Raw genomic sequence first — 71,128 nt, forward strand, 5'->3', positions numbered from 1 at the left:
GGGAAGTTCTTCTCGATAGAGAAGAGGAACCTGTAAGACCGGGCTCCAGTCTTTAGTGCCGACATGGCGATTGACTGGTCCAGCTCCCGGACTTCCCATGTTGCGGCAGTGAACCGGTCCAAGTACTCCTTGAAGGATTCTCCCTCCTTTTGTTTGATGTCAAGGAGGGAGTCAGATGTCCGCCGCTGGGGCTGGCTGGCGGCAAAGTTGCCAGCAAATTGTCTGCCGAGCTGCTCAAAGGAAGAGACAGTACTCGGCTTCAGCCCGGTAAACCAAAGCCGGGCTGGCCCTCGGAGTGTCGCCGGGAAAGCTTTGCACATCATGGCCTCCGAAGCTCCTTGTAGGGCCATTAAGACCCGGTAACTCTCCAGGTGGTCCAGGGGATCAGCCTTGCCGTTGTAGGGCTCCACCTGGGGCATCTTGAACCGTGGTGGGACCGGTTCATCTTCGATCTCCGGGGAGAAGGGAGACTTCGTAGTGAACTCGAAGTCGTTATCACGTCCTGATTTTCTCCCGTGGAGTGCCTGGATTTGGCGCTCCAACTTCTCGACCTTCTTGTCGAGTTCATCATTCTGGAGGATCGCTGCAGCGGTTCGTTCGAGCGCAGGTTGCCCTGGAACCGACTCAGCTTCTGAAGGCTGTGGCCAGCCTCCGTTGCCTCTGGCTGGGTGCTCTCTCCAGAGGGAGGCCTGGACTTGGGAGTCCTGGCCTCGAAGGGGAAGTCCGCTTGTAGGAGGCTCCGGCTGAGCTGGAGCTGGAGGAGACGGTGCCGTTGGGATGCCCCTGGGTTGCAAGCTTTGGACAGCGGTAGCCAAGGCTTGCACTTGTTGCACCAGGGCATCAAACTGCTCCGGCCGGACTTGAGGGGTTGACTCGGCCGGAGGTGGTGAGTTTCGGACGGAATGCTCAGGACTGGGTGGTGGACGTCGAGAGGCGTTGGAAGCCCCTTTGCTTCTTAGCTTCATGGCAGCGAACTCGGACCCTTCCTCTAGCGCCAACTGTTGCTGGAAATTGGACCCGGGGGCCGCCGCGAAGCCGGGGAAGGAGGGGCTTCCGCCGCGGGGGCGGCGATCGACGGCGGGAAAGGTGGTCGACGGAGCGCCGGCTGGTGGCGTCCTCCTGGAGGGGCAGAGCTCCGCCGCTGGAAGGGTGGTCGACGGTGCGCCGGCTGGTGGCGTCCTCCACTGTGGGGTGCGCAAGTCCTACAAGGAAAACCGGTGGCCGGGCTCCCCGGCGCCGGCCCTCCGATGCCTAAGTCAGAGGGGGCAAGTATGTGGAGAGAGCAGGGAAGAGAGTATATGGAGAAGACAGCAAGAACATTTGGATAAGATAAAGAAGACGAAGAGGATGATGTCCTCAATTGTGTCTGTGCTTCCCGGCCTAGGAGGGTTCTCTCGGGCTTTCGGTCCCGGGGATCTGTTTCCGTTTCTGTTCCCTCCCCCCCTTTGGTTCTCCCAGGTTCCCTTTTATAGGAGGGGATTACGTTACCTGGGAGGTAACCGGGGGATTTGTCCCTGTCTGTAATAATTGGACACGATTTGGCCCATTTATGGCGTAGTGGAGAACGGAACCGAATCAGACCGGAATCAGGGAGTTGTCACGGTCGATCGGACCTGTTGGAGTGGTTGAACCACCGGCTGTGGTGGGCCTGGGGTCCGTGGATGGTAAGTGCATTTATTACCGAATGAACCGGCGGTCAGGGAGAGCCATACGTTCTGATGGTTCAGTGATCCGGAGATCGTCTTGGGCCGTGTTCATTAAATGACTGAGTGCATCGGAGACTTGAGAGAGTCTCGTGCATTAATGGCAGGTCGTGCCGAATACCTGCGAAGATCTTATGCCTTGATGGCTTGGAGATAGTGGCAGGTTATAGTGGAGTTGTCAGGTCCCTTAGAGGGTTAGGTGGAAATTGGATATTTGGCCAAGGCATGGGCTCGGCCTGCTGTGCTCGGCCTTCTGGTCTCGGCCTTCTGGTCTCGGCCTTCTGGTCTCGGCTCTCTGGTCTCGGCTCTCTGGTCTCGGCCTTCTGGTCTCGGCTCTCTGGTCTCGGCCTTCTGGTCTCGGCTCTCTGGTCTCGGCTCTCTGGTCTATGAGCTCGAGAGCGGAAGAGCCCGATCACTTAGGATGAGCTCGAGAGCGGAAGAGCTCGATCACTTAGGATGAGCTCGAGAGCGGAAGAGCCCGATCACTTAGGATGAGCTCGAGCTTGCTGATGGATTTGGGTGCTATAATTATATTTGTGGGGTGGTCCATTTTTCCACCAACAATAATGATAATTATGTTTATTAGTTTAAATTTGTTCGAATTTCTAAGAAAACAGTCCAATTTGTTTTACTTTCTGACTGTAGATATATATCCATCAATGTTTCCCTTCTGGTTCTGTGCATTCAACGCTCTACTCTCTCCTTTCTTAAACCAAAGACCCAACAGCAAGTTTGTCTTTGCTCGTCCAGCAAAAGTCACGTAGAGTCATCTCAAGTAAACCTTTTTGTTATTTTGCTTCCCAGACTTACTCTTATCTACAAAAACAATTTCATCGAATCCTAACGGATATTTCTCTTCTTCTCAGGTATATTCCTGCTGAAGCTATACAAATCAAATACGGTGGCCTGAAACGTGAGAATGATAGGCATAAGTCCTCACACAGGTGCACAATGAGCATATATGTGCATGTTTACGATAAATGCAGCTATCTTCCTTTGGTTGTTTTGATATCTTCAATATCTGAACAGTTCAAATTTCTAGATATCCAGTCTACTATGTAAATGAAAGAATATGGCATCAAAAATAAAGCTGTACTGCCTAGATACTACAACTCGCTAGCATGGTGAAGTCATTCCACAACTTCAGTGACTTTTGATGTCAAATATTCAATGATTCAGAATTCACTTTCCACCAGATCTTAGATTTAAAATATATATATTAAAATAGATACTCTATATATATTAAATATTTTTAAAGGGCGATATTTTTAATATTTTTAATATAATGATGGCCTATGTGACATATTATATATATATATATATATATATATATATATATATAAACAAGGAGCTCCTTATCCTAGCCCAAAACCAACATAATTGATCTTTATTTTCTATGAATTATAAAATTGAAACTTGACTTAGTAGCTACATCACTATGCAATTAAAGATTTTAGATTTGATCTTTGGATAGTGCTTTCTAAAAATCTAGAGTTGAATAATTATTGCAATGCGGTGAATCTCATCTCTTTTTTCTCTGAAAAAAATGTTAAAGTTAACCCTAAATTAATTTGTTCTGTAGCTAATTAACTCAACTTTACACAAAATTTTCTGCTTGTCCCTATTAAAACCTATGCACATCAAACTCGTCTCTCCCTTTTCTCTTCAAACTCTCTCTTTATGTATGTATATATATAAATTCATCTTCCAAAAAACTGTTTTAGCTTTTTTAGAAAGCTAAAAACAGTTTTCTAAAATTTTTATCAAATATTTTTATTTTATTTAAAAGTACTTTTTGAAAGGCTAAAATATATTTTTTGGTTCTTTAAAAGTTTGCCTGCATACATCTTAGCCGCACAATTGGCAAAGTATAGAGAGCGGTGTGTTGGAGACTCATTCCGACTAGGGAGTCAGTGCTCTTACATCTGGCGGGAGATGTGTGCTCGAGCTCCTCAGATTCTTCCTTGCATCTCCTAGGCAGTGGGGGACGGATGTAGTATTGATGTTGTCGAGGATAGTTGGTTGGCAGGATTGTCGCTATCCAGATGGCCCACCATGTTCGACTCGGGTGCGACGGCTGGGAGTAGAGTTAGCGACTTATTAGTTCCAGGAAAGTCTAGATGGGATGCTGATCGGACCCATCGCCTCTTTGGCAACGATCTAGCTGAGAGGGTGTTGACTACACCCCTACCCCTGGAGGGGTTGGCGGACATGAGGGTGTGGAGATCGACTGGGAGGGTGAGAGTTACAGTCCGTGATCTCCAGACCATAGTGGACCCAGGGCCTACGAGACAACTGGAGAGTTGGATTTGGTGACTAGGAGTCCGCCCACGTGTGGCTTTGTTTCTGTGGAGGGTGGCATGGGACATTCTTCCTACCAGAGGGATCTTAGCTGAGAGGAGGATCCCAGTACCGGCTGACTGTGAGGGATGCCCGAGGAGAAGGAGACCATCCGTCACGTTCTCTTTACATGCCCGCGGGCACTTCAGGTGTGGGGCCTCGTATTGACCCACCGGCTGACATTCATCTTCACTGAGATCTTTCTAAGCGAGTTGAGGGACTCAGCTCGGAGATTTGACACGGTGGATAGGGCAGCAGTATGGGCTTATGTAGCATATCATATTTAGCTGGACAGGAATGCGAGAATCTTTGAAGGAAGGGGGTTTTATTCGAGATCTGTGGTTTGTAGGGCTCTTGCACGTGCAGTTGAGTTGGCAAGCGCTGCAGCTGACATTACACCTGGAGATGATAGGGACATCTGGAGTTCCTCTTTGGCTCTTTCAGCACCTAGGTATACGATGATACTGATGGTATCCTGGGAACCCCCATCCTCTAACTTTCTCCAGGTAAATTTCGACGACAGTGTATCGGCCAGTGGTAGCAGATATGGCGTGGGTTTTGGGATCTAAGACCATGATTCTAAATTGATCATGGCCGGAGGTCGGCACACTTTTGACGGATCTGTTCCTGTAGTGGAGCTGCACGCGGCATGGGAGAGTCTCAGCTATGTTGGAGTACACCTGGGTGTTCAATGGATATTCTTAGAGGGTGACTCATCCACAGTGGTTGAATGGATTCGGTGCCGGCAAACTAGGCCGGACCTGCACCCGCTACTCCGAGACATTTGGAGTATGGGGGAGGAGTTAGAGGTATTTCGGGCTTCGCATGTCTTTCGAGAGGCGAATGGTGCTGCAGACTGGGTCGCCTCCTATGTAGCCCATCATTTGGATCTATATTTTGGGGTATTTGCGATCATGTAATGGAGGCATTAGATTGTGTATTGTTCTGTGGTTGCTTTGGGCTCTCCCGCTGACGAGTGCAGTGAGAAGCCGGTTCAGAAAAAAAAAAAGAAAAAAAAAAAGGCAATTGTTTGGTCCCCGGCCCAAAATTAAAGTACGGCCCGTCCATTCCAGAATTTCTGAGTCGCCAAGTTTGCTTCGCTTCTACCCCTTTCTTTGTCTGCTTCCCAGTTTGGGATCCCAATCAGAGTTCCTCTTCCATCTCGCGGAGGCGATTCTAATGATCCCAATATAAGCCCATATTTCTCCTCTTTCCTCGATGCCGAGGAGCGTGTCGTCTCTTCAGCACGAGAAATTTTTTTTTGGAAAAACATTAGAATCTATACCCTCCTCGCTGCAGCCGGATCTTCTTCCTCTGTTCCACGGAAGAAAACCCTAATTCTTCGATATTGGCCATGGAGGAGACCGCTCCCAAGCCCCGCGAGGAGACGGAACCCGAGACCGGCGAGGCGCCGGGGCTCCCGAACGGAACCGAGGCGGAAGCCAACGAGAGCGGGATCAAGCCCGACGAGGAGACGGAACCCAAGACCGGCGAGGCGCCGGAGCTCCCGAACGGAACCGAGGCGGAAGCCAACGAGAGCGGGATCGAGCCCGCGGGAGAGGCCGGGGAGAGCGCAATCGTGTCGGAAGGAGCGGAAAAAGAGCCTCCGTCGCCTGGCAAAGCCCAACCCCTGAACGGCGAGGGAAGCCCGACGTTTACGATGAGGGAGCTTCTGAATGATCTAAAGGAGGAGGAAAAGGGGCCGGCGGGAAAGGAGAGATCCGGATCCAACGTTAGAGATGCAAAGGAGGACACCACTGCGGCGAGCTCTTCATACAGGTTGCTCTTCTTCTTATTTCTCATTCGCCTTTTCAGCTTGTTAAGCTCGGAAAGGTAGATCTTATAGATATAATTTGATTTTTTGGTTATTTTTGAGGAAATTTATGGATTATCGAGCACTGAATTGATGCTTATAGCCATTGCTGCCCGCCTGAAATTTAGCTGGTGATATTTGAGTAAAAAGACCGCTTTGGGTCTGTGTTGGGCAATTTCGAGGTCAACTTTTATGCGGAGTAATGAATTATGTCCATAAATAGAAGGCAGAATGTATCGATTCTTGATTCATTATTGATGAATAAAAAAATTGGTTAAAGTTTCAACGATCAGCTTTGCTCGTATTACCACTACAACTGGGAGCTGTTTGTTTGTTCGTTATCATGCATTGACTTCTAATTTCATTTGCTGTCGATTATTTCGTGTGCTTCTTGAACCTTATAATTCAGGGTGCATCAAGTCCAGTGACTGCATTCATGGAGATTGTTAGGATATCTTGATCAGTTTGAATAACCTTAGCTTTTGCATTAAGACTCTTGACCCTTTCAGCTGTCTTCTTATTTTCCAAGTGTTTATGCATGCCTGTAATAAAGACTGATCCATCGTATATTGATTTAGCACGCTGTTTGGGATTCAAACATATCATAAACCATAGAAGTTGAGCTCATAATGGCTTTCATACCAGCGAAAGGAGATGCATGTCAGCATTCTTAAGTCATTCTATACAAAAAGTTGAGGGCTAAGCCCGAAAAACTGTTAATAAACAACATCATTAACCTTCTTCACAAGCATTTCAAGTTCTGCTTTTGACAACTGATCTACTCAAATCACATGGATCGGGTAATAGTTATATATTTTTCTTTCACACAAGGCCATCTTCTTGATAAACAATCTTTAACATCGATTGCATTAAGATCATCAATGACAAAATTTCTAGCGAGCACATCGCATGTTGAGTGAGTTTATCGGTGCCATCAGGTTAGGGGTGTTTGAGCTCTTGTGTTTCCCTTTAACGGGAGAGCGCTTGTTTGCTAATAAATCATGCATATCCATTTGTTTTTAATTCTTTACCTGTCAACTTTCTGTTAAAAAATTCTTCTATGTCATCTATTATGTGTAGAAATGTGCATTTCCCTTAAGTGCAATTTCCATGACACTGGAGTACTTCAGGGTCGCCTTAATGATCTTTTTTTTCCTTTTTTTGGGGGGGTGGGGGGTGGTGGGGGGGGGGGGGGGGGGCTTGTTCAACAGCTATTAATTCACGAGATCATTCACCTATTCTTTATCATGTTATCCTCTTGATCATGTTCGCTCACATGTTTTCCTGCTCTCAGGGATTTATTATATCCTGTTTTTTCTTAATATGGATTACAATTAGAGGCTTGTTTGCCTCATATCCTGCATCATATGAAAAAATCCATGGGAAAAGGGTGATAGATTTACAGTTTCCTCACAATTTCCATTCTTATTACATTTCAGCCAAGATGGCTTACAACAACATTATTTAGGCCAGAATGATGTTGCCATGGATTTGATCAATAATGTCACTGGGGTGGATGAGGAAGGTCGCAATCGCCAACGAATTCTTGCTTTTGCTGCTAAAAGGTATATTTCATTATTATTCTATCATTTTGTTGTTGAAGTTCTAGCATCCAGTATCCTTTTAAAGTGATTCCTGTACAAGTGTCCTTTAAGTTTCATTCTTATCATGGTCTAAGCCTACCAAATTTACGGACAGCATGTCTTGTCTTAAATGGAATGTTCATTTTGATGCTTGAATTTAGTTTCTCACCGATCCCCTTATTGGTAGGTATGCTAGTGGCATTGAGAGAAACCCAAAAGACCATGACGCATTTTACAATTGGGCACTAGTACTCCAGGTATGGTTCTGAACTTCTGATTGCTTAAATTCTCCATATGCAGTACTTATAAGTTTCAGTAATAATTGATGAATGCATAGTGCTAGTATTATTTGTAGGTTTCATTATGGTACTTGAAGGTATTCTTGGGTATATTATGATGGGAAATGACGTGACTGATTAAAACACACACACAAGCCTTTCTTCTTACATGTATAACCATAACCATAACCAGAACCAGAAACATAACCATAACCATTAAGCTTTGCCCCATATTAGCCTTTTTGACAACCTACTTGCTTATGACATGTTGAACAAGTTTGTTGGGACATGTGCATGTAGCTACTTACTCTACATATTAGCATATGCCATACTGTTTTGTCATTTGTAGGCATAGAAATTAAATGGGTATTAAGCATGCAAACTTCAATCTATCATGCAGATATCACAAAAAAGAGAGAGCATGCAGGACGTATATTGTATGATGTATACAAAGGATACTCTATCTATCATAAGATACATATTCTAACTTTAGTTGAATGTGCAAATAAGTATTGATTAACAAGTATCAGCAAACTGAACCACTACTAACTAGTTCGTGAGCATGGTCTTATTTTGCTGTTCAATCTTTCAAATCATTTTTCTCCCATTTTATTTGAAAAAAGTTCCCATGCCTTAGTTGCTTGATGTGCCACCAATTTCATTCTATAGTCCAATGGATTCCTTAAGCTCTGTTCAATCAGATCTATTATGAATACTTATATAATACCTGTTGAAAATGCCTAAGTTTAATCTTTCTTTTACTAACAACTTCTTAGCTATAGATTTCAGGATCATACTGCTCTAAGTTTGTACAATTTTTTTCGCTAGTGGATGGTGAAGCTAGGTAATTAAATTATAACCTACAAAATCTGGATGTTGAGATACTAATCAACTAATGATTGTCTGCATCAGTGAAACATGAGATACCTGCAAATGAATGGGCAAGCCTAGTAACACCATTCATATGTATGTTGCTCTTTGTCACTTAGACAATGTTCCATTGATGAACCTTAATTCTTTTTTCTTTGGCTTTGAAAATCTCTTTCCATTTAACAAAAGATTCCCCATCACCGACACAAGTGGGTAAGGTTGGATCTTATACTGCAGTCCTGTTTCTTCATAGGAGGAGCTTTGGTTTCGATAACATTGTGCATTATTCTTTGCAGGCTTTAGTGCAATAATTAGCAAGCATAAAGTTCTAATATCATACAAAGCACTATATTTGATATTTCATATTCAATGCTCTATTACTAATTAAGCACAAATGTGAATGGATAGTATACCTGTCACTAGCAACTGTTATATAGTTGTAATAGATTAAAATGGGAATTGAAGGATGTTACTCTAAGCAAATCTCTGCACCATTAACTTTAAATAAGAAATCCTAGGTCACTTAGCCTTATTATTATTGTGATTGTCATTATTAGCAATTGCTAAGATTAGAAATGATGAATGCATTGTTATTTCTTTAAATAGATGTAATTTGTAAGTATACTCTTTATTTGTCATTCTATATCAATGCAGGAGAGTGCAGACAATGTCAATCCGGATTCCAGTTCTCCTTCTAAAGATGCTTTACTTGAGGAGGCTTGTAAAAAGTATGAAGAAGCTATACGGCTTTGCCCTACACTTCATGATGTAAGTATCTCAGTCCACTTTATTGTTATAGTCCCATTTCTAAAAATTTGCCTGACTTCACTAGCAGATTATATATTCAAGTTTCTTGAAATATTTGCCTTCTCCTGTTGATTCAAGATGTTGTTGCAATAAAATATTTATCATTAATTTGTCATAAACTGCAACTCCAGCTTGCACCATTAGACTTCCATATACTTATGGTCATTTAAAAGGTGAATAGAATATTAAGGCTGTCCCTGTATGTGTAAGTGTACAGACAGATTTACATATATACAGGCCATGGCAAAACATTTAACATCACAAGCCTGCACATATCTCTGACATCTTATAGTCGGTATGTTAAGTTCACGAGCGACTGAGACTGTGCTTTTTCAAACATACTCTATTAGTAACATCTTGTGTTAGGCAAGTAATGGAAAGACTTGGTGAGAAGAAAGGAATGTGCTTATGTTTTATACAGCTTGGAGAAAAACATATGATTGACTACCGTGACAGATAATCTGGTGGTCTTTATGTAGGTGTGGAAAAAGTTTACAATGTGATGACTGCTAATATTGCACTTTCCTTTTTTCCAAGTGAGGTTGTTCATGCTTTCAATAAACTATGTGTCACATTTTATTAAAGGGTTGTGTCTGTATCTATCTTCAGCTTCGAGAGTTCTTATATAAGAATGTCTTTTCTTTAGATTAGGGAATTTTCAGAGGAAGAATAAAATGTTTCATAGCTGCAGTCCTTCTCGTATGCTTGGATGTATCATCAGGGAGAAAAATGTCACATCATGCAAGTCAAGTTCCTCTTAGGTTCCCCTGTCTGGGCATGTTAATGTCCTAGCTGAACTTATCTATTTAATATCTTATCCTACTAGTATAACTTGTTGCTTTTGAGTTGTTCTGCACTGCTAAAATGTCATATCATGCAAGTTAAGTTCCTTTTAGGTTCCTCTCTCCGCACAGGCTAACATCCAAGTTGAACTTATCTATGTAGTATCCTATCCTACTAGTGTAACTCGTTGCTTTTGAGTTGCTCTGTGTTGTTACTGGTACAATCATTGGTTTAAATGTATTATAAATTCAAAACAAGCACAGATCTAGATGGTGACTGGCCTTATTTCTTAGTCTACATTTCTTTGTATACGTTGACCTTTGCATATGATCTGTTCAGGTTGCTTACCAGCTTTTCGTGTTTTGCTAAATCATTATTCTTTCATCAGGCATATTACAATTGGGCCATTGCTATCTCTGACCGGGCTAAAATGCGTGGTCGCACAAAGGAAGCTGAGGAACTGTGGAAACAGGTTGAACCTTATTGACATTTTAAATTTTGTACCATTAGCATTTTGGTTATTTAATTGCTGATAGTAAACACTTTTCAACCTTGCGATGTATATGTTCCTTCTGGATGACATAATCATGATAGTCATAAGTTGGCCATAGGCTTTTCTTACTGACTAATGTTACTATTGTTGCCTTTCTAATTTCACAAAGTGTCATTATGTCATGTTTCAATGCAATATCACAATCATCTTTTCTGATGATATTTTTTATAAACCTATTTATAAAATATCATGACCCAGACCTTTTTGTAATTTGTCGATGCAAATGGATCAAGAACCGGTGGGACCGTGGGACTGTGGTTTCCATTAAAAAATTGAACAATTATGTAGCTTTTGTCCATAACTTAATCGAGATCCTGCTCAAATTATGATGAGGAAAATACAATGTTATCAAAATGGTATATATCATCCAATACAGTATGATATGGAATAGTGCTTAGATCCTTGCTCAATCTCTGGCAATTAACATATAATTTCTAGGACATTAGTTGTTCAGAATTTCTGATCATTCTGTCAGATGTTACTTATCCAGTCCATTATTATGCTATGAGATGATGAATACTGCAAGTTTATAATTTTATGACATTGCGTTGGTAAATATTTCTTTATTGTTGTTCAGCCTGACACATCTATCCAGATTCCAGAGGATACTTCTTAGATGCATAGTGTCATAGTCTTTCAATTTCATTACTAACATCTGAATTTTCGGATGCAGGCAACAAAAAACTACGAAAAGGCTGTTCAACTCAACTGGAACAGTCCTCAGGTATGCTATATGCAGTCACCTGTCATCCTTGCATTGTTATTCTCAATTGTATTATTTGATTTGCATTTTCCTGTCTCTGTTTGTACTATGTTTTTCTTTCCATGGCAAGCTATTATACCTGGTATATGTAAAATTTAACTATATTCTCGTTACTACTATTTGATGGAGACAACGCTTATGAGCAGAGTTTGTCTCTGAAGTTTGTCATTGCATTTAGTGGTGTAATCTTATTTATCCAAGAAAATAATCTTAAATCCTTCTGGGTGAACAAGCTGAGTTTAATAGTTGACAAGTTTATATCAAAACTCTTTATCAAAGACGTAAATGCATATGAACTATTCATCACTGCATATGCCAATCTTATGCATGACGTTGTGCATAGAAGATAGGTTACCAGATATTGAAGTTGTTCCAAGATCTATTGAAACTTGAAATATTTAATGTTTTCTGGGTTTCAGTACAAGTGCCATGCTTATCTAGGTTCATTTTATGAATGTTTCTTTTCATGCCACTTATGAGATTCGACAATCATGCAGACAAGGACCTGATATTTGTATTGTAGACATTATTCAGCAGGACATCCAAACCATCAAATTATTTGTGCCTGGTAATTAGTAGATCTTGTTTAGCATCTAATTGGGATAATGACTCTAGAAATTTAATGGATGACAAAAAATAAAAATAAAAAAGATATTGCAATTTTCCATAACAAAACCTCCAGTGGGGCTAAAAAATGCGGTACTTATCTTTGTGCATTCTTGAATCATGTATATCCTTCTAAAACTTATATAAACTTCCGTCCTGGCCTGTGCTGTCTGTAATCCTAGTAAACTTTCCATTTTGTCCTGGAGTTCGTCCTTGAGTAGAATTTGAACATTTTGTCTTGGAGTAGAATTTGAACATTTTAGCCAATGCTGAAGTTCTCCCATGGGTAATATATGTCAAAATAATATGAATGGAATTTGCTTTGCTAGAGTTTTGTAGGAAATTCTGTGTGCTTGAGCAAAATGCTTGTGAACAATCAAGCATTGTACTTCCACACACTCATGTGCATCACATTTTACTATGTAAACCCATTAGTAGCCTGTGAGCTTCACTGAAGGAGTGGAGTCAGAATATAACATTTCTATTAACCAATTTTTTCCTAGAAGTGGCCAAAATGCTTGTATTCCATGTGATAAGAAGGCTTCCCAAGCAAGTTAAGTTTTGGCTTCTAGGATCCCATCATGACTAAGTTGGACTAAGAATATGAACAGAGCAGACAAGCTTTTTTCGTGGCACGTTGAACAATACTTGATTTGAACTATGGCAAGGAGCTTTGAACCAAGGAAGGGAGATAAAGCATCTGGTTAACAAATAATGTAGATTAAGAAAAAAATTATGCACCCAAAAGTTCTAAGTTTCTTACATTCCGTGGAGCTTCTAATCCAGCAAATCTCCTTTGTTTTCTGAAGTATTCCACTTGGTACTGATTTATTTGGTAATGAAAGGAAGTGGAGAACTTGGATATCATTTTTTGCATTTTGATCCCTTTCTGCTTGGTTGTGCATGAAGTTGATTCATACTAATGAAGTCCATGTGGGCTTCAATCATTACTTGCTAGTTATCAACAGAAATAGTGAGGATCAGTATGTTGCAGGCAAAACTAAACCGACACTTTTTGATACTTAAATCCTAATACATTCTGGTGAAATGAAACAAACATTTCTTACTAGTTCCCATGCAAGTTTCATATCAGTACTTGAAACAATCAGATATATTTCAGCTGAAACTTTATAGCATGGTAACATTGTTGGTATCAGCAATCATGCTCCATGAATTCAGACAATAGGATTGATAAGTGAGTTTTCATTCCTGTAGTTCCTGACATCATTTAGTTAGTCTTTCTAGAATAGTTCAACCCATATGTTGGCAACTGGGAGAAACTGTGTTCTTCTGCATGTATAGTGCTCAAAGTTGTGCACAAGATCTTTGCTTCTTCTTCGTTTGGTGCATTTTTTTTCTTTTCGATTAACTTTATTTCTCCATCATTTTTTTAGTACAGGTATTTCTCTTCAAAAAGTTTGACTTATAATCATTTAAGTGTGTACAATAATATTACTACTAAATTAAAACTGATGAACCCTTATGTTAATTCTCTTGTTCTTTGATTGCAGGCACTTAACAACTGGGGTCTTGCTTTACAGGTATGGTTATATTCTAGTATGCATGCATTATCTTCCAAAATCTATTAAGTTCTTGGTTGGAAGCAATTTTGTTAGTGGTTCCATTTTTACTATCTGAAATTTCTGAATTATCTTGTTATCACTTAGATTACTTTTAATTAAAATACAAGCAATGCAGGAACTCAGTGCAATTGTTCCTGTTCGAGAGAAGCAGACTATTGTTAGAGCAGCGATAAGTAAGGTAAAATTATCAACTTGAGGCACGATACCTAATTACGTACCTTGATTATATTCACCTGCAATTGCCTTTTTCTATGTATGTTTCTGATAAACATATTTTCTTGCTTTATTTTTCAATATTGCATCACTTATGCTATGTTGGCAGTTCCGTGCTGCAATCCAACTACAATTTGATTTCCATCGAGCAATTTACAATCTTGGGACAGTTCTGGTTAGTATCCAGTGTTCTATTACGATCTTTTGAGTAAATATCAGTGTCTTGCCTTGTAAGAATCCCTTGCTTTTTTTTTGATATACTATCACAATGGAAATACAAGGGCAACATTCTTTGTTTTTAACTGAGTTAGTTAATGACAGATGGATCTGATCTTTGTACTGCCTGTCATATTACAGTATGGGCTAGCAGAGGACACTTTAAGATCTGGGAGACCAGCAAAAGAAGTCTCTCCTAACGAGCTGTACAGCCAATCAGCTATTTATATTGCAGCTGCTCATGCTCTGAAGCCAAATTACTCGGTAACATTCCTTCATCTTAAATTTCCTCCATTATTCTGACTATTTCTTAGATTGCAATAAGAAGATATGCAGTTTACATATAATCTTATACTAGTGGTGGGTTCAATTATTTAGTAGATCTTAGAGAATTTGTTTAAGCCTAAGGAAAACCTCTGAAATTTCACATTTTACTGGCATGGCTATTAAGTGAATATGAGGCCAATGGGAGGTATTCTTGGCTTTTCTGAAGGTGACAAAGATTGCTGTATTCTTGGAAGAACATCCATGTCGTATTCATAGGTTTGGAGACAGAGGGTAAGTCTGAATATAGTGAAAAAAGAATAAGGTACCTATTTCACTTACTGGTACTGGAATGCAAATACAAAGTGCCACATCCAGGTGCCCCTTTTATGTCTACAGCACTTTTTAGAGTAACTTGATGCATGGTGGCTATCTATGCAATATAAACATTTCATTTTTACTGTTACACTAAGTTGACTTGTCAAATGCATGAGTTAGTGAACAAAGTATATTTCATATTATCTGCAATAAATAGGGGGCCTAGCTCAAACACTTCGAGGGAATCTGTGATAGTAGGTGCGATTGATAACTGATGTATTAACACTTACACTTAGGTATCCCCTCAAGAGTTAATTTCAAATTTATATCAAGCTTTAACATTTTATACTTGTGTAAGTACAAAGATCCATTCTCGGAGTGACTAAGAGGGTTGTGACCATTTTCTGTTGTACTCGATTGTGCACAGGTGTTGCTGCACCCAGAACTTTCCATGAATATCTGGGGTGGCACTTCTGCCTTCAAATGCTTTATTCTTGCATTCCTTTTAGAAACTAAACTTTTTCCTTGTTCCTAATGTCTTGCGGAATGAGATTGAACTGGTTGAATTTTTCTACAAGTGAGTTTCAGCTATATATTTGGCTTATTCCTTTAATGGGATGTGTTGCATTTAATCTAATCCAATTTCTGTTTCTGGACTGTCATGAACTTAAGATTAGATACTGATGGGGTCATGTGATGTTCTCAATGTTTTACCTTAGCTGGTGTGCATGGTATGCCGTACGGGGCATACCGTACCGTACCAGCTCGATACCGGTATCTGGTACGGATAGTATACCGACACTCGGTACGTCAAAAAATTTCATACCATACCGTACCGACACTGTGCTAGTGTGGCACTGGTATAAGATCCGGTACTGAGACGGTGAACCATACTGGTGTGTTTGCCAAACCATGTTAATTGTTTTTTCTTTCCGGTCTACTGCCATGCCATTGGATAAGTCCTTGATTTCAAGGAAGGCTTTAGTTTGTTCTCTCTTGAGGAATCTGAGTTTGTTCTTTGATTGTTGATATGTTGCCCATTGTTCATCTGTCTTTTCTCTTCATGCTGGTGAAAAGTGATCAACTTGTTCAATTTCAATTTCTCTATCACTTCTCTCTTTTGGGCTACTAGAATATATTTTCCTTGATTTCAATAAAAGCTTTAGTTTGTCCTCTCTTGAGGACCGTGAATTTGGTGTTTGATTGTCCAAATGATGGCCATTTTTCATTTTTCCCCTCTTCTGCTGGTGAAAAGCAATCAACGCGTCCAGTTTCAGTTTCTTTATTGCTGCTTGCTTTTGGGCTATTGGAAGATGTATTTTGACTTAAAGTTCCATCTTGAAGTGTATCTGCATCTTTTTGTTAAAATAAAACCTTAGCAAGAACTTTAACCAAACTGACTAGCTATAGCTGGAGACATTTGGATCATACTGTTTTTTTTTATTGCCGGTCCATACATAACCATCCATTCTTATCCCAACTATTTGGGTTCCATAGATAATGATTTGCTGGTCCATTGCTTTAATTACTTAAAAAAGATCATCATTTGATTTATTGAGACATTTTCCGACACGTTTGATCAGCTCTTGTGAATATTTCAGCACTTGCATATTTTCTTGGTTGTTTTTTTTCCAGCCAGCTGGCTGGAATCAGTACAACACTCTTTGTTCTCTTTTAAAGCCTCTTGTTTTGGCTGTTTTAGGATTCTTATTCTTTTTCGACCTGTGGAACTTTGTTCTATTATTCAAAAGAGTTTCAAGAGCAGTTTTCTGTTGTAATTTGGAATTTGAAGGTTGTTTGACATCTTCTCTATCTCTGTTTTTTTGGTTGAAGACCATTGAATTTTAATGCTTAACTGATTTGATTTTCACTGCTTCACCTTCTGGTTGTTGTGGAAACTACAAGGTCCACTTTTTTTTGCTTTGGTCCTATATAGAAGCTAGCATCTATGATTTTTCACAAATTCATTTGATCATTTCATGATATTTTATTAGTGTAGTCGGATCGTTGACTCTCTAAAGAATATTTCTCACCATTTTTTATGGTTAATGGTTTTTTCCTTCTGCCCATTTAAGTTTTATGTCATGATCTTTGTAAACCCATTGGATGGTTGCTCTTTAGTTTCATGAGCTTAACTTGCAAACAAAAATGGAAATCTCTATACTTGCCAGCTGGCTAATATAGGTTTTCTTCCCCTATTTTGCATAATTTTGCCTCTTCAAGGAATTCGACAGCAACTTCTAGAGGTTGATGTTAGGTTGACCACTGATCATAAATTCCGCTTATATTTTTCTAGAGAGCCTTCTTAGATCTTTTCTGTATAGCCAGTTTCATATGATGATAATGTCTTTTTGCATTGTTTTTGGGTTTGGTTGTATCCACCTCAAGTTGTTGGAGGGTATTTGAGAAAGTCTAATTGTTTATTCCCTCTCCTTGATATATATGTTAAGCATGCACTCCACTTATGCAATCTTTCATGTTTAAATCTCTTATGGACTGTATCATGTAGAGTTTATGCACAGTCTCTGTGCTTGCACCACTTAGAGGGTTGTTCTCCTTCCTGTGAGTTGCTCTCAACTATTTGTGTATGGCTATGCTATAAAATGGAGCAATGCAGTCACTCAAACACTTTTTAGTTTCATATAGCAAGTGTGTTTAAACCATAGCTTTTCTTTAAACTTGATATTACTTCTTGCTGGTAGTAACTATGCAAGTTCATGTTCTTGGAGGACAACATGCATTTCATGATTGGGTAGTGTTTTTGCCCTTCTATTTGCTAAAAGAGAAAAACCGTGCTGTTTCTTTATAAACAAATCAATACTTATCATGGAAACTATAAGCTAGGTGCTCTTTAAGTTATTTTCATTTGTACGACAAATTTCTGAGCTAATTTCTTTTTGCAATTTCTAATTGAAGATTATGACCATATTATGAAAAGCTAATTTGTTGTTGCAGAGATTCTAATTGCCAATATTATATTAGACTTCATTTTCATTTGTTTACATCCATGCAGGTTTACCGCAGTGCCTTGAGACTAGTTCGTTCTATGGTTAGTAGGGATTCTGCTATTGTCTTTTTGAAATTATCTTATTCAAGCATTCATATTTATATGCTAGTCTTAATACATTGCTTATTCAATTGACTACTACATAATAGCATAATTACCATTTAGTTTCTGCTTAATAAAGTTAGACAAAAACACCCAAGAGATGGCTGCATTCATCTATTTTTTTTTGTAGCACTAAATATTCGTGTGTTAATTCCTCCACATTGATACTTGCATGCTAGGAAGCTCTGATACCGCAAAAAAACACCCAAGGCTATACCCAATAAGTATGGGATATGGATACAGCCTTGATATAGATCCAATACATGCCCCATATAGACAAGAAGTATCCTGAATTTTCTATGGTTAAAATAGGATCTAGATGCTCCTCAAATGTGTCCAAATACTTTCTGGATATTTCTAGGATATGTCCAGAAACTTCTAGGATACCTTAGGATATTTCTAAGATCAAGGTTTGCTGTATTGACCCATACCGTACTGGTAAGGTGCTGGCATAGTACTGAGGTTCAGATTGGTAATGTGCTTGATAATTACAGAGCTTTCTTTCATGAAGGCAAGCAATCAGCTGAATGGATTGCTGGAGTAAGTGTATTTGAGGGAGATAATGACAACCGGTGGACTGACCAACCCATGCATGCAAAGAGAGTTGTGCTCAGGCTGATTGCAATTGATGTATGTATGTATTCCTTGGAAATAATTAGAGGGGCTTAGCCCCACACTGCTTCCAAAAAAAGAATCGAATATTATTGCCATGTCTTCAGGTGAGGAAATGAAACTATAATATGTTTTTTAATGTTTGAAATTTTATATCTGCTATAAGTCAGACCAAGGTTGAGCTAGACTTGGAGCTTCAAGGATTTGCAAGATATAATGTATACTGTGGCTGCTTGAGATGTTGACTGTTTTTTTTTATGTGCGGACATATCTACATGCCTGGGTCCTAAATTCCTGTTACTGAATTTGCTATCTAGTATTATAGAAGCCTACTAATATGATTATCCAATCAAGTATTTTCAACCCTTGATCCAAAAAACAAGCCTTATTTTTTTTATTATATTTTCATTTGCACAATTTGCCAGTTCTAGTGACACTTAAAATCATCACAGTTCATACCCTGTAGTAAGTCCTAAAGCCTGAATAAGTTGTAATATTGTTATGTCTCCCATTTAGTTTGGAAGATTTTGGGATGCATCAGATGTTTATTTCTTGTGTAGCCATTATGGTTCAAGTTATGCCCGTCTTTGATGTCTTTTTTTTTATCATGATGTGTTTTCCTCACAGCTACCTCTGCCCTACCTAAAAGTGGGATATTTAACTGCACCACCTGCGAAGAACCCCATTGCACCTCATAGAGATTGGGAAAGATCCCAGTTTGTTTTGAATCATGAAGGACTTCAACAGGTTAGATTGCTTTTTTATTCTAAATTTAATAACAGATTGTTGAGGGCAATGGAATCTGTGTAGATGTTCTTGCCCAAATTCTTTTTATATTGGAAGCTACTGGTACTGTGTTATAAGTCATAGAAAAAGGTCTATTTTCTTATGTTTTCTTCTTGGTTTGTTTGTTATATCAGAAGTCGAGGCTATTCAGTTGCAATTTTTTAATTAAAATAACATACCCCCATGTCAGTTCTTGCCTCTGCCACTGTTTCGTGATATATGTTTATGTATTTTAGTTGCCCTTCATAACATGTAAAAAACTGACTTGAATTATTAGTGCAAATCACATCAGTGGTTCTGCATGTGATTCAAGTTTTTCTATTATCTCTAATGAAAATAAATAGATACTCATTATCTTTCTAGCGAAAGATTGAGAGTCACCTAATTAATTTACATATTTTTACAAAACACTTATCTACTGCCAGTAAATAGCAGTAGAATGCTTCTTCCCCTAAATGACGGGAAAACCATAGAAATGATGGAAGAACTACTCCTGTCAAACACTTAGGAAAACGTATCTCAGGGTTTGAACACAGGACCTTCATTCAGTAGCAGAAGGTTGCAAGTATTGACTATAGCCTCATCTGCCAGAAGAATGCTCTTTTAATCTTCAAGCAATCCAAGTCAAAGTTTCTAATTGTTCGTCAAGCAAGATTGCTGTAAAAACTAAACTAATAGAAAAATTTCTGCTTTTTGTTGAATAATTGTGCACACGTAAAGAAAGGAGTAGATACCTCTCGAATAAAGCAAAGCATGAAGATGTGTTCAGTTGTTTCTTCCATCGGTAGGCATATGTCATATCTTTCATATTGACCCTCTTTATATGAAGTTACAATTTCAGATTGTGTTTATCCTGCAATACATTTGCTATGATACATCATCTTGTCAGGAAAGTGAAGATCATGACTGAAAATTGCAGTTCTCATTATGCCTATGAACATTAACATGCATTACTTTGCTTTGATGCATTAGCATGTCTGGATATGCTAATGCAGCGTAACATCAATATTTTCTCAAGCAAAACATCATGAGGCTTTTTTAAATTTTGTAAACCCTTTTTAGTTTCTGGAACAAACAAAGACCCAAGCAGAAGTGACCCAATAGATGGATCAGGTCCGCCAGTATGTGGAAATTTTAGGAGATGGTCAAAAAAGCAGAAAAGAAGGAAATTCAGTCAGCCAACTAACTATAAATATGTTTTTACATATTCTCCTAGTCTTTTAGCATGAAAGAAATCATGTCATGTTTCTTATCTTAATGACTTTTCTTAATTGAGGAAGTGTTGTGCTTTGTTGCTGATATTGAGCTAATCATTCTAAAAGTGCTGTAATTTGTGACTTTATCCACCTATAATTTGATGTTGCTTGTAGTCAATTTGACTGAGAACTTTGGCAGATAATTTACTAGTCTTCTGTATGAACACAAAATATTGGGAACTCTTATTTCATTGTGTTTCCAGGCAACAGGTTCTTTCCTTATACATGCATATCAGCATCTGATGATTTCATAAGGAGGCAGTAATTTAGAAAATATTTTATAGAAATGTTTATTTGGTGCTAATGACTGCCACTTATATTCCAACTTTCAGGTCACTAAGGGCGACAAACAATTGTCACAAAGCCCCTCTGCCAGGCTGCAAGGATCTGCACATGATGATAAATCACTAGTTAAAGTTGATATTCCAGATATTGTCTCTGTATCAGCATGTGCAGACCTAACCCTGCCACCAGGTGCAACCCTCTCTATAGATACAATTCATGGATCTGTATATCTGGTAAGAAATTCCCTCCAAATGCTGCTAAAAGCTCTCAGCATTTAGATAATGAATTTGTTTCATATATTCTCATTTTGTTCGTCCTCCTCATGTAACCACCATCCTTGTTTCTCTTATGTCTGAGAACTGAATTCCATTTATTTCTGTGCAAGTGTCTGATATGGTTGAATTCATGGTCAATTCGACTCACAAGCAGTCTCATTTGTGTGAATGTGAGAATAGTTATGGTCCAATTCAGATCTGAATTTGATGACCATAGGATCAATAACCTCATACTTATCTGCTACTTGTATGCATGATATTTTGGTAGCTTTGCTTTAATTTATGCACAACAACGCAGATTTTATACTATTAAATAATTAAGGACCCTATATATTATTAGGTTATGATCTGCTAAGGTTCAATTCATACCTAATAAAAAATTTAATGTGGTTACTGGATAAGATTTATTGCTGATCCAAATTTAGGATTTGACAAAAGATTGTGACCATCTGGCTAAATCTCATTTAATCCTCAGCAGTCATATCACTTGAAATGGTTTCAAGGATAAAAATTTGTGCATTCTAGGGCTAGAAGTGGCTGGGCCACCCTTGAACAAGCACAAACTCTGGCCTTTATATTGTTTTGTGAAGGAGATCATCATTTTTTCATTCAAGTGTGAATACTGATATGTAGCAACTATTCTGATACCAGGTTGCTGACACATGGGAGTCTCTTGATGGATGGTTAGATGCAATCCGGCTTGTTTACACCATTTTTGCAAGAGGAAAGAGTGATGTTCTCGCAGGCATTATAACTGGTTGATTCTTCGGTTTTGCATCAGCTAGACCTGAGATGCCAAGTGATTTGTGTCCATTTTGGTGGTTTAATGATGCTTGAATATTTGATCATGCATGTCTTCTACAATGGTTTTTGGATGCACCGGTAATTTTGTATACTTTCCCGCTGTATTATAGGTGAAGGAATGAAGGGGAATACATAGTGGTAAGCATATCATTGAATATTTATACAGCAGCAGCTTGGGGATTTGATTGAATTAAAGCTAAATAATGATTTATTACACAAAAAAATTGAGAAAGTTTGCCTAGCTTTATGCCCTGCAATTTTTAGTGATGTCTTCGTGGGCCATCTTATTTTGTGCGACCATGACTTCTTTTTGCTAGTGACACTGTGACAGTAGCATTACTGATGAAATATCTTCATTTGGATAGCCCCAGGATAAATTAGGAGGTATAATTGTAGTCCGTCGAAATTTTCTTTTGTTCATTATCTTTGGGCAATTCTTAACATTAAACATCTTACAAGAATCGGCCCTCATAAGCCTCTCTAAGATTTTGTGTAACAAATTAACAAATCTGTGTAGCCACACCATAGAAGAAAAACTTGCTTTTCATCAACAGCCAATCCCCACTCCCCTCCTCCTAAAAAAAAAAAAAAGAAAAGAAAGTGGAAAACAAAACAAAACAATGCTGTAATGCTGTTTTTTTTTTTTTAAGTATATCGGCAGTTCACACTCATCTTGTGAGCACAGCTAGTTGAATCTATGAAAAGAAAAGAAGACTATACAGTAGTGGAGGAATAGAAGCATGCCGAGTCCAAAAAATCTCTATAATATTGGGTAGTAAATAAGATGATCTGTCTGTTTGTCTTACAAAATACATACGAAAAACACAATACTCTTTCAGTAGCCGCCCGATGTGTAATCCTGCTTCAATGTTGCTCGTCTGCTTCTTCCATTTCCAGCGATCGAGTATCGCCACGTTCGAAGACTATGCTCCAAGCCACCTGGGATTCTGAAAGGCAATATTCAACCAAAAAAAAATGCCATTCAGCACCGCTTTATGTCCCTTCTCCCTTCTCTGATCTGATATGGGTGGCAACAGGTGAATAGCTTAACGTTCACGTGACTCTCACTCTCACCTATTTCCACCATTCCCGGGCTGCCACAAGGGACAGGAAGCCGAGCGGGGAACATTGAGTTTAACTCTAGGTTCGTGCATCTCAGCTCTTTTCCCCCTCCAGGGTCCCAGAGTGACGTGTCTGGATTCAGCGGCGCCCTTAGGAATCCCCAAACACTCGCCCACAGAGTTTTTAATCCTAGCAGCTATGATGTTGGAAGAGAAAGGTGGCCTGTGATTGGATGCTGGTCCTCTACAAAGCCACACTCTCTGCACCATAATTTGTTTTCTTGGCTGTCGTTCGCCGTCTCTGGTCACAGCTTTGTTTGATTGATTGATTGATGCATGTGTGCCCCACCAGAAAGATTAAACGCAAGTTGCAAGGAGGAAAAGATGGCAGCATTCGGGAGGCCTCATAATTTGCCGTTGTCGGACCCATGGGCCCACCATGGCTCCCAGTGGTGGCGTCCGACACTTGCTCGCGGTCCAATCATGCGGCTTTTCTTGGCTTCATCATTGCTCCGTGAAATTAAGAAATACGTGATTGAACGTAAGATTGTCGGCCCTATACTGCAAGCGTTATAAAAAAAATACAACAATTGGTCGTTGGCGGATTACATTCCCTCTATTCCCTTCTAAAATATATATATATTAAGTTAATAAAAAATTAATTACATTTAGGCCCTGATCAACTAAGACGACTGACTTGAATAATTATTTATTTCTTATTTTGTCAAGATATAAGAGAATCTTCTAAAAAGTAATAGTAACCAGTAGCGAAATTATCCATCCAATTTTTTTTAGCATTTGAGTGCAATGATGACTATATGATCAAGAGACTGTGTGGTTGGGCGCATCAAAGCCGAGGGTCCATTGGTTATTTATGGGCGAGTCAGAGGGACACCATGCAGAGATGATTTGTGAGCGAGCGGTAGCTTCTACCGACAAGAGCCACCAACCATTCATTTCAGTGGATTCTAGTCAATGACTCCACCGGATATTTGACATATCTGAAAAGGATCGCAGCATTGGTAGAATCAATCACAATTGATCACGGAGACCTGAATGGAAGTGGGGTGAATGAACTATACTGTGCAGGAAGACAAACTAGAGATGATTTTAATCCAACCTAGAGATATATGAACCACATGATAGAGAGCCACATATGTCCACTGGATCAGCCATCCCTGGCTAAAGGGACCCGCCTGTGTAGATGGGAAGGAAATAATAGCAGGAGAGGATCAAAAATTCAAGCACACAACTTGTTCATCCTGAGAGTGACTTTTGGGTTCTTGTACCATACTGCCTAATACTAGAGTCCTCTTCAATTACTAAAGGGTCTAGCTGAATCACTTGCTGTCCATGTATCAACCATTGATGGATGATTGAATAATCTTATTCAATCATCCACTGCCGATTGAAGCACAGCCCAGATGGTGCTGAGTGTTAAAAATGGATCTATCCAATTCATCAGATCCAAGCTGGAGCGAGAATCTTGTCTCCATGCACAAAATCACTACATAAGTTAACTTATGTATGGTGATGGACCTTGTACTCGGTGCATTCTAAGACTTACTATTTTTTGTTTTTGGATGCATTCGTATGTGATGTGTATGGGATATCCACTTGAAAGAAAAAAAACACACACTTGTGAGCGTAGCTGTCCGGTGTTAGAAAGGAGGAGCAAATCCAAGTGTCCTTTTCCTGTATACTGTTTTAGCCTGTCTACTCCTCGAGCGGATTCCCCACCCACACGACCGGCTTTCTCAAGATTCTCGCAACCCCAGCTGATGTGGCGGTCCGTTGCTCCTCACGACCACGATAAGATGCAACTCCGCCAGCCCCCAGTCGGGTATAAAGAAAAGAGGCGTGGGAGACCTGGCAACATTAACAAGGAGGGGAGAGAGAGGACGACGGAGGGGGGATGGGCGAGGTGGCGACCGTACACCTCGACACCAACCTAACCTCGTCTTCTTCCGTCCGATTCCTCGGCCTCTTGGAGCAGCCCGATGCCGACCCCTACCCTAACCTCGAGTTCGATGAGAGCGACGTCGTCTGGTCCTCCTCCTTCTCCTCCGCCTCCGACCTCTCCTCCCCCGCTGCCGCCGGCTCCCCTTCCTACTCGCCGTCCGAAAGCTACCGCCACCGACGGAGCGAGACCCGGCCCTTCGTGCCGGAAAGGTCCGGCCTTTCGGCGGCGCTAGCGGAGGACAGGCTGCCCCTGGTGCGGCAAAGGCGGCCGGTGGCGGCGGCGGCTGCGGCGGCTCGTGGGGCCGTGCCGGTTCCGGTGTCGGCTGGGAGGGCAGGGGCAGAGGAGGCCGGGGGAGGGATGGGGATGGGGAAGGGGTTCCACCGGTCGGCACCGGTGAACGTGCCGGCGTGGCCGACTTGGAGAAGGGGAAGGAAGGTGGAGGCGGAGAACGGAGAAGAGGAAAGATTGGAGGAGGAGGAGGAGGAGGAGATGGTGCCGCCGCACGTGATCGTGGCGAGGTCGCACGTGATGACGTTCTCGGTGTTCGAGGGCGTAGGGCGGACCCTCAAAGGGAGGGATCTCCGGCGGGTGCGGAACGCTGTCTTACAGAAGACGGGCTTCCTCTGAGGACCCATATGTTCTCTCTCCTCCCCTCTCCCTCCTGTACTCACACTCTCTCTCTCTTCTTTTTTTTTTTTCTTTTTTTTTTTTTGCCTTCTTTCCTTCTGATCGGTGTGGGCTTTGTTATTATTGTATTCTCAAATGTCTTGTTCTTTTGGTAGATCGGAATGAAGCAAGATTTCTACTTTGCTATGTAATCATGGTTTAGTTTTATTATCAATTGGATGTTGTATGTAATCATGGTTTAGTTTTATTATCAATTGGATGTTGTATGTAATCATGGTTTAGTTTAGAATGAGGAAGTGCAATTTTTTTTTTTATTTTACTTATTTTAATACATTTTGTTATATCTGTTTGGTATTGTTTTTGTTTTCAAAAAATTAAATAAAAAATTGGAACTAGACTAAACAAATATGTTCCCTCAACTTTTTTTCCTTCAAACCATTGGTAAAACCTTAGGAGCTTTTGGCTGTGGTATTCTCTCTCCCTGTTTATCTCAAGAGTCAAAGAATTACCTTATATAATATGTGTACTTAACTTCTGTTATTTTTATCCTTGTGTTAGGTTATTTATATATTTAAAATTTGGAATTTGGTTGATTAAGATGACACAGCTTTGCAGGATCATTATATTGGCATGCGATCCTCGTTTTAATTATCTTTGTTAGATTGAAATTGGAACGTTCAGTAGGCCGAGATCCATATAGAATCTAGTTTTTAAAACTTATGCTTCCAAGACGCAGATCTCTGTCGTGAATCAAAATATTCTAATGTGAAGAGATCCAATGATTTTGCAATACAAATATCAGTCAGAGTAGTAGAGACAAGAATAGCTCTTAAGGAGCAAAGAGAGGAAGGAGGGCCGAAAACCCAACAAAACACAGTAAACAGAAGTCCAGCCATCCAACTTCAGGCTCCTCTGGTGCATTCCCTTCTGTGTCCACCCTGCCTGCTGAAAGCTCCTCCTGTTAAGACCCAGAAGATAAGATTCAAATCCCCCTGCAATCACAGCGATACAACAATGAATAATTCATAATTTGATATTGAAAGATTCAGCAAGACTGAAGCTTTCTGACCTCCAACAGCATTCTCTTGTGGAGCAGCCTAGTCCAAGTCCTGAGGAAGCCAACAGCAAGAAGAGCAGCTGAGAGACATCGAGCAATCCTCTTGAATTCCCCCGCCATGGTGAGCTCAAATTACGCTCCTTCATGGTCGAAGTAGCGGCAGCCTCGATTTCCTCCATGGAGGAGTCCTCTTGTAATTTGCTTCTGTGGTTAGGTTCAGCTTCAATTTCCGCCTCTCCTATGACTCTTCCATAGGTGAGCTCAAAGTGTCTCTATAGAGCCTTGCGTTCCTTCTCCTTGCCTGCTCCATTCAACAAGACATAACCGTGTAGAATGGGGTAAAGGAGAAAAAACTTATAAGAGGGACTTCGATTCTTTCCTGTTACATCTCTAGTTGCAAAGAACTCTCAAGACTTTTCAAGAGAAAAAATTCATGTTTGCATCATACTAGAGAAGTCTTAGAAATAGATAAAACAGATGTTCGCAAATAGATACTAGAAAAGTATTAAAAAATACAAATGAATCATCCAATTTCCTATTAACCGAATTTAAAAAATTAATAGCTTTTTTCAATGCAAGCATGACATCTTACGGCAGATATCAAATTCTGAAAAATTCAAGTCCCGAGCTAAAAATTCATAAAGTTTAAAACTTTACGGAGATTTGAGCAAAAAGATCAAAACTTTCGAGCCTACTCTTCCTCGAAATGATTAAATGCTGAAAATTTGCAAAAGAGCTAAAATCTCGCCTTTCCATCTTCCTCGTACACTCGGAAAGCTCAGAACTTCACAGAGATCTGAGCAAAAAGATCGAAACTTTTGAGGCTACTCTTTCTAAAAATCTTAATAAAATTCATCCCCAGCACCCGGATGGACACACCTTTATCCCCAGCCCAAAAGGATCCACTTCAATACGCCGACTGTTTGCAGCACAAAAGGATCCATTTCACCGGTCCAAAAGGAAACATTAACGGGGTTCTCACCTTGTAACTCTCCTCCCTCCCCTCAACGCGCTAGGAGGAAGATGTTCTCTTTTTGTTGGAGAGGGAATTGGAATGGATTGGTGAGGAATGAGGGAGAGGGAAGAAGGTGGAGGAAGTTGTTTTGTCTAGCTCACTCTCAGAGGGAACCCGAGAGGGTCTATCCCTTCTTCCATCACTTTATGATGCTATGCTTCTCGTCCTTTTCATATCCACATCAAACCTGGTAAGGCTTGGCACGCCAATCTTCCAATTTATGAGCAAGCTCTAATGTTTCAGATGTAATGGGAAGGCACTAGGCAGCAATTTCTTCTCTAGTTATATCAAAACACTGGAGTAACGTGTGTAAGGCGCCATTTGATTGTCTCCACTTTTTTTTTTTTTTTGGAATGACGGATATGCCATACACATCCAATATGAATACATTCAATAAATTTAGAAAATAAAATATTGCGAAGCATAATTGAAATAGCTGACAGATCGATCTATAGAACTTCTCCAGAATCTCCACCATATAAAAGATAATCTAGTATGCAGCTATGTTCGTCCTTTGGTAGGTATGCCGGCCACTAGAGATGCACACTCCTTCGAGATCCTCTGAATATCATGCAGAAGCAGGTGAGTGTCAGCCTTCCCCACTTGATCCTGAATCCATCCGACCACCATAGCTGAATCACCACATCTCCTTTCAGTATAGAAACTTTGATGTAAGAGAAGTGTAATCTTCATCATGATCAAATTTTAAAATAAAATCTATTTTGAAAGATCAAAAGCACCTGTGTCTTTGTATTTTTTTTTCATGCGCATCATAGTGGATAACACTAATCATGTGCACGACACATGCCAACTCTAATCAAATAGAAATGATAGAAGGATGCTGTCATTTCTTATAGCTCTTGCAACCTACAGTTTTTGTGAGAATTTCTCATAAATGTGGGCTTCTATTGATTATGGACTGATTTTAAATTGATTTGTTAAGTAATACGGGCTAAGTTATCATCTGAATGAATATTAAGAAGTTCATAATTGATTTGTGATCATATAGTTATTTTGGACTATATTGTCTTAGTCATGTGGTGTAGCGAGTATTGGTGTAGGCCTAATTTGGTTAATGGGCTCTATAATGGGTAGACCCATTAGCATTACTAACTAGGCTAGGTCCCTACTTTACTCTTATATATATATATATATATATATATATATATATATATATCTGCCTGTAAAGAAATAATAGGGCATCAAGATCTTTACATTCTTAGGAAGCACCTATCCCATTAAGGGGACATGCATAAGAAGGAGATGGAGAGAAAGATCTATCCTATCTTTGTGCTTTTTTCTTCCACAGGTATTGCTGCAGCAATCATCAATGATTGTTCAGGGCTCATAAGATATGCTTCGATCTATTATGGTTTGATTTATACTCTAATCTTTATGGATTGATCTATGATTTTTTGTAGTCTAATCTTCTACATGGTGTCCATAAAATTCCAACAGTTTATCATATTAGATTGTCTAATTAACCATTCATATTAGTATCACCTGCCAAAACAGTTAAATAAATTTGTATGGAGTTGATTATTTTAAGAGTAATGTTAGCATAAGTCGAAGATCTCACCCAATTTCTATTTTTTCAAAAAAAGAATATCACCAAATTTACACAGCTATCTTAAAAATACCATTTATGTAACTTGACCCAAATCAACCTATGTCTAGTTGGGTTGGGCATGACTCAACCCCCAAACCAGCCCCATCTATCTATGTTGCACCCCTACTCAGAGCTCAGAAGTCCAAACAACTCTATTTCAAACTAGGAGTAAGCGCCATTTAGATTACAAAGATGTTGTCCCCTCAGCTATCAGAATCGCAAAGGTTGTTGAAAGAGGAGCAGGTTATCCTCTGTTTGATCTCATTCAATAAAAATCGGGTGGTTTTTACCTCCCTTCCCATTAAAAAAAAAAAAAAAAGAAAAAAAAGAAAAGAGGAGAAGGTTAGATCCTTGACAAAGCAAGCAAGAGAGAGAGGAAAAAAAATCTATAAAGATCTCCTTTGCAAGGCGAACTTTAAGATTTGAACAACACTTGCACCCTATGAGAAGATAGTGCGGTACCAATTTGAGCCACATGTCCTCCAATAATTGGACCATATGATCACTTAAGATGTGAGGGAACGAATCTATTCATGTTTGCTGGAAGCTATTGATTCCGTGGTAGATTGCATGGTTGGACGGTCGAGATTGGCCGCTCGAAGATCCATTAAATCCCACGGTACAATGTACCGATGCAGCGGTCGGTCGAGTGCTTCCAACGGTCATATTATTTTCGAATTTGAATCGTCGAAGCTCCAAACAAAGAAAAATCGGGGAGAAAGGAAACTCTTATCGGCTCTCCCGTCTCTGTCTCCGTTCCAAGATTTCAGAAATCTCTGAAAAATTTTCAGCTGAGAATATCGGATCCCATGGTAGAGAACCAGCAGAGCCCTTTCCGCCCCTACTGGGAAACGGTAACCCCAGATTCCAGTTTTTTGAGCCCGTCTTTCTGGATGAAAAATTCAGAGAAGTCTCCCGTAGTTGAAGCTGATCCGGCGATGGGCGCCCCTGCCGAGGATTCTTTTGATTCGATGATCTTGGTTTCTGGGTCAAGACTAGTCCAGTCCGGGTTCAGGGAGATGGATTGCGGAGGTTAGTTTCTGGTACTCTTTCTTTTGCTTCTGCCGTATACACGGATTAAATATTATGATGGTACTCGGATCTTGGAGGTGGTAGCTGTTTCCTATTGGATTTTTTGTTTCCTGTTAATCTCTTAATTGGTTTCTACGAGTATCTTTTTTTTTTTGTTTTTTCTATCTGAAAATTATTAGTGTTGGAATTTTTTTTTCCGAGAAGTATAAAGGCTTGTATTTACACAGAGTGGTGTTTTCGATTCTTGGATCAAATTGGATTATTGGTTGCTATCTTTCATCTGATTCGGAGATGAATGCCTGGTCTTTCGAATTGCTAAGTTTTAGAGCTGGAATTCCATAGTCAGGGCTTTAATTTTTATCTTTTCTTGGCATTTTTTTATTCTAACAGTTGAAGTAATTTGAGTAGTATATCTTCATCTTTTGTCTTCTCTTATTAATGTTTCTTTTGTTATTTTTTACTAATTAAATCGAATTGAGCCCTTAAACTTCAAGAAATGCTATCTATTAGAGATGGAATTCGACATCTAGAACCTGACTTTTGTTTTGTCTTGTCTTTGAATTTTGCTTTTATTTATCATCCAAAGTGGTTTGAATCATAAACCTTCGGCTCTTATGTTCTCTGATAGAATTTTTTTTCTCTCGCTTTTTTAGAAAGTATTAAATTGAATTGAGTCTCTTATCTTCAAGATTCAGTTGTCTATGTCTGTATGAGAACTGTAAAATTTGATGCCTTGTTTGCCATAATATTTTTATATAGTATTCTTGATCTGAAAATTCTGAGTTTGAGCTATTATTCTCTTCTGTCTCAAGGTAGGGCTGGTTGGTAACTCTTCTCTTTTTTTTTTTGTTAACATTTTTGTTGAGGCAGATGATTTTGTAATGTTTGTGAATTCTGGTGGCTCTGCAATAGAAGGACGAGATTCCCATATAAATTTTCTGGGCGACTCTTATTTTCAAGGCGGAGATGTAATAAATACCAATGAGGAGATAGTTGAAGGTGGTGATCACCCATCTCTGTATCAGTCTGCACGTTATGGAAATTTCTGCTACAAGTTTGATGGTCTCGCACCTGGAGATTATTTTGTAGATCTGCACTTTGCAGAGATAGTCAACACATATGGGCCTAAAGGAATTAGGGTGTTTGATGTTTCCGTACAAGAAGAGAAGGCAAGGAGACAAAATTTTGTTAAATGATCTTTTTTCTTGTGATCTAGATAACCATTTATGTAGGTTTCTGAAACACCCTATCTATGTAAGCATTGCAGATATTGTCCGAATTCGATATATATGCAGTTGTTGGAGCTAATAAGCCTCTGCAGCTAGTTGATATCAGAGTCCTTGTTTTGGATAATGGAGTTATTGTCATAAGATTTGAAGGAATTAGTGGGACTCCAACTGTTTGTGGGATTTGCATTAGAAAAGCACCCAAATTGTCAGGTAAATATTGCGGTGATCATCAAATTCTACAAGTACTTTATGATTAGACTAGAAGTAATTGGATTTTCTTTGGAACTTAATGCAGCACCTTTGGTGAAACCTGAGCATCTGATTTGTAACAAATGTGCTTCCGAGATAGAATTTTCTCCGACTCAGGTCAGGATCAAAATGTTTAGACCGGAATTTTGAAACTTTGCATTAGTATACATTGTTGCACGGGTTTATTTTGCCTCATTGCCCATCCTGCAGACTAGAGCTCGAAGTAGATCCATTGCCAAGTATGAGAAGAAAATACAAGAGCTGAGCAGCCAATACAAATTAAAATCAGATGAATGCTATGAAGCATGGATGTCTCTAACAGCTACAAATGAACAGCTAGAAAGGCTAAGAATGGAGCTTGACAATAAGCTCTTCCAAACTGAAACTCTAGGTAAGCAAGTTGATCTGGCCAGAATGGTATTCTTTTATCTGTGGTTCACCTTTGTCTTTATATATTCATTTTTATGCTCATAGAACAAGCTGTTGAAAAACAAACGGGCAAATTGAGAGATGTTTCCGAAAGGTATGAACAAGATAAGAAGTTGTGGTTTGCTGCTATCTCTAATTTGGAAGGAAAAATTAAGGTTTGCACTATATCCTCTAAATGTGCATGAAGCTTGCACAATCAAATATGGTTTTAATTTATAAGGGAATCTGGTCATCAATAAACCTTTATTTTATCATCTTCTTTTATCTCAGGCAATGAAACATGAGCTATCCCAACTTTCTATCGAGGCACATGAATGTGCCAATTCAACTCCTGACTTGAATAAGATGATCATTGCTGTTCGGACCTTAGGTATGTTCAATTTCAGTACTCGCGATAAGATACTTAAAATTCATTTACCATGTGGTTTACATAGCTTTATGCTTGCAGTTACCCAGTGTGAAGATCTTAAGATAAAGTATAGCGAAGAGATAGCCAAGAGAAAGAAATTATATAATCAAGTTCAAGAGACAAAAGGTATGTGCTCTCCCTCCCTCCCTCCCTCTCTCCCTCTCTCTAAATGTTGTACTGAGATCACTTGACTACAGAAGTCTAATCCAAGCTTTATTGCATTTACTATTCCAGGGAACATCCGGGTGTTTTGTAGGTGTCGTCCCTTAACTAAGGAGGAGGTTTTATCTGGCTGTACAACCATAGTAGATTTTGATGCAGCAAAGGAGGGTGATATTGGGATCATGACTGGTGGATCTACTAAAAAGACCTTTAAATTTGACAGAGTTTATACACCAAAAGATGGTCAAGGTACATGCTTGTCAAATAATGCAAAATCTTTATAGTGTATGTTGGGGTCCTTGTGACCTTCTGTCTTAAGGTGAACATATATGCAAGGATGACTAGGGTAGACTATTGTTGATTGACTGGGCGATCCTGACCAACCTAAAACAAGGATCAGCTCATGCTATGAATTGATTAGGTTGAAAGATACATTAGTGTACAGAGTCCATTCTGAAAAGCACCTTTAAATTTGACAGTCTGGACACCAAAGGATGGTCAAGGTAACTGCTTATCAACGAATATAAAATATTAATATGCATGTCAGGGTCATTACAACCTTCGGAAAAGGTGAGCCTATGCTAAAGGATGACCAAAGTAGATTAGTTTTGCGTGATTTATAAACTGGTGCTCCGTAAATTGTTGATCCTGGATAACCTAAGCCAAAGTTGAGCCCATACTACGAATATATTATGTTGAAAATTTGCTATTTAAGTTATAGTTAATTCCAAAAAACGAATTTGAAAAGCTTTTAGTAGCCAGTGGCTAGCGTCCATTATGACACAGTATGTATTGCTTTTAGAGGATACTCTTAATTAAATTCAGGAGATATTCGTCTTACATCAGTAAAACCTATCTATTATTCTCATGCTATCTTATTGATGCTTTAATTACATGCACTTGTACGCAGATGAAAAGAGGACTAGATTCTCCAATATTCCCTTACAACACCACTTTGTTGATTTGCTCTCACATACGTAAAGACTGTATAACAGAAAATTTTATGTATCACAAGCTCTGTAGCATCCTGTTATCTTATCGACTTAGAGAACATGTTAGTAAGGCATCTAGTACAAACAACCATCCTTTCTGTAGTTGTATCAAAGATTCAAAACAAATATCACTAGGTTCTATTCATACTATATTCAATTAATTCCTTCTTATCATCACTCATGAGCAGCGGATGTGTATGCGGATGCATCGCCATTGGTTACATCAGCCTTGGATGGCTACAATGTGTGCATATTTGCGTATGGACAGACCGGAACAGGAAAGACTTTCACAATGGAGGGTACTGAGCAGAACAGAGGAGTGAATTACAGAACTTTGGAGGAATTATTTAGAATTGCTGCAGAGAGGAAGGAGACATTTACCTACAACATATCAGTCAGTGTTCTTGAGGTGTACAATGAGCAGATCAGAGACTTGCTGGCGACGTTCCCATCAACAAAGAAGTATAATTCATTCCTTACAATTTTCTTTTTCTCCAAGAAGAAAATATTTGTTTCTTGTATTAATGTAATGAAGTTTTGCACGGCTCTTCTTTCCATCAGGCTGGAGGTAAGACAGGCTGCTGAAGGATTTCATCATGTGCCAGGGATAGTGGAGGCCAAAGTAAAAACCATAAAAGAAGTTTGGGATGTATTGCAAACTGGAAGCAATGCCAGAGCTGTTGGATCTAATAACGTAAATGAGCACAGTAGTCGATCCCACTGGTCAGTATCCAGGCATTCTTTGTTATTGCTTGAGTGTTATTTTGATGATCTTATATTTATATGATCTCAAGATTCTCATCCTTCATGCCTTCAGCATGCTTTGCATAATGGTGAGGGCAAAAAATCTAATGAATGGGGAGTCCACAAAAAGCAAGCTTTGGCTCATAGATTTGGCAGGAAGTGAGAGGCTTACAAAGACAGATGTGCAGGGGGAGAGGCTTAAGGAAGCTCAGAACATTAATAGATCGCTTTCAGCCCTTGGAGATGTCATGTCTGCTCTTGCAACCAAAAGCAGCCACATCCCATACAGGTTTGAAGCTTTACTGCACGACAATCTGTAGCAGCATAATGGGAATTTTGCAAGAAAACAAACTTTCTTCATTTTCTGCAAAAAAATGGATTCTTTTTCTGGAGAAACTGGTACATTTTGGACTTTAATGGACCATTATATGCCCCTTCCCACTGATTGTTTTTATATACAGTTTTACATGTGTACACTACATTCATTCATTTGAAGATAGGGGCATGATGTCCTACAGAATTCAGAAAAGACCTGCAAAATCCTATGTAAATTACTTTATTATTTTGCCTTCAAATTAACAAATTTATACTTCTTTCAGGAATTCCAAGCTGACACATTTGCTGCAAGATTCATTAGGTATCTCGCTGATTCATTTATAAACATTCAGTTTATTTTCAGATATCTGCCCTTGTTAACAAAATTTCATTGAGGCTTTTGTTTTTCTATCGAATTCTTTACCTAACCTTCTTTTCTTTTTTACGTAATGCAGGAGGTGACTCGAAAGCTTTAATGTTTGTGCAAATCAGCCCCTCCGATAACGACTTGGGTGAAACTCTCAGCTCATTGAACTTTGCAAGTCGAGTCAGAAGTATAGAGTTGGGTCCTGCAAGGAAGCAGGTTGACACAGGCGAGCTTCACAAGATGAAACAGATGGTGAGTATGGAGGAAACCTATAAGCTGGCTTAAAATGTTTTGTGTTTATACTATGCATTAATGTTCAGTGTCAGTCACTTGCCTAGCTGGCTCAATTATTTTTTTACTTCTTATAATTTATCTTGAAGCTTGATAAAGTAAGACAAGAATCCAGAATTAAAGACGAGTCATTTCGGAAGCTAGAAGAACATTGCCAAAACTTAGAGAATAAACTCAGAGGAAAAGAACAGCTCTGCAGAAATTTCCAAGAAAAGGTATTGCATATTATTTATGAAAACATCTGAGTTACTTATTAATTGCTCTTAGTAAATCTGCAATTTCTGCATCCTATTTTCTTGAAGAACAAAGAACTTGAAAGCCAACTTGAGTCAAAGGCAGTGTCTCAAAACTTATCAGAAAAGCAATATTGGCAACTTTCAGAAAAATTGAAGGGGAAGGAAGACGCATGCATCACCCTCCAGCAAAAGGTATAGTTTGATCACATCATCGTGTATTTCCAACTAAAAGATTGTAATTTCAATAAACAAATTCAGCTATATTATTTTTTGTTTCAGGTAAAAGAGTTGGAATACAAATTGAATGATCAACAACATTCTGAATCAATGATTCTTCAGCAAAAGGTTCCATCAACAAACAATAGTGCTTTGTGTATTACCTGTGAATGAAAATAGCAGTAATAATTAGTTCAAGTAATTTTTTATTAAATGTTTCAGCAGGTCAAAGAGCTGGAGTGCAAGCTTAAAGAACAACTATACTCTGAATCAGTAGCTGTACGAAAGGTACTAGTCAACCAGCTGCACACGGTCCAATTATTCTGGTACCAAGTTACTGTGGCTGACATTTTTAACGTGCCGTGCAGGTTAAGGAACTTGAATACAAGCTAAAGGAGAGACTGCAATCTGAGCTGATGCTTGAACAAAAGGTAGTTGCCATTTTGCAACCGGAAGTGATCTATTCTTTCTTTATAATACTCAAAGTATAACAACCCAAGACCTCACCAAAAAAAGGTAGGTGAGAAAGTATTATTTGGGTTTTTTGGCTCTATATGAGTACCCAAGATTTTTGGTGTATAACTGCTATGAGACTAATAAGCACACGTCCGCACATATCTTCTCATACACCCCCGGTTTAAACTTTAGCATCCTCGCCATGCTAAGGATCAAAATCCATTCAAATCTAATCACAAGCACTATAGTTGGCTCGTAGTCAGCCTCAATGGGTCTATGCTGCAGTATTCCCTAGCCTATATAGGCTATGGGCTGGGTCCGCTCGGATACCATTTGTTACAACCTACGACCTCACCCAAAAAGACTGACTAGAAGATAGATCTCTATTTGAGTGCCCAACATCTACTTAGTGCATAGCCAATGTAGGGCTAAATATATGTCCGCATGGATCCTCGCACAGAATAGGAGTCGTAATTGATTTGTTCTCTTAAATTTACAGGTCAAGCAGCTTGAAAACAAGCTAAGAGAAGAGAGGGTTCAGTCAAAATCCATGTTCCTGTTCCAATCTGATGATGCCCTCAGGTTTGCAACACCAACTGAAGGGAAAGCATTTTCAAGGGATGAATCAAGGAGCGAAACTGACCCTCAGGTTCTACAAAGCTCAAACTCTATTAACAAGCCAATGAGTGGTCAGGGTTCCATTTTGCTACGAGGGGCTGAGCCTCTTCATGAGATCAAACGGAAAAGAGAACTCAGAAATGCGATGGTTGGGGAATCTGAGAACAATATTACAGTGCCGACACCCTTAGTAGAGAAAAGGGTACAACCAAGTGAATTGGACAAGGTTAGGAAAATTGATCCAGCCAAGGCATTTGGAAGGCTTACTAGAAAGGTTGTTGCTACTCGAAAGGTGTTTCCGCATAGCAGAAATAACCAGGAGAAAGACAAGATAAAAGTGTGGGCTAGATAGTCTGCAAAGGAATTGTATAATCTGTATACTTGTTCTTCAATAGCGCGCTTCACAGATTGGTGAAGTTTAAATTTGAGACAGAATTCGTTTGGAATTGTATGATGATATTTTCTTGTACAACTCAAGTATATTGGCTGTATCACTAAAGAACAAGCTTACTGTGAAAAATATGTATATATATTTTTTAAAACCTGTTGATGCTGTAAGTTTGATATAATATGTTTTTGAGATATATCTTGAATAAGAGACTGCATTGCAGAGTATCTGCAAAACTTTTATGTCTTGATTTCATGGGATGCTTTTAGTTGCACTTCTCAGCAACCTCACCAATTCATATATACTTTCAGAACAACTTTAATCTCTTAAATACAGCAGTTATATAAAAGAAACATCAGCCTTAAAGTTGTGTGAATTAAAGTTATGTAAAAGAATGCATCGTTCTTTAAATTTGGTGACGAGGTTTTTAAATTTCAGAGGCTTTAATGGTTTCATCAATTGTGAGATGCCAAGTATGTACACGTTCATGAAAATATAAGTTTCTTCATGAGTTGCAAAATAAAGCAGTGACTGTTTTAACTATAACAACACATAGGTAGCTATATACTACTAATTGCTGGGAAAGATTTTGGATGCTTATTCACTCAAGTGGGAAAAAAAATGTTTTTCTATGCCTAAGAGTTGCAGATTTACATGTATTATTTCGATACTGTTCTTATCTATTGTTAATGATGGTGCGGATAATCGATCCTACATATTCACCTTTTATACAAGCAGGAAGTTTGATATTTAGATTTTTATGTGTTTCATTTGTTTATATATGTGTTCATATATCATCCCCACAAGGAATCTCCCAATATATGCCTTATTTTCCCCGCGTTCCAACTCCCCGAGGCATTTTGTTGCGAGTTACATCCTTCATCTATTCAAACCAATAGTATACCGCCATTGAAAGTGGAAGTTTTGTTTACATAGAAGCTTCCCTGCTAAAATGTACTCTTCACTTGAAGTCGACAATGGTAGTTAGTATCTATTACAGATTTCTGAGGATTTGTTACTTCTCCAATCAGGAATCAAAATGGTGTTACCAGGTTTTGACAGACCTCCCAACAAAATAGGCACCAATCTTTACAAATGAACCCATTTCGGGTAGATTGAAAATATACAAGGGAGGATAAACATTGTGAACCTGCACAATATCATCCTTATGGAGCTATTCCATGTTTTATGATCAATTTTCCAAAAGCTTAGTTGTTGAGGCGATCACCAAAGTAACCATGACTGCAGTAGTTCATCCCTAAACCAATACCGGCAAAAGAAGAAGAAGAAAAGTCCAAACAATAGTTTTACTCTTCGCATTTATCTTTTGCAATTGTTTTATGAGTTTTTCCCCCCTGAAATCTGGAGATTTGTGCTGTAGAAATGGTTACCAGACGTTATGGTTTTGCATGAATCAACTCCAGGAAATGCTAGGAGCCAATAAGCAACATCATGAAATCAATCATTTTCCTTAAAATAATTATATAAATAGGAAAGATGAATTACGTAATAAAAAAGAGAAATCAGGTCCTAGAGTTGATTGACTGAAGACTCTCCATAGTTCTTGTGTCAGCAAATGGGTGATGCCCTTGAGTGGAAACTTCAAGTACGTGAGGTAATATTTCAAAGTGACTGCTTGTTCAACTTCATATTTAATAAGAAACCGGAATGAGCTTAAGCCACAAAACGTGGCTTGAGCACCTGTGAGGGATGTGCTTCCCTTTGGATAAAGAATGGCAGCCGTGAAATCTCACACTCCCATCTCTTGCATCCATTTTTAGAGTCGGGCGGTCTCCCTGTGTCCATTCTTTCCCATTCACTTGTTCTCGGTGGTCTTGCATTTGACAAAATCAAAAGTCACATCAGCACAAACATATTTTGTACTGAATTAAACTGATTCATTGTGTATTTTATTAGATTAATAACTGCACATGCAGCTCACATGCCTCAAGCCACCGTACGTATAGCGTAAGCTATCAGTTTGTGAGTTGCAGTGCATGTATTTTACCGCAGTAGAGTGCGGCATCGCACTTGATGAGTGCTATTAGAAAATGGATGGCTATCATGCAAGATGATGACTTTACGTTCTTTATATGGTATGTTGGTATTGATGTACATCTATCTTATAATGGTGGCTATTGAGTATGGTGCAGCACTCGGTGGTATATATACTGCCCATCATAGAAAATTTTGTGCCATCAATGGGTTCTCCATTCATTCTCAGTGTATGTTGCAACTCTAAACATGCTGTGCATGGCTCTATCTAACATGCTTAGGAGTTGGCATGCACGGTGTTGCCACTATACTTTGAATTAAATTTGATTCATAAGCATGGTAGCCGAACTTTCTCAATTTTTTAAGGTTCGGGTTGCATCTTTCGTGCAAAAAAATGATCAATTTTTCTTTGCAATGTTGACTATAAGATCGCCCCTGCATAGCTCTCAAAGCATTTCGAACTTTTTTATTCTCAAAGCATTATGCGATCCAACGATGGATTTGTGTGGAGAAAGGGGAACCATTCTTTGGTGCGAAAGATACAGCCCATATGCAGTCTCCTTTCTGCCTTTATTTCTTTATTCCTTGAAGCAATGCTTCCTCAACTCAATAAAAGGCACCAAATTCTCTAAGAATACAGGAACGACTCGGTCAGCCATTATAGATCCATTTGCTATATCGGATGAGAGACTAATACTAGCATCCGTTTGCCTTGTAAGAGCCACCGGACTAATGTAGGATCAACATTACTCACTATAATGACTTTTTTTAAAATTATTAGAAATTTTGATTATCTCTTTGCCAATTTACCAAGCCAATGAAGTCTATACTTCAAAATTTAAATTATCCTTTCATAAAGGTATGCATGGTGAAGGGCTGCCAGCATGTAGCGCAATTTATTTATCAACCTAATTTTTAATCTGATCTGGCATGGGTAGATTGTTGACACCTCATATCTCTGAATAAACATGAGGCTCCAATTCTGACGGTCAACCAGTTTTTGTGTTTTAGGATTTGACTAGGGATCATATGAAATATGCTAAAGTTCTACTCTTAAAAAGAAAAAAAACAAAATTGATATATCACAGACTTGCCGATCTTTCCTTTTTATTTTTGTTTTCATTCATTATATTAAAAAGTAATTTTAGAAAAACAATCTTTAGTCGGTTCAGATCTGGACCTACTCCTGGTGCGGCACCAGTGCCAGGTCAGCCGGTCGCTAAGGATCCAGCCAGCTCAGCGAGTTCCAGCCGATTCAGCCAGCCTGATTTTATTTTAGATTGATTTTTTTTAGTTAGATTTATTTTATGTTGATTGGATTTATTTGCATATTGTCATTTTAGGGCCTTTTCGGGATTGTTTTATTTGTAGGGATCTATTTGTTATTTTGTGACCCCATTTATATGGGTTCACCCTCATGTTTAGGTTTTTGATGAATTAATGCAAGAAAATTAGCCTTCTTCTTCTTCCTCCTCCTCTCCTCTTTTCTTCTTCTTCCTCTCTTCTTCTCCTCTTTCACGCTGCCTTCCGTCCCTTACATCCGTCCTGCATCAGCTTTGGTATCAGAGCAGGCTGGCTTTGCCCCTGCTGCTAAAGCCTCGATCCGTTCTCATCAGAGGCAAAAAGGGGAAAACCCCTTTCGTCGGGCCCGTCCCACCGGCCGCCAAGCTCGCGGCCACCACGTCCCCCCCCCTCGCCGTCGGCTACACCGCACGGCACCGTCGCCTCCACCTCGCAGCGCCGTCCCGCCGCTGGTCCACCAACAGAAGACGCCGCGACCCCACGAGAGCCATCGGCCGCGCCTCTGTGGCCACCGGACGTGGCCGGACCCGAAGGGGCAACGCCGCCGTTCCTTCCCATCGCCGCAGCTCGTCGCCTGAGGTCCTCCGTCGCTGCGCCCACCACCGCCATCAGCCACCTGCGTCGGATCCGCAGAGGGGCCGCTGCCGGAAGCCGCTGCCGGAGCCGTGACCGCCTCGCCGTCGGCTCGCCACCGGACGCCGCCGTCTGCCGGAGTCTCCCGTCGCCAGTACAGTCGCCGCGACCCTCCGCCCCTGCCCGCAGCCACCGCCGCGGAGATCGGCCTGCCCTCCCGAACCCATCGGGATGTTGAAGAAAAGATTAACGGGTAAGTCACAAAACCCGTTAACCCGAATCCGGTAGCCCGAAAAAAAAAAAAAAAGCGCACGTGATTTCACGTGACAAACCCGTAACGGGTATAGGGTCGGGTCAAACCCGATAACCCGGATCCTAACGGATCCGACTTAAAAAAAGAGAAAAAAAAAGAAAAAAAAAAGAAAAGTAAAAAAAAAAAGGTACGCACGTGACCGCACGTGCCAAAAAAAAAAAAAAAACTTACCTCTGTTCATCTTCTCCCTCTGTTCGCTCGCCGTCGCCGCCGCCCGTGAAGCGCCGCTCCACCCTAGCCGCTGCAGCCGTCGCCCCTCCGGCCTCGCCGCCCCTGCCACCGTTGAGATCCGTCGCCACTTCACCTCCCGTGCAGCACCGCCCTCGCCGCCTTGCTGTTTTCGCCTTCGCTCGCGCACAACGCCGCCCCACCTCAACGCACCGCCGTCTCCGCAACGCCGCTACCGCCGCCTCCGCCTCGCCGCCGCGTCGTACCGCCGACGCCCACGACCTTCCTCCGGCCGCATCTCACCCGAGGCATGCCCGCCGTCCTCGCCCCGCCTAAGTACCGCCGCTCGCCTCCTTCCGTCGCCGCCTGCCGGCCGCCGCATACCCCACCCTTCATCTCTCTCACTGCCGGCCGTCTCTCCCAAAACCCCTCTCCCACTTCACACCATCACCTTCTCTTCCCCGCCTCTTCCATTTTCTGCCACGGGCCCAATCTTGTCTTAGGCCTGATCCCTCAACGGGCCCAAGCCCAATCAGCCGGCCCGTCGTCCACCAAGTTATTGAAGCTGCACTCAAGCCCGCTAAGTTTACTGGATCCAATCCTCACTTCGACAACTGGAGAGTCCATCAGCTGCAACCGCGCATCGATCGTCGCCCCAGCCCAAGTCAGGCTTCTTCCTTTACTGCAAATTTTATTTGTTTGTCTAAATTTAGAATTAATTAACTCTTATGTGCTCTATTGATATTGCTTCCTAAAAATTCAACACATCCACTCCAAACAACACCAAAACCCTAGTAGTGGCCTGTCTTTGTTATTAATTGTAGGGCTACCTAATCTTTGGAAGTTCTTTGAGGCTCTGTGCAACCCTGCAACACACTGAAAACTAGTACTATTTGACTGCAACTACTTATCTGAATTTGTTACGTAATTCAAAGCCAATTTCAATTGCCTGAGTTAGCTTCCGATTATATTGAGCATCTACTTTGCAATTTTGAATTCATTTCATGCATTAGGTCTACTTAGGAACCTTTATAGTTGGTCGGATCATACATTTTGTCATTCATTTTATGCATCTACATAGTGGTCGTGTCGCATCTCATCCTGAGTCCCAATTAGGCATGGATTCCAAAATCGAAGCTCTATTAAAAGCTATCCAAGACACTAACGTTCAAATCCAAAACAACAATGCCCAAATTCATGACCTAACCACAATGTCCACCCAGGTTAATACTCGACTTGATTCAATCGAGGTTTCACTTCAGAGGGTTATTAAATTTAAGAAAACTAGTACCTCCCATTTACCAGGTCTTGAAGGGGATGACACCCTAGAACAACTCCTAGAACAACAAGACTCTGTTCGGCAGGACAATTTTGATAATAGGTCTGTTCCGGGTCACCATTATGCCTACCCTCGCCCTAGAGGACCAGGTCCCTTTCCTAATATTGATAGAGGTTACCGACATAACGTAGAACCCAGAGATCTTCGTGACCCTGATGAAGACGTAATGAGAGGCATTAGGGTGGAAGCCCCCACTTTTGACGGTCGTCTTGACCCAAAAGTCTTCTCCGATTGGTTACACGAAATGGACCACTTCTTTGAGTGGTACAATCTGTCTGAGAACAAAAAAGTTCGATTCGCTAGAATGAAACTCCTTGGTCGAGCTAAGCTGTTTTGGCAAAACACTGAACAACTATTAGCTAGGAGACATCAACATGAAATAACTGATTGGGTAGAGATGAAAGAGAGACTTAAAAAAAAATACCTGCCTCTGAACTACCAAGACGATCTCCTTAACCGATGGAACACTAAGTCCACATTTGTAAAGCGCCCTGACACACGGAGCACTCCCACGGGTCTTAATTCCTTAGGGTCCAAATCTTCTGTCGGGTCCACTACTCATAGGCCCCCTCCTACTACCCGTGTCCCAGGCCGAAACACTAATAGCAAGGGAATCCTTGGTGAGCCTCCCAAACCCCATTCCAAAATTCAGTGTTACAAATGTCAAGATTTTGGTCACGTTACCTCCCAATGTGCTAACAAATTTTTCGTTATTGCTCAGCAAGAGCAGGGAGGTGACATAGATGACTTAGAGGAGCAAATCTATGAACCAAACCTCGATGACATTCAGGACATTGAGGAAGAGTGTGATGACAAACCTGAAACCCTAGGATGCACCCACACTACACCTAGCTCGCTTGCACAGTCAGATAGCGAGTCTGACCAGTCTACCATGAGTGTAGTTGGATATGCCCTCGCACAACCCATCGAAACTGATGTTAGGATTTCTGAGCTTGCATATGCACTTACACAACACATTCATAAGTTGTATCAGGAAATCTATAAGGGCATTCATGCATGTACTGCTCAATATAAGATGCAAGCTGATTTTCATGCTAAAGAATCTCAAACTTGGGATTACGTAATGATCTGTTTTAAGGAATTGCAGTCTCTTAGTATTGGACCATTCAGGGTGTTGCACAAGGATGGCACTGACGCCTATGCCATTGACTTTCCATTTGATTTTGGTCATAGCCTTACTCTTAATATTAAAGATTTGGTTGCAATCCCTGATGACTCTTTTGCTGCACACTCTCCTGCGCCCGATGTTTATCCTATTATTGATTCCATGGCATCTTCGTTTCCTTTTATCCTCCATCGAGCACAAAAAGAGTATATTGATTCTATTTTAGCCGAGCAAATAGTTTTTGACAGTGATGGAGGCATCCAGCGTTCTCTGGTTCGTTGGCGTGGACGACCAAAGTCCGGTTATACTTGGATCCAGCACGAGGAGAGACCACTGATTGACCCCGACTTGTTGGAGTACTACCGGGGCTTTACCGAGCCACTTGCGTCGAGGTCGACTTCTTTCCACCCGAGGAGAGTTGGTGCGGCACCAGTGCCAGGTCAGCCGGTCGCTAAGGATCCAGCCAGCTCAGCGGGTCCCAGCCGATTCAGCCAGCCTGATTTTATTTTAGATTGATTTATTTTAGTTAGATTTATTTTATGTTGATTGGATTTATTTGCATATTGTCATTTTAGGGCCTTTTCGGGATTGTTTTATTTGTAGGGATCTATTTGTTATTTTGTGACCCCATTTATATGGGTTCACCCTCATGTTTAGGTTTTTGATGAATTAATGCAAGAAAATTAGCCTTCTTCTTCTTCCTCCTCCTCTCCTCTTTTCTTCTTCTTCCCCTCTTCTTCTCCTCTTTCACGCTGCCTTCCGTCCCTTACATCCGTCCTGCATCAACTCCCCTCCGTTAGATATCTATCTGAACCAATTCTATTAAGAAAGATTTTATCCAATCTGATCTGGAATGAGGATGGATGCGGATAATAATAAGACCTACTATATCCAGCCTGCTTCGAAACAAATTCAAAGAGAATATGGATAAAGTTCGATCCAAACGAATTGAATACTTGTGTGATAAATTTTTTTGCATTGACTTACTATTTTTATAAATAATATAATTAGCAACTCTAAGTTGGATTTTTTTTTAAGAAATTTTGAGAAAAAAATAGTGCTAAAATTATCCCATCAGCTATTTTTTATGCGACTGCAAACCGAATCGAAATAAAATATTTTTTTGATGGGTGCAATCCGTTGGACGTAGATCCAATTTTTCATTACTCGACCCGTTGAGATCCCTAGCTGCTTGACCTTCCTCGTAATTCTTTCCTGATTCTTGACCGCCAATCTGCCTCTTTTACCGACCTCTCGCCTTCCCCGTTATTCTTTCTAGATTCTTGAGTCCTTGACCGCCAATCTGCCTCTTTTGCCTACCTCCAAATTTACGGAAATAAAGATACAAGCGAGGGGAAGGGCTCTCTCTCTCTTTCCGGTTTTTCTTTTGCGGCTTTCTCCGACGACGGCCGCCGCCGACGCGGGGACGCCAGGGGAAGCGAGAGCGAGACAGAGAGCATAGATGGGGGCGTCGGAGACGAGGTTTATCCAGGAGCTTGTCCTCTACGCCGCGAGCGCCGCCCTTAGCTGCCTCGTCCTCTTCGCCGGCCTCCGCCAGCTCGACCCAAACCGCGCCGCCTCCAAGAAGGCCCTCGAACAGAAAAAGGAGATCGCCAAGCGCCTCGGCCGCCCCATGATCCAGACGAATCAATATGAGGTGCGCTACCGTCCGCTTTTTGGATACATCTGCCGCTTAGTTTTTGCTCTTTCATATCTCGTGCTGCGAATATTGGTTCTGTTGATGATCGATTAGGATTTCTCATTTTCTCTTGTTGGCGTTAGAATTCGTGATGGAAAGGACACCTATCTTGTTCCAAAATTGAAAACCCTTGTTCTTGCATTGGATTTTGCCTTGTTGATCTTGAGAAGTTCGAAGTTGTGATGATTTAGGGCTTCATGTTTTTTTTTTGTTATTTCTTTCTTTCTGAAGAAGCTCTGGTAGGTAGTTTAAAGTTCAAGTTCCTGTTTTAGGATTCTACAACAACGGGTACCGTAACTTGATGGACAAAATCGCATCTTTGGCTTTACTCTATTCGTGACATTTGCTTAACTAGATGAGACAAGTCCATCGAAGATGCTATACTTTATAAAAAGGGACAGTCTTGATAGGTTTTATCGCTCTTTTTATTTTGTTGGGTCACTAAAGCTGGTGCAATAAATATATGATCAATGAGCTTGGCACTTGTTGCTGGATGTATGTGTTGGAATATCCTTTAGGTTATGGCAAAACTTTAGTTATTATCCTATAGGACTTGACTTAATTTGCTTTGCATCTGCTAACTTTCTTTGTTGTATGTCAATTATGTTCTTATTCATCAAGCTAAAGGTACTCCCTGTATTTTGGTCTTTCTCAAGTCATGCTACACCTCTCATATGAACAAGAATATTTTATGGAGAAGAGGGAGATTATTTAAAGAACCAAAAAAAGGAAGGCAAAGGCTTCTTTTGTTTTGAGTAGAAAAAGAAAAATGCAATTCTGGGGATTGATTGGTGTCTCTTGAAGAAATATGAGAGCTGGTTTGTTGTTTTATTTTCTATTTTTTTATTCTTTTGTAGGACTGAGTTGGTTAGGAATTTTCTATTTGGCAGATCTGCTGTTTGATAGAACATGCTATTGGCATGTTAGACATGTAGTGGGAACATATTCTGTAAAGGGAAAAAATTCTATGCACAGGTTTTTGTGAAATGAGGTCAATGATTGAAAAGGTGTTAAAACAAGAGTTCATCATAGTCATAATTAGTTAGGAATTTTTTTAATTAAGTCCCTTGATTATAATAAGGCTATTTTAAGTGTTGCAATAGGAATAAGATTTAGACAATTATAAGTTTGTCTAATAATTTGTTTTTTTTTACCTTTTATGAAGATGTTACAGAGTATTTCTTAAGTGTAGAATTGAGAGAAACATCTAATTCTAAGACAACTCTCTCTCATCAGATTGCACTGTAAACTAGTAAAAAGATCAGCTGACTTTTCTGTGTTTGCTAAAATATGCCCCTTTATTCTTGATGACTTTTACAAGCGACCCTAGCTTGATTACTTCCCTTGCACTAGTCACAGAAAATCTATGCTTTGCAATACGATACCAGTTCTTTCAAATATATTTTTTGCAGCACCCGCACTCTTATCTAAGCAGTGGTAATGTAGGATGCTCATATTAACATGCAGAGAGGAGTCTGCCTCTTTGCATTATTGCATTGATTACATAATAATCTTTTTCCTCAATTGCCGTAACCATAACTATAGTCATCTAGTCTTGTCCCATCTATTTAGTTTCAGCTTTGTGGATCCTGATCCGCCAAGAATTCCTATTAGGGACCTGTTGATGGTATTTCAGGACGGGATCCTTAACATTCATTAATATCAAATTTGCGTCTATTTCATAGTTTGACATGTTTTTTATGATTGTTTGTCAACATCATGCCAATTTTCGAGCTTTCTTCTCATCTAGTCTTAGGGCCATTGTTAGCATTTGTTCTTTTTTCCCTCCCTTTACGTACAATTTAAAAGTGCCATCTCTTCATTGCTTTGCATCTAAGTTTTCTTCCTTCATTTGTCTTGCAAGAAATTTCTGTTCTCCATCAGAGGCAGAAGTAGACTTCCCTGTTGCCTCTATTGAATTAATGACAATGATTAACCATTACAAGGCATGCTTTGTTAGAGAGTTAACTAACAGGAGTGCATAGCTTATTGAGAGATTATTTTTGTCATTGGAATGTGGACTGTGGTGCTAGTCTTCATGATTTTACAGTAGGATATCAAACATGCTTCCTTCATGGTGGTCTGAAGCCACTGAAACTGATATTTTCAATATGAAACTGTTGTTGCTATATAATGAAACGGTGCCTTTAGGTCGATCACTTCTGCCAGGCCTGTTCGTTGATTGTTGAGCTTTGCAAGCCTTGGCATTGGTCATTCCATAATCTGTTATATGCTGAATAAAATGCCTTAAAGGAATGTTTCAATAACTTGTCCGACACTATCAATTATACTTAGATCGTGATTTATATCTAAATTTTCAATTTATCTTGAACTTGTTGATATTGATAGAATATCCAGATGAAAGTAGATTTCTTAAACTAGTGTGAATTTGTCATCTATGTGTTCTTATATTTTGTATTGTAAATTGTAATGCAGGATGTAATTGCCTGTGATGTTATAAATCCTGAACATATTGATGTGGAGTTTGAGTCTATTGGAGGCCTAGAAAATATTAAGGAAGCATTATTTGAATTGGTCATCCTTCCTCTACGACGACCTGATTTATTTACCCATGGAAAGCTTCTTAGTCCGCAAAAGGGAGTTTTGTTGTATGGGCCACCAGGTACTGGAAAGACAATGCTTGCAAAGGCTATAGCCAAAGAGTCTGGAGCTGTTTTTATCAATGTGAGGATATCTAATCTGATGAGTAAATGGTTTGGTGATGCTCAGAAACTTGGTAAGTCTGAATCCTATATGTAATGATTGACTGGTTATATAAAATATTGAACTTTTGATACAAAAGATAGTTGGCATTAGTTGGTCCATAATTTGTCAATATGTTGATAAGTTCTTCAGTATATGAACTGATTCACTTGATGCATCTCATGATTTGTGGTCCAAATACAGAAGTAAATTGTCACATCTTGCACCTATGCTGCTGATGCCATATTATTTGTATGCATACTCATTTTTCCATTTTTCTAATGAAAGTGTAAAGCTTCATCAAAGTTCCAATGGCCTAAAATCATCATTATCTTGTATATGTTGTCTTTATATCAAATATTTGTTTTTCCTTAATGGTACTGTCTACACCTCAACTGTTGAACTATGGTTAGAAAATTAACTGATTTTAGGAATGACATAAAAAAGTTGACTTGTCATGTGTTTTCTTCCTAGTAATGCGTTCTCTCCTTCTAATAAACAGAAGAAGGGAAAAAGCATGGATTTGTGCACACATGAGGATCTTTATTCAAAATTAGAGACATTGTGCCAGCATGCCTTGCCATTTTTGGGGTATCATTGTGCTTACCAGGATGGTTTGATAGCTTGTCCATGCATTTTTGGGCCATATACTAAAGAAAGTATTGTGGGACGTGAAAATTTGATAATACTGCTGATTATTAAGCTTACTTCATATGCTGTTACAGCCTAGTTGCCAGAATCTTCAGCATAGGATGAAGCATCTCATTTCGAATTTCACTTGCTGTTATACCGTTATGGTATGGGTGACAATATTGTGATCCGAAAAATATTTCAGATCAGTTTTTTTTTAAGAGAAAAAAAAATGAATTTTGTTTCAGACATTCATAACAATATGTGGGGTCAAATCCATGATCCAGGGTGAAACTTTTCACTCTTTCAAGGTGATTCTTAATGCCTCAGTTGATGGAAATTTACCTAAAAGATAAAATAACATGCAAGGGGAGAGAAAGATGCAAAAAGAAGGAACCAAAGTTCTCTCATTCATTATCCATATTCCATCTCCTGAGTTATGGCTTTGTTGTTCCATTTTGTCACTCAAACCTTAAGAAACCAATGCTCAATTTTAACCATTGATCAACTAAAATTTTTCAAACCTGAAACCAAAATATTTAGTAAGAAAAATAGTAGAAGACATTTTTGTCTTAATCCTGTTTTAGTCCTCTTAGGCCTTCATAATTAAGTTGAAATGTCACTTTTTTTTTTTTTGCATCAAACACATTCAAAAGATATATCTCATGGAAGAATCCTAAACATCATATATCTTTTTCTTGAACAGAACTCATATTCATATTTTTCAATTTATGGCCTGGAATATATATGGCTGTATTTAGTTTCAATACTAGATCAAAATTGAATTTAGATTCTAAACTTTAGGACTCAAACCCTATGCTTCATCATACACCCATTTCTACCTTGTCAATCAAGCATCTTCTATTGCTTACATTTTTTTTGACTAATGTATTCATAGTGTAATTATACATTGTTATTTATGATATCATTAATTGGAAGCATGGTCTTAAAATTATAGAGTGTTTCACTTTGCTGTATGGTCTGTGCCCCTTCCCTGTCCACCCCAATACACTTTCCAAATTCGGGCTCTTAAGGGCTATAATATTGTATGCGACAAATCCTTAGTATCTGGAAATGATAATAGTATTTTTTAGATAAACAGAAATCATGTAGATATAATTACTTGTCAAAATTATGTATTTTTATGCTTACATTATGATTAGACTTTAGAATTTAAAGTGAAATTCTCAAACGCAATATTATCTAATAACCAGGCTTTGGAATTAGTTTTCTGAAAAATTTAATGTTCATTTATGTTGAAACATAAGGAAAATCTCTCTGTGAGATCTATAAGAAGCTGCAGTTTGCTTCTTTTTCTTCCTCTATGGTCCTTTTTGTGCTTATTATTTCTCCAACTTTGACTGCTGATATATATACATCAAGATCTGTCAAGCGCCAAATGATAGGCACCTAACAGGATTGTCATGTAGTCATTTGGCCAAATTGTAGAATCAAGAGAAGCCTTTGAAACGAGACAAAAGATCTGGGGAAGGCTTACTTCATAATTTTGGCATTTTGGACTTTTTGATTGAATATTTTGGGAACATTTACTATGCTGATTCAGTTGGTTATGCTCAGGTGGATTGATATCAAAAACCTAAATATTTTGCTTACACATAAATTTTGGTTCCCTTCTATCATTGAGGAAGATTCCCTTAAACTTATTGGTAATAGTTGTATTTAAGTTGGTTAATGAAGAATTCAAAGTTTCACATGTAATAAGACATTATAATAGGTAGGCTTTAAGTATAACGGATATCTGAAGGTTATCTATTTAGCAGTTATCTTTAATTAAGAAACCTTAGAAAAAACAGAATCACGGTGCATAACCAAAAAGAGGCATGGCAACTTCACAATTTGTTAAGTGTTTTTTCTGCTGAGAGCTTCTGATATAGATGCAACTTATTGTCTTAAGTTTGGCATAGTACTGTTTTGTCATTATGTTGGTTGGCCTTCTGAACTGGAGCAACGATTGGTTGACATGTGTGACACTATCTTCTTGGATTGCCTGATTGATGGTCTTTTTAAGCTGGTGTATATGATGTGGAGACATAATTTCTTACAAGTTTTTTATATGCCTGCAGTTTTGTGAATGTAGAAGCAAAAAAATTGATGTGCTTCTTTGTAGGAACTTTTGTACTCATTTTATTGAACATCATAATTAATTTTTCTCGATAATTGTAACTCAATGGTATTTCACTGGAATTTCTGCAGTGGCTGCTGTATTCTCTCTGGCTTATAAGCTCCAACCTGCTATTATTTTTGTTGATGAAGTTGATAGTTTCTTGGGACAGCGGCGCACAACAGATCATGAAGCCTTAACTAACATGAAAACTGAGTTTATGTCTTTGTGGGATGGTTTCACCACAGACCGTAAGTATTTAAATAACGGATCCTATATTTTTCAAATTTTTCACTTCTTTATCTTATTATTTCACAAACTTTTACAGAATTTACTGTCAAATGATATTGGCGTTCAGTTATTAATGTTGTACCAGACTCTGGGGAACTTTCTACATTTTTACATCTTGATTCCTCTTGGTTTCTTTCTTAAAATGACCTGGGGCATTATAATGGATTTAAGAGGGTGAATTCTAGCATGAGTTCATGCATAGATGTTATACCTTGTTGCATAAATTAATGCTAAGTAGGCATGACTGTATTGTTAACCAATAGATAAATGGTTGAACTAAAGCATGCTTCTTGAAAAAGAGATTTTAAGATGGCCATTTTCACATTCTCATGTCAAGGGCTATCATGATTCAAGAAAATATCTGAGAGTTATGCTGCACGCTGGACTTTTAAACTCACCATTAACTACTTATGCATCGAAGTCATGGAACAAGGTTAGCATGTCTTGTTATAATTCATATGTAAATTACACCCACTTGATATTCATGGTTTGTTATATCATTCTATTGGGACACAAGTCAAATTATGCCAAGGCTCTCTTGAGAATTTGCTTTAAATCTGGAGGAAATCCTACATGTGCGTAGAACACATTCATAAGCAAGTAAACGCTAATGTGACGGTCACTTTAGTGATGTTTAAGAGGTTCGCAGCTGGAATAAATCAAGCTTGGAGTTCTACTGCTTTATAGGAGGAATAAAGAAATCAAATGGAAAATACAGAGGTAGTCATTCATGTACATGTCTTTCGTATTCTTCTTGTTATCACTTCTATGTTTCTCTTATCATCTTTTCATCTCAAGTCCTTTCTCATGGCCAACAAACATGTCTGCCATTAGCCACTAGGTCTTCTAACCTCGCACCAGCATGCTCTTTTTTAAGCCATACCATCCTTCAATTTGACAATATCTAACACATATTACATGTAAGTTGGAAATATATTGTTAGCTGAGGTTGGGTTGAGTGGTTGAGTTTCTCATTAGGTGAAGTTGAGATAGAGTTGGAAAGTGTAGTGGTTTTATTATGTTTTACCTAAATCCAAACCGACTCACCCAGTTTGTACTCATTGTCTCTGATTCAACGGCATTATTGGCCAAAGCCAACCATTTCTTTAAAGATTTAAGACATTGATCTTAATTTTGCAACCGATGTCTTGGTGTAAAAATGATGCTTGTAAAGTAACCAAGTCTCTCTTTTAGGCCTTCTTTTATTTATTGAGAAGAGCAAGGGAGAAGGTCCAGCTGTATTAAATTAGCCAGGTACAGAAATTGGGGATTGCCTCCAAAGGCTCGAACTTGGAACAACTTTCAACCAGAGGAATGGTGTGAGCACAGGGGCATTGGCCAGTTCATGCTTGAGGTTGATAATTTAATCTCTTCCGTTTGTCATTTAATTATTCTAGTACCTAGAATATTTGTAAAGGAATTTATCAAACTATGTGAGAGGCATTGTTACATTTGTTAATAGCTGGCGGAGATTAAAATGTTGTATCTCTTTAAATTGTGTTATCATGCACTATTTGGTAAAGTGTCTGCATTGTATACGCTAAAACTTCACTTGAGTATCTTTTGATAAATCTTTACTAGATAAATATGTTTTGTTTTTGCTGATGTTCTAGTATTATTTATCTTTAGTTTGGTTGACAAAAAGACTCATGTGCAATTTGGTAAAGAATTTGTTTATTTTATGTTTAGGTAAAATAGTTGAGAATCTCTCCTATGATTTTTCAGGACAATTGTGCTCTGCCTGGTAATATTCATTAAATTTCCTGTGCATGCATACCTCATCAACATGGTGTTGCAAAATGAATGACACTATGATGAATACTTTGAAGTTTTTTTTTAGAAAAAAAGTTGTGGTAATATTTTGATGTGATTGCTTGTAGTTTAAGGAGAGATGGGCCCTATTCCCTGGGTTTACTCAAATGATAGGCTAGGTCCTGGATAGCTTATTTGTCCAAGATACCCCTTGATATTTGTTTATTTTCTGATGTAATTGTGTACTTTCTAGCTCAACTGTTTACTGCAGTGTTTTGTATATCGTTTCCATGTAAGTGTTCATTACAATATGATCCTGAGCTAGAAAGAAGAGTGGATCTCTAGGAAGGTTTGTGTCCACTTTTGCCCTTTGGACACTGCCCTCCACCTATTGGATGGTTGTATCAATGTATTAGGTAATGCCACAGAAGCATATGTTCGATGTGAATGCAGACAGAGTAACCCATTTGAGGATTTAAGATGTGCTTTTAAGCTGTCTCATATTAGAGGATTGAGGTAAAGACCCACTTGTAGGCTTGAATCAGATGTTTCCAGAAGTGTGGATGCGAACATGAATCATCAGTTAAGTGGGTCATGATGCTTCCTGTCCAGTATCTGCAAGATCATGAAATGTCGTATCATGCAAGCAAGCATACAGTTTCTGAACTTCTTGACATAGTTTATTTTTGGTGGATACACTTATTTGAATAACTTCATGAGTATCTTGGAGAATTCCAGTGTCCAGATGGTTGAATTCATAATATATGAAGGCAGCTTGTCATAAATTTTACAGCAAACTGAAAAAACTAATTGTTGAATAAAGAAGAATAGGAGAGTGGCGCAACATTAAATATGGGAACTCTTCTGTCTCTGCTCTTAAAAATCTCAAAATCCAAATCGCATGACTATTATGTTCCTTCTATATAATTCTCATAATCTTGAGCAGACCATCATAGACGTCCTAAAAAAAGCTAAAGATCAAAAGAAAAGGTGAATAAGATTTTAGTCTCTGCATAAATGTCTCATGTAATGCCATGATATTACATACCACAAAGAAAAGAAACCCGTATTCTTTTTCTCTCTCTTGTTCTTTCTTCTTATTTCAGTTTAAATTTGTTGAATGTTTGGACCCATCATAATTTCCCAAATGGTTCTGGAATGGGTTATGTTTTTTTTTTCAAAAGTTTATTTTTGTGTTATTGCAGAAAATGCACGTGTGATGGTTCTTGCTGCTACAAACCGCCCATCAGAACTAGATGAGGCAATACTTAGGCGTTTCACCCAGGCCTTTGAAATTGGTATGCCTGATCAGAGTGAGAGAGCAAAAATATTGAAGGTTATCTTAAAGGGTGAAAGGGCTGAAGACATTGATTATGAATACATTGCCAGCCTCTGTGATGGTTTCACTGGTTCTGATATACTGGAAGTCTGCAAGCAAGCAGCCTACTTCCCTGTTAGGGACTTGCTACAAGATGAAAAGAAGGGAAAGCAGCCGAATGTAAGGATGTATTTTAATTTGGCAATTAGCATTTCTACCCAGATATTCTGTATGACAAGAGTCCAAAAATCAGGGTTGCTTTTTCCATTTTGATTACTTGTCTGACTGTTCAAAAATTGTGAATATCTTAAAATTAAATATTATTTTGATAATTTGCAATGATTAAATAATGAAGTTTGGTTTGACAAAACAACTAAAAAAATACACATATCCACACACCCAGGCACATGGGTGCACACAAGCACTCATACATATATGCATACATGGAGGTTATCAGGCCTTTTCTTTGGCAAGAATATCAAGCCATCTACTTTGGTGTGTTCGGTTTCGGTTGTCTATAGAAACTGCTCATCAGCTCTTATCCTTTAATTTTTTTTCTTTTGGCCAACTGTGTTGTATACTTCTAATAAATGATTCCACGAATGCATTTTCTGTTGCATGTTTCAGGGACCAAGGGCATTGACACAGTCAGACCTGTTGAATGCATTAGCTGCATCTAGAAAGGCAAAACGAGCAACAAGTGAATACAGATTCAGCTTGCAGTCACCCCCATGGTCTAGGCACAGAGAGCAAGACGATGATCAGGTCCAGAATGCCATCTTGGAGATTTCTAAAGTTGTGTCTCATATTGTCAACAGCCAATCAGAAGCCCAGGACCCTTAGTTCTGTTTTTTAAACCATTCTGAAGGTTTTTTTGACTGTCATGCCTTCACTTTTTAGAATCATAACATGTGGATATTGCACTCTCAGGAATTATAGTCTTGGATTCAAATTGGCTTCGAAGCAGCTGACTCACCTGCCTTTGGAGACAACATCTTATGGGTTGAGAATTATCACGTTTTGAAGGTGTGCCGGTCCTAAATGTTTCTACCGAAATGCTGTTTTATTGTTTATCCTTTTGGTTACTTCCATGATCAATGCACTAAATCTGGATGACTATTTTGTCTTTAGTTTGTTTTGATGGATCTACAAATATCCTATGGTAGTAATAGATGTCCCATGGCTGTAAGAGAAGGGATAACATACAAATAACAGGAGGATTTTAGGTAGGAGGGAAATTATTTTAAAAACTTTCACATTATTTTGCATAATCTATTTTCCTTATCTGTGTTTAGAGAAGGGTATCCATCTGTTCATTTACAATGGATGTTGTATGAACTGTGGACTTTGTATGGGAAGCTATTAATGCTCTCCAAATTAATTTGATGTGTCTCAACAAAGCATGCTATTGATAAAAGCTCGTAAGGGCATGCCTGGAAGAGTGGATGTTTTTGAATTGGCACTAGTAGGTTGTTACTTAGTCAAAATCTGTTGGTAGCATTTGTGTAAGTCTTGAAATGTTAGGATGATACTTTCAATCATTGGTTTCTCATGGATCTGCCGAAGTCTTCTATATTGGTATGGTGGAAGTTATAAAATTTAGAATTACATCAGCTAACTTTCTTGTCTGACACTCCATCTTGGTTGACTTATATGGTTATGATAAGAGGTAAAAATGGAAGTTCAAAGTTGAAGGGAGTTAAATTTTCCCTTGCAGGAGCTTCCAACTAGATCGTCCTTTGCTGATGTCATTCGGACATTAAAGAAAGCATGTACTTTCTACGGGTAATTCATGTTCACCTTAGCAATTTGATGCCTTGGCTTGTGATGACCAGCTTTGAATCCCTACTTCTGGAAGTCCCAATACACCGAGTCAGCCTGAGGCATCCACCAAAGAATAATGCTGTTTTGATCCATCCATCACAAGAATGCTTGTTCATCCCATTAATCGTATACAAAAAAATAATAATAATAATAATCTAATGTTAACTTGCCTCATTATATGGGAATCGATTTCTCAGTTGATTAATGAAGTACTGGCCAACTAAGCTAACAATTCTTGGCCAATAGATCTTTTAATTATCTCATTTTTTTTTAAAAAAAAAAACCTTTTAAATAATCCATCTAGAGAGAGACTTCTTGATTTGCTGTGTATCAGTCTCTTTCTTTGGGAGTGTGTCTTAGAAACAACTAGTCATGGTACCAGCATACAAATGATGCTATTTTCTAAGTCATGGGACAACTAAATTGAGATGATGCTAGATATTATGAACTCAAAGTTGGTCATCCAATCACAACCTTCAGAGTCTGTCACTCTATTGGGCTGAATTCAATTCAGTAGCTTTTAATAGATTTCAGACATGTAAGTGGATCAGCGACGACAAGGATGGCTGACCAAGACCAACTACTCGATGGAAACCTCCAGCTTATCGGTGGGGTTTGCTACGGGGACAGCCTACCCTGGTGGTAAGGGAGGTCTGAACCGCTGTTTTTAAGATTTATTAATGTATAGAGGACATGAACAGTGGCCACTCTGACGCAATGATGCCTCAAGATGTTGGCAACTTCACAACCCTAAAGAACCAGGTAATTAACAGCCGAATCATTGGAAAGCAAAGGAGGGAGATGGCACACTTCTTTTTTTTTCGCGTTTCTCTATTAGAAAATTAATAGAACAAAAACAAGCTGTGTATTTTAAGCCTTCCAACCCAAATCGGTCAGCCTCAATTTCATCACCATTCCCTTTCTTTTGATCGGTCGATGCTGGTCATAAGATTGTAGCTAGACAAAGACAATGCATTAAAAAAATATACCAAGACGCAATAAGAAGTATGCTGGTTTTGACATATGAGGCTGTTGTTCCTTTTGCCTTTTCTTGTCCTCATTTTTTTTTCCCCTACTTCTTTAGATGCCTTGTGCCCCCTTTATGTAATCTTTTCTTCATTGTCTTAGTGAATCACCTTAATTTTCCTTCCTTTTCTATATATGAAGAAAAGCTATGGTGAAGCATTGAGGACCTGGAAAATAATTATAGCTGACGAGGAGGTTGTTCGACCATCACAAATTAAAAAAAAAAAAGGAAAGCCTGGATCTCCTCCTGTGATTTCTAAACGTGCATTGGATATAGCTGCCATCCAACCCAATCCATCAGAAAGGAGATTAGTTATTTGATCCAAACTTAGTTCAGCTGTGTTGCGTATGCTTCACCATATTCTAAGTAACATCAAGGTCAATACAAGCAAAAGTGCCAGTTGAGACCTAATCCAAATCAGTATATAGAGGGAGTTGGAAAAGGTGAGAAGCTGACCTGTAGTTGGGCAAACTTTTAGCAGTAGGAGAATAAGTCTTGCTATGATAGCAATACGTCTGGCAGGGCTGGCCTGTGAATGCATGATGTGTCATGCTTCCTCTCCATCTAATTCCCACTTGTATGTATTTAATTTTGTTGTCATGCCAGCAACTACCAATCTGAGCCTTCTTCGGTCCGCAGTTGCAGCTCATAATCACTGAACTTAGTATCAAAAGCCAAATAATGCTTGAAACAAATGACCCTGGTGCCTAAGGCTATAAGCTTTTTAAAGATGTTTGCGAACTCTAAAATTGATTCTTAACTTTCTTTGAAGTCAATTTAATTTGATCGTTGGATGCTCCAGTGTTGAAAGTACTGTATTAAGTTAAATATTAAAATCATCACTGCTTTCTTCACCACATAGTCAATACCCTCATCTTTTATCTCATTGAGTTCACAAAAATTAATGTTTTATCTACGTAAGGTGGCATCTTACTTATGTCGGCTGTGGTTTTGTGGTCCCAAAAGCTGCATGGCGAGCTATCTAGGTTGAGCAATGTTGAATGACTATTGCTTCTCTTTTAAAAAAGAGTAGCTTCAGCTGTATAACTTCACGTTACGCTCATAAATAATATGCAAGCATTAGAATATGTTTTATTTTTTATTATAGTAAGAATATGCTATTATCGTACTGCATAATACATGACTGATCGGTGACGCTAATTTAGTAGCAGTTTCCCTAAATAAGAAAAATATTCGACAAATATCAAAAAAGCCTAGTGCCTGAACAGCATATAGATTTCACTTGGAACAGAGCATTCTAACTTGTAAACATTTAGTTTCTTGGAGCATCACTTTTTGTGCCAGTTCTTCGCTTTAGACTCTCTCTAAAGGCTTCTTTATGTTTTTTCGAAGCTATTCTCAGATAGTGCACGTAGAAGGCATGTATAAATAATCCCAGAGTAGTGCTTTTGCCTCCTAATCAGATTAAAATGTTTTGTGCAAAGTGAAATGGTGGCATTTGTACCTTGATATCTTTTGCCCTTTATGAAGTTATACTAAATATACTAGCCAATTAAGGACAATCAGTGTAACCTCTCTACGATAAGATGTTTGAGATTGATGGTTGCCATTTTGATTCATAAAACTTCCATCATTTTTTTCAGACAGGAAGAGAGGTGGAGCTTCATCAATGGAGCAGTTAGGAGCTTGGATCATATGGTGTAACGTGAGCGCATGCATGCACGGCTGTATTGCTTAACCTATGCATTTTGTGGTCATGAACCTTTCTGAAAGGCAGATCCAATGGCATGGCTTGTTTGGATCTAACCAACTCTTGTCCCCTTGAAAAGAATGTTATCTCTAATAGCGATATCCATGCTTGAGCTCGCATTCAATCAATTTTTGCCCTGCCAGAACATCCGGACTTCGGAACATATATGCGCTCAATTTGTGTTGAACTGAATGATTCACCACTTATATGATCTCTCCATTTGACATAGATTTGTTGCATGAACCAAGGACTGCATTTTGTCATCCAAATAAGATCTTCACTTCTTCCCTAGAAAAAGGTAGTCACTGATGCAGAACTGACTTCATACCTTTTGGCATTCCCAGATAAAATTCTATGAAATAATGTCAATAATGCAATTGTGTTTTCATTAAAAGAAGCAGTTCTATCTACATCTAGCACCAGTTGAACCCCAGACTTTTGTTGACATCTTGCCCCTGCTGCCAAGTGGGGCACTCTGGTTGCTGATCTGCCTTTTAGAATTAGTCCCAAATTCAATTCTTCATGAGCCTTTTTAAAGAAAGCATAAAGAGCCAGGTTACCTTGAAAGACCTATCCTTACAATCTTTCTGAAGCAAATAGAATTATAGAAGAACGTTACCTTTCCAAGCATGCCGATTCAAATGGGAAGCAAAAGGGAGGCAAATTTCTGCTCTCTCCATCATGCACAAATGTAGGGCTCAGAGAGGTCCCTAGCAATCTGTTCCTTTATTACCCTGCCATTGTAGACTTTGGTGTTTGACCGACCTTAATGTGCATCTACTCTACAATATGATGTCGGCTATCTAAAACTATTGTATAACTATTTTGCGGTATGAAATTAAATCATGCTTCACTTTGATTTAGTAGAGTGAAAAAGGTTAGGTTATTTTCACATAAAATTTTATGCAAATCTAACAAAATCAGCATTCTTTATTAATTTAAGCTTGTGGGATCTACTATTACACTGTCAGCATACCTTTGATTTTGCTTCTGAGCAAAAGGCTAGTCATCGAAGAAGGATGCATGTATGAATTGATTTTATCACAATACCTATTTCGATATAATTAAGGTTGCTTCCATCTCAAAATAGGCCGAGGTTGTCTTGTGTTATCGGATGCTAAATTTCTGCTATGAGCTATGACAACAATACTTCAAGTTGTCTAATTTTTTATAAACCTCATTTAATTTTTTTCTCCATCTATGCCCTTGAGTTTTTTTTTATATATATTTCTGCTATTACACGTGATTAACTATACCAAAATCTATAGTGTGCATATCTCAGCCCTACCACCTCATAGACAAGATCGGAGCCATTCAAAGTGTGCAAATTCTTGATCTTGAATGAGGAGGTGGAGAACATTCGGTGGATGGTCATATTCTAATCGATACAATTATTAGCTAATTGGAAGAACCTTCCAAGTTTCAAGATAGAAGGTTCCACCGACCAACGATTTATACACCACAAACAGAGAATATTGTGACAACAGGCAATGCTTATAAAGTTCCATTTTATCAACCTTCCACATGCGCTGGAATTCTGTTCACCCATGAGCCCAGACCAACACGAAGCCATTATTAGAATCCAGAAGGCACAGCCGTCCATGTGATCCGAGCCAGCACCAGCTTTTTCAGCTGGCCCCGAGCCAGCCCCCAAGGTGACGGATTCTTCAACGGGAAAGCTTTTTTCTTTCTTCTTTTTCTTTTTTTTTTGGTACAATGGACAGTTCATATACATTTCAAGAAGTCAGTAGCAAACGCGGAATGGTCTACGAATCATTTCATAAAAATCTAGTCAAATACTGAGCTACATAAGAAGCAATCCAATCAGTTTTTTTATTGGCTTTTTTATAGATACACTTGACTCTAAGAAACGGGCTGAAGACAAGTTCAAGGTCAAATTGGACTACCTTGACCTCTATGAGCCCTTAAAAAAAAAAAAGGTTATCGTAGTTCTAACTTCAATGAACAGGATTGCGTGGGGACGAAGGTGCGATGGTTCCAATTTTGGAGGCTAGCAGGATAAACTTGGAGGCGGTTTTACGCGACAATCACGCGTAGAGGTAAGTGGCAAAGGCTGGGTCAGCGTTTGCGTTACGCTCTTATCATTTGTTGAGCCGTGTGTATTCTGACACTTAATCCAGAGATGCGAAGTCCGACTTATTCTCCCTCGCAGAGGAATAAAATAATGCATCTTATTCTCCCTTGTAGAGGAATAAAATAATGCATCAAGAATTGCTCGCAATAGAGGATGGTTCTTGCAAGTAATTCGGCATCCCTAATGCGACTCATAGAAGGCAGGCTATGCACGTTTCTGCTAGAAAATTGAAAAGCCTAGTGTCCGTGCATGAATCCACGTAGATTGCTTACTTCCATGTTGGATGCTGGAAAAATAACAAATATTTTATAGGGAATTTGTTGAAGAAATCCAATAACCATGGCCTAGATATGGCTAAAGCAGCCCGAACAAATAGTATGTACCTTTTCCGAAGTTTAATATCATTTTTTTCTTCGTGGAAACATGATGCCTATAAGCACCACCATATCATTGAGAATTATAAGATGATGAAGCTTGATACTACTTCTTAGTGGGTTTCATACACATCCCTAGAACTGAAAGGCATGAACACATGAAATCCTCTAACTACTTATGGCAGCTATTATGAGGCTCCTTACAAAAGCTTTCTTTTAGGACTTACTTTCTAAATGATGCTTGTCTCCAGAGCATTGAGAGCAAGACTTCTTTTGATAAGAGTCCTAAGCTAACTAATAATTCTAGTAGTTTCGAGTTGAGCAGAAGAGCTAGTTCCGCTCTATATTTTCTAAGTGGAATCTTAACTACAACTTGAGTGTTCATATTATTTGCTTGACAACAAATATTATTAAGTCACAACTTTTTTTTATATATTGGATGTTCGATTGTACATAGTTTTCTTTTGACTAAATTTATACTTTTTTGTTCTCCTTGCCGTCTTACTTTTTTTTCACTTTGAACTTTCCTTTTTGTGTGCCGACATGTATCCTACAAATTTTTTCGGAACTTACAAAATGCTTGTTCCATTCATTAAGAATCAAATAGCTTTATATTTGGAGAGTCAAAATTCAAACATCTAAATATAAGAAGAATAAAACCATGCTAGATTCCTAAAGCAGGCTAAGTATATTTAAACCCTATTTTCTCTTTATCTCGGGTTAATTATAATAAACTCATTGGATAATCGGCTAATTCTATGTAGTATATATATTTTTTATTTTTTAATTTTCCACCATCTATCTGATTCATAGAAACATGGGAGTTTGTTTTTAAACTGAAACTAGCACACTCGGAGACCCCTTAGACAACAATAAAATTTTCCAATATTTTTTGTTTTCAAACAATAAGTATTCCAAGAATAAAGCATGGTCTTGGGCTATCATCTTCAAGCTACAAAAGGACAACAGTGTGTCATTTACACTTTCACAGATTACATGACCATTTCTTTCGACATTCTACACCTTGATTGATCCCCGTTTCCCCTTCCCATAATTAAAAAAAAAAAACTAAAATCCAGATAAGATTCCATTACCTGGAGTTTGGAGAGAGAGGAAAAAAAAAGAAACAAAGAAAAAGGAAAAACAAAGCATCTAAAATCTTCCTGGCTTTAAGTTACGAAATAATAACTCCTCCTGTAGTTCAGTGCGAATTAATCCTTATCTGACGGAGTAGCGGCGGCGGCGGCGGCGGCGGCGGCGGCGGCCTCCTCTACTGGCATCACCCCTTCCTTCTTGCTCCCACTCCTCATCTTGATGAAACCATACAGCTTCCGAAACTCCCTCATCGTCATCGAATCCTTCCCGAAGCCCAACCCCCCGCCGCTGCTCCACTCGCCCCTGGACTCATCAGTCCGCCGCCCGGACCCGCTCTCGCTCAGCTTCCTCGCCGCAGCAGCTCCAACTCTCCCGCCATCTGCCGACTGCTGCAATGCACTGATCACCGACTTGATCGCCCGGGTCGGCGAGCCCCGGTTGGCGATCATGATCTCGCTGACCACGGCGGGGCTCAGCTGAGCCCCGTTCTGGAAGCCCTCCTCCACCTGGGGGTACAGCTTGTGGTCTTTGAGCCCCAGGTAGCTGCTCGCCAGCGTCTTGAATGCCGAGAAATCGCACATCGGGAAGTGGATGTGGACGTCCAGCCTCCCCGGCCGCAGCACCGCCGGGTCCAACCCCTCCTTCGCCCCCTCGCCGCCGCTCATCGTGAACACCATCACCCTCTCCTCCCCGCAGCACGAGAAGACTCCATCCATGAAGCTCAGCATCTCCGTCAGCCTAGCCGCCGACGACTCGCTCTCTTTCCCGTTAAGATACCGGTCGAGGTCTTCCACGAGAATCACCGACCGCGGGGTCGTCTGGAGGAGGAGCGACCGGAGGACGGCCCCGTCGGCGGCGAGCCCGGAGAGGTCCACGTCGTAGATGTCGTAGGAAAGGAACTTGGCCATGGCAGCCACGAAGGTGGACTTTCCGGTCCCCGGCGGGCCATAGAGCAGATAGCTCCGCCGCCACACCCGGCCGAGGCGGTGGTAATATGCCCGGCCTTTAAGAAACGCCTCCAAATCCGCCCGCACTCGGGTTTTCAGATCCGGGTCCATCGCCACCGTGTCTAGCGTTGACGGGTGGGTGAACGGCACCGACCTCCACCGAGGCCCCTCCCCGCTGCCGCCGGCGTACGTAAACAGCCGGACCTCCCTCCGCCGGATCTCGATGTCCTCGGCGACGGACTCAACATGTTGAAGATAGGGGCGAAGAACCCGGGTGCGGTCCTGGCGGCGGACACGGAGAACGAGGCACCCGCCGCCGGCGGCTGTGGCGCCGCCGGGAGGACGGTTGGACCAGGTGACGCGAGCGCCGAGGAAGGAGTCGGAAGCGGACTGGCCAGGGCCGAGGTGGAGGAGGAAGTCGTTGGGCTTGCGGCCGGAGGAGAAGAGGGTTGCGGCGGCGGCGTCCTCGAGGGAGGGGAGGGAGGCTACATAGTTGGCCACCTTCCGGTAGAGGGGGTTCTCCTGGGAGTTTTCGTTGTACCGCGGGATCTCGAAGTACTGATACGCCTGCACGCGCTCGTCCACCCACCGCCACCACCGCCCCAGGTGGTATAGCAGCGCCCTCGCCGAAAGGATGGTCCGCAGGATCGCCAGACCGCAGACAGCGGCCAGGACTACGGAGAAGGGATTAGCCGGGATTATCATGGGGATTATTGTTACAATTCTAGAATTGCGATTAGAATGGAATAAATAGAGAAGGGGGGGAAGAGGGATTGGGAAAGGGGGGATTTGGGAGGGGTTTGATTTATGTGGGGGGAGTTGGGGGGTGGAGAAGGCAGGTAGGAGACGCCGTTCGCCGGCTTTGGATCAGTCAAAGAAGGGCGAAGAGGAGACGGAGGACAAACACGCGTATACAAGAAGATTTGGGTTGGGAGGGAGAAAATAGGGATTTCGGGGGCATTGCAATTGTTTCAGAATTGTGGGCGGGGTTTGGGACCTCGGAATTTATCTGGTGATAAAGGCAGGACGACGCCACGTATCTTGACGATGATGATCTAGTGGTCACAAACCAAACCTTGCGATAACAAATTGAACCATTAGATTTTCTAGAACTAGACGTGGAAATGAACAGCCCTGGCAAGTTGTACGGGTGGCTCCTTGACGCTTGGTGGTTCGAGCTTTTGTCAATGGTTTGATTCAAGGTGGCTCATTATGTTATTATATTGATAATAAAGTTGAAAACAAAACTTATCATAATAGCTGTTGCACAATAGGAATATATATATGTTGTTTAACATTTTTCGTCGTGTTTGTGACATAATGGTTTCGAAATCAAAGCTACAAACAATCAAAAATTTTACTTGTTTTATTTTGGAAAAAGTAATTTAAACATATAAAATTATTATCTTTCCGTTATTGCCAGCCGGTTGCCTTTTATTGCCTTTTATAATGGCAAATATTGGCCGAATAAGGTCGTTATTTAAACATATAAAATTATTATCTTTCCTAGTCCAGACGAATAAGGTCGTTATTTCTATTAGAATGATCAATAACAATTAAAATCTCTGTAGTTTGTAATGTTGGCATTATTAAAGAATAAAGACTTGCTTTATACTTGATTTTAATGATTCAAGCATTGATATCTGCAGGCTCTGAAATATGAGCGGAAACTTGGATTTGGTTGAGAACCTAATCCATTTAGGGGTCTCAACCAATCTTTGGTAACATCGTTTTAAGTTCCAACCTGGCTTGAACACCTTGTATATATAAGCATGCGAAGCCAAAAGCTAACTAGGCTCTTGTAAACTGAATGACACCATTCTTTATGGGAGAGTTCCTGTGTTTGACTCATGACTATGCGTGTATGGATATATGTTTTGTATATATATATATATATATATATATATATATATATATATATATATATATATATATATATATATATATATATATATATATATATATATATATATATATATATATATATATATATATATATTGTGCCTCACACCCTTTTCATCATCGGATAAGAATCGTCCTCTGCTCTGATACCAAATGTCACGCCTACACGGGGCACGTGAGGCACCCAGTGCCCATATGGGAACCACATGAGGAAGGAACACGGAGCTTCTTTGCTAGATATTGTTCGGTTTTGGGGTCCGCATGTATGCACATGCGCCTCTCAGATCCCTCTCCGATTTTGTTTTCCACCCAAAATGAGTCTGCAGGATTTGGAGACACTCGTCTCATATGTCCAGACTCTGAAATGAGTTTTTCCGATGTAAAACTATTCGGCCTCACAGTATGTATGTACTAACCAAACCAAGATAGCTCAAAGCCTTGTTTGGCTTCGCTCATCTTATTCATGGACCCATCTTGAATGGCTTTTCTATCACTCAAATATGCCAGCTACAAACCGGACTCAACCCATGGTTTAGGTATGCTAAACTTTCCGAGCAGGTCGGTTCAAATGTACCAAGATGTTGCTACCACTACAACAATAACTCAACTGGAAAAGAGCCGTTTCCAAGGGGAAGCATTCGAAGATTCATGAGAGGTCCATTCTCCGATGTCCATTCGTTGGTTGCTTCCATGGACCAAGACATATCCATCAAAGCCTGGGGACCATCGAGGTGAATGGCGCGGGACACCCGAAAGCTGTTCCTTCGAAAGGTGAGCAGGCCCGGTACAGGAAATGATGGGTGTCTCCAAAAAAACACAACCTTACCTCACCGAAGTTGGTAAACATGATCATCACATCCAAGCACCTTATAGGCATATATATATATATATATATATATATATATATATATATATAGAGAGAGAGAGAGAGAGAGAGAGAGAGACATACGGTGGATGGTGGAGATGGTGCAAAAATGAACCAATCAATTAATAAAAATATCATGCAGGGCTACATAATATCCTAGCCAAACACCTTTTTGAAACTAAAATCATAAACAAGGAGAGCTTAAACCTTCAAGCTAAATATGAATTGCAAAGGAATCAAGCTTGCAACATGCATAGTCCGAGCGTTTTTAGTAAGTTAAGCTTGAACAACTTACTACTCAGGTCATATGTATCTAGTAGGTCCATCAACATTAGAGTAGTCTAGTCTAAAAAGTTCATCTTATCTAGACCGATCTTGAATTTCTACTAAAGCATATTAGTATCGGTTCATGTTGTATCCTTCATATGAGGATATTTTCTTTACGATCCAATTATTTTTATTTATTGATCTGCATAGATCTAAAAGTAACTAGTGCGCAATTTAAGATTCGGATGAGGAAAGATGAATCCGAAGATATTACCCATATCCAGTAATACTATAAGAAAAAATGTGAGTCATATTTCAAGTTCTAGAACGGGCAACGCTGGTCAATTTTACCGTTTCAAAATAACACTGTTCCATTGATGGCACGAAATGAGATAACAGCTCAGCAAGGCAAACCCAGACGTTTCATTCAAAGCCCTATCGGGAAGAAACTCGGAAAAAGCGTGTGAACTCCGCTTTCAATTTTCTCCGAGCCACCAGCTACGGCACGACTTTTCTAAAGCCTCGGACCCACGGTCACCAAATAGAGCAAGACGGACGAGGTAAGGTCCGACCGCCTCGGTAAGGCAAGCTCCATGGAAGAACGGGCGCGTCACGAGATATCTCCGGGCACGTTGCACGAAGATGACAACGAACGCACGGGACGTGTACGCCTCCGGTTAGACCGGACCCGCCCCAGACGTGGACGTCCGGCACCCCAACTAATTCCTTAAACCGGTGATATATACACACTCCAATTCCTATACCAATGCGCTCCTTGTGTTTGTTTCTCTGAATGCGTGTTAAAATACTAGAAAGAACTACAGAGAATTTTATGAGGACGAGTACGTCCTTTTATTGGATCTCTTGCTGGCGTCATTCGAGTGGGTACTCTAAATCTCCTAAGCCTTCTCTGACACATTACGTGTACACCGAAAGCAAGAAAGATCCGGTTGTGCTACCGATGTCGGCAACGGGGAATTGGCCCGGTCTTGCGTCGGGAAAGAAACGGCTGGGAGATGTATCATTGTGATTGGCTAATCCGAAAAACGCATAGGCATAGAGATGGCTATCCGATAATACGTGACTTATGCAGATTGGTGCAGAAGTTGACATCCTACTATATAGCTCATGTGTATCGAAAAACGAATAGAGCAGTAAACTAGGTCACCTCTTATATTGCCCGGCATGTCAGAGAATGCATATGGATAAGCTTAGCATGTATTCTACACTCATTGTTTTGCTTACTTTCACTTGATATGGCAGATTGTACTTACGTTAGAGCTATATGAAATAAAATATTATTTTGATAAAAAAAGAAACGGTTGGGGCAAAAATAGTGGCCACGTGGCGGCTCGAATTTAACATGCTCGCTGCTAACAAGAGCTAAGCTCATTTTTTTTTTTAACTTCAATTTCATGTACCAATTTAATGTTGATGCAACATGTTATGCTATTCTTCAATCAATCTCTTGGTGAATCATAGTAATTTCATTATGAATTGTGCCGATCCTCTAGTGCCCCATTAGCATAAGAAATCGAGCTAACACATGAGTAGGAAATCTTTCAATTAAGATAGAAAATTATAGAATTTATAAAATGATCAACTTATCCAAATGTCTTGGCTTTGATATAGCCACTGGGTTGGTTGGTAGAGTGAAAAAAAGATTAACAATACAACATGCCAAAATCTTGTGCCATACTAATTTACTGGACCAGGGATAGCAAATAGCTATAGAGGTGAAGTGAAAATTATGAGATAGGAAAATCGGAAAACACTGTACTCATGTGATTTAATAGTTTATTAATACTTTATAGGATATGCCAAAAAAAATATAAGGTGAATGCAGACTATCAGCATCATAGAATTGAGCTCCCATTAGACGATCATTTGACCCCTTTGTCCAACTATATTTTAACTTGAGATTGGATGTTCTGATCTACCTCTAAGAGGGAAGACAAAGCATCCAAATGCTCATATCTAGTGCTAATGCTTTTTTTTTGGGTGGGTGGGGGGGATTTAAAAAATGGGAAAACAAACGAGTTGAGCTTACAAATTGGCAGGCAAGGAGCCTAAGAATGAAACCTAGTTGGTCTTGGGCCCAAGGGCCATGATAAAAAGCACTTCTGGGATGGCTGCTGATCATAAAATACATAATATAAGTTAAAGAAGAACAAGTTGTTGGTCAATAAGATATGGAGCTAAAGAAGTAAACGGAAAAGGCATAAAAAAGAGTCCAACAGGGATATTCGGAGGGCCAAAAGCATTAGTGTTTGCTATAATAGTGTAGGTCGATGATGCACCTAGAAACAACCGCTAGCTATCTTCATGCACAATCTATCTTCATGCACAATCTACAAAATAATGCTTCTTCAACATAAACAGAAGGTAAATCACCATGAGAAGCAACCACTAGAATACACTTTGAAAGGCCACCCGACCTCCAATATGGCTTCATAGAAACACACATTTTGACATTGAATCACAGGTGTCCAATAGATGCATAATTTTCAATGCCACTTGAATCTCTTTAGCCATATCTAGGATGAGTTAAATTACTGAAGCCATGTCAGTGTTGTCCACTCCCTGAACTGACAGCAAGAAACATGGCGCCAACCATTGAGGTGGGAGCGTGGCCTTACTTCCAACCAAGTGGTTTCAAGTTCGAAACGCACGGATATCGATTAAATTATAGAGACCGGATGCTCCATGCTCGGACACGGGGTCTGAAAGGGCGTATCGCTCTGCTAGTAGCCTCGGTGGTGCCAGGTGTGACGTACTCACACATGGTATTCGTGCCGGAGCCCAGAGGGATAACCGAGCCGAGCCCACGGATGGGAAGGGTATGAGTAAAACCGGCCAGGGTAATTTAGGTTCAATCCCTAATTCATCTCAATTTCCATCCTGTCCTTATTGACATAAGATATGACTGATTTCATATTTAAATTATATACATAGATAGTTAAGCAACAAAAGTTACAAAACCAACTAAAATAATTATCAAGCACGACCTATAATTTTTCTATATAATATATTTAAAATACAATCGAGCAATCAATATGTTAAAATCTAATGTATAACCTAAACTATTAGATATGTGGATCCATAAGAGACAACGAAGAAAATAACATTTCATTGAAAATAAAATTTTCATATTTTATGAGAAGAAAAATTCTTGGTTGTGAGTCCTAAGTTCATAGTTTTGAGAACAAATATCAAGTTTATAGCACATGCCACACCAGTTAAAAAAATTTTTGTAGCTAACGTTGAACATTTATGATATGTTACGGAGCCAACTCCTCCCATTCTTCTTTGTAGGGTCACCTGCAAAAACGAGGGAGCCATGCCCCAAGGCTATCAAAAGGGTGACCATATTTACATGTTCTTTTCCCTAGCAGCTCATTAGTACAGCAAAAACTGAAAGCCATTGGCTTCCAATCATCATTGAGACTCAAATATTTTTGTCATAATTATATGGAACGTGACTGTATTTTTTAATCCAAGTACTTCACCGCCTCAAGTATATACACCAAAGGAATCACGTGAAGTCAACACTCAAGTTAACAAAGTGAATCTCCCTACGACTGACAATCTAGGGAATGTAAATCTCCCAAACATCCGCGACTTCCATTTCCATAATATCCAGTTCTACGACTTCCAAAATGGAAATGTATGTGGTTGACTTTGTTAACTTTGTTAAAGAAATGGAAATGCATGAAAATCTATTTGAGTGGATATTATGGACATACATTTCCATTTCTTTAAAACTGACCATAATATCCACTCAAATAGATTTTCTGCTTCCCCTAACCATCTGAGACTGGTTGCATGGACCACTTTTTTTTCTTCTTAACCTCCCGGAATTCTCCTTCCATTCCCCCAACGAAATGCTGAGGGCCTGATCTATGGTTGTCAATTACCATCAAGCCTTTGTACAGACTGTTTGGGTTCTGCAGTATATGATAGAGTTATATCTACCCCCTTCACTTGATGGATTTAACAAGACAAACCTTCCATTAGCCCAATAACCTAATACTTTATTTTCAGTGGAGGGCCATCAGAAAGAAGTATATCAAAAGTTATAGCTGAGGTTGCCCTCAGACTACAAAAAGACAGACAAAATTCCAAAAGGTGAACTGACACTTCAAAGCATTACTCATATAAAATCATAAAGCCTGTAAAGAGACCAGTAAACTAGATACAGGGAAACATTACAGACAAGAAGCATACTTCATAATAACAATCAAAATAGAGTCATAGCTTTAGATAAGAATTCACATGGATCGGTATTCAATGATAAAATGAAAGGTCAATAATGCATGAAAGAAAATATAATTTTAAGGCATGACACAGGTACTGTGATCCACAAGAGAAAGACAAATCAAATATCTGCCATCTTTTTCCCTTT

General features: G+C 39.6%; 5 protein-coding genes across 9 annotated transcripts; 4 read left to right on the forward strand and 1 right to left on the reverse strand.

Moving 5' to 3' along the window:
* Window positions 1–5,116: 5,116 nt before the first annotated feature.
* LOC103707728 (protein HLB1-like) lies at window positions 5,117–22,067 on the forward strand. Of its 2 annotated transcripts, none has more exons than XM_008792336.4 (14): window positions 5,117–5,822; window positions 7,296–7,421; window positions 7,627–7,696; window positions 9,242–9,355; window positions 10,566–10,649; window positions 11,404–11,454; window positions 13,611–13,640; window positions 13,798–13,860; window positions 14,005–14,070; window positions 14,253–14,375; window positions 17,707–17,742; window positions 19,042–19,161; window positions 20,789–20,974; window positions 21,668–22,067. In XM_008792336.4, the coding sequence occupies exons 1-14, from the start codon at window positions 5,398–5,400 to the stop codon at window positions 21,776–21,778; spliced, it is 1,605 nt and encodes a 534-aa protein (XP_008790558.1). In that variant the 5' UTR covers window positions 5,117–5,397; the 3' UTR covers window positions 21,779–22,067. The 2 variants fall into 2 exon arrangements, with proteins under 2 accessions (XP_008790558.1, XP_008790559.1); XM_008792337.4 differs by having other exon boundaries at window positions 20,789–20,930.
* Window positions 22,068–24,741: 2,674 nt separating this feature from the next.
* Window positions 24,742–25,756, forward strand: LOC103699742. Its single transcript, XM_008781747.4, has one exon. The coding sequence runs from the start codon at window positions 24,797–24,799 to the stop codon at window positions 25,469–25,471; it is 675 nt and encodes a 224-aa protein (XP_008779969.3). The 5' UTR covers window positions 24,742–24,796; the 3' UTR covers window positions 25,472–25,756.
* Window positions 25,757–29,872: 4,116 nt separating this feature from the next.
* On the forward strand, window positions 29,873–37,439 carry LOC103707736 (kinesin-like protein KIN-14E). Of its 3 annotated transcripts, none has more exons than XM_039126599.1 (20): window positions 29,873–30,184; window positions 31,055–31,353; window positions 31,452–31,623; window positions 31,709–31,779; window positions 31,873–32,053; window positions 32,137–32,246; window positions 32,362–32,461; window positions 32,540–32,626; window positions 32,735–32,911; window positions 33,843–34,116; window positions 34,216–34,377; window positions 34,472–34,687; window positions 34,998–35,035; window positions 35,169–35,332; window positions 35,461–35,586; window positions 35,674–35,799; window positions 35,887–35,952; window positions 36,046–36,111; window positions 36,192–36,254; window positions 36,779–37,439. In XM_039126599.1, the coding sequence occupies exons 1-20, from the start codon at window positions 29,962–29,964 to the stop codon at window positions 37,247–37,249; spliced, it is 3,192 nt and encodes a 1,063-aa protein (XP_038982527.1). In that variant the 5' UTR covers window positions 29,873–29,961; the 3' UTR covers window positions 37,250–37,439. The 3 variants fall into 3 exon arrangements, with proteins under 3 accessions (XP_038982527.1, XP_038982528.1, XP_038982530.1); XM_039126600.1 differs by having other exon boundaries at window positions 36,049–36,111; XM_039126602.1 differs by lacking the exon at window positions 35,887–35,952 and having other exon boundaries at window positions 36,049–36,111.
* Window positions 37,440–45,318: 7,879 nt separating this feature from the next.
* On the forward strand, window positions 45,319–56,033 carry LOC103707726 (ATPase family AAA domain-containing protein 1-like). Of its 2 annotated transcripts, none has more exons than XM_008792333.2 (6): window positions 45,319–45,758; window positions 48,237–48,537; window positions 51,348–51,506; window positions 54,504–54,796; window positions 55,244–55,458; window positions 55,547–56,033. In XM_008792333.2, coding segments are annotated over exons 1-6 (1,164 nt in total). In that variant the 5' UTR covers window positions 45,319–45,563; the 3' UTR covers window positions 55,548–56,033. The 2 variants fall into 2 exon arrangements, with proteins under 2 accessions (XP_008790555.1, XP_008790557.1); XM_008792335.2 differs by having other exon boundaries at window positions 45,320–45,758; window positions 55,244–55,381.
* Window positions 56,034–62,512: 6,479 nt separating this feature from the next.
* LOC103707725 (AAA-ATPase At2g46620-like) lies at window positions 62,513–64,673 on the reverse strand. Its single transcript, XM_008792332.4, has one exon. It carries the CDS (start codon window positions 64,392–64,394, stop codon window positions 62,859–62,861), a length of 1,536 nt encoding a protein of 511 aa, XP_008790554.2. The 5' UTR covers window positions 64,395–64,673; the 3' UTR covers window positions 62,513–62,858.
* Window positions 64,674–71,128: the final 6,455 nt, after the last annotated feature.

Source organism: Phoenix dactylifera, chromosome 5 (assembly GCF_009389715.1).
Source record: "Phoenix dactylifera cultivar Barhee BC4 chromosome 5, palm_55x_up_171113_PBpolish2nd_filt_p, whole genome shotgun sequence".
NCBI lineage: Eukaryota > Viridiplantae > Streptophyta > Magnoliopsida > Arecales > Arecaceae > Phoenix > Phoenix dactylifera.

Excerpts from the sequence above, each read along its gene's own strand:
- LOC103707728 (XM_008792336.4), top strand. The coding sequence starts at position 5,398 with ATGGAGGAGACCGCTCCCAAGCCCCGCGAGGAGACGGAACCCGAGACC. Across the intron at positions 7,422-7,626 it reads CTTGCTTTTGCTGCTAAAAG|GTATGCTAGTGGCATTGAGA; the intron begins GTATATTTCATT and ends CCTTATTGGTAG. Across the intron at positions 11,455-13,610 it reads TCAACTGGAACAGTCCTCAG|GCACTTAACAACTGGGGTCT; the intron begins GTATGCTATATG and ends CTTTGATTGCAG.
- LOC103699742 (XM_008781747.4), top strand. The coding sequence starts at position 24,797 with ATGGGCGAGGTGGCGACCGTACACCTCGACACCAACCTAACCTCGTCT.
- LOC103707736 (XM_039126599.1), top strand. The coding sequence starts at position 29,962 with ATGGTAGAGAACCAGCAGAGCCCTTTCCGCCCCTACTGGGAAACGGTA. Across the intron at positions 34,378-34,471 it reads CACAGTAGTCGATCCCACTG|CATGCTTTGCATAATGGTGA; the intron begins GTCAGTATCCAG and ends TCATGCCTTCAG. Across the intron at positions 36,112-36,191 it reads AATCAGTAGCTGTACGAAAG|GTTAAGGAACTTGAATACAA; the intron begins GTACTAGTCAAC and ends CGTGCCGTGCAG.
- LOC103707726 (XM_008792333.2), top strand. The coding sequence starts at position 45,564 with ATGGGGGCGTCGGAGACGAGGTTTATCCAGGAGCTTGTCCTCTACGCC. Across the intron at positions 45,759-48,236 it reads TCCAGACGAATCAATATGAG|GATGTAATTGCCTGTGATGT; the intron begins GTGCGCTACCGT and ends ATTGTAATGCAG. Across the intron at positions 54,797-55,243 it reads AGAAGGGAAAGCAGCCGAAT|GGACCAAGGGCATTGACACA; the intron begins GTAAGGATGTAT and ends TGCATGTTTCAG.
- LOC103707725 (XM_008792332.4), bottom strand. The coding sequence starts at position 64,394 with ATGATAATCCCGGCTAATCCCTTCTCCGTAGTCCTGGCCGCTGTCTGC.